Source organism: Orussus abietinus, unplaced genomic scaffold (assembly GCF_000612105.2).
Source record: "Orussus abietinus isolate OABI.00-Male unplaced genomic scaffold, Oabi_2.0 scaffold183, whole genome shotgun sequence".
NCBI lineage: Eukaryota > Metazoa > Arthropoda > Insecta > Hymenoptera > Orussidae > Orussus > Orussus abietinus.
The window spans coordinates 1-55,123 of record NW_019394332.1 but is presented as its reverse complement, the minus strand read 5'-3'; the positions used below and the strand labels follow the sequence as shown (position 1 = coordinate 55,123).

General features: G+C 42.8%; 4 protein-coding genes across 6 annotated transcripts; all 4 read left to right on the top strand.

The window, feature by feature from the left end:
* The first annotated feature begins 8,741 nt into the window (after window positions 1-8,741).
* Window positions 8,742-40,141, top strand: LOC105696109 (palmitoleoyl-protein carboxylesterase NOTUM). Its single transcript, XM_012418298.2, has 8 exons — window positions 8,742-8,759; window positions 35,624-35,990; window positions 36,509-36,569; window positions 36,767-36,990; window positions 37,774-37,983; window positions 38,057-38,333; window positions 38,619-38,929; window positions 39,505-40,141. Exons 1-8 carry the CDS (start codon window positions 8,742-8,744, stop codon window positions 39,837-39,839), a joined length of 1,803 nt encoding a protein of 600 aa, XP_012273721.1. The 3' UTR covers window positions 39,840-40,141.
* A 5,670-nt stretch (window positions 40,142-45,811) lies between these two features.
* Window positions 45,812-49,750, top strand: LOC105696112 (PI-PLC X domain-containing protein 1). Its single transcript, XM_012418301.1, has 7 exons — window positions 45,812-45,894; window positions 46,365-46,538; window positions 46,994-47,125; window positions 48,071-48,170; window positions 48,259-48,609; window positions 48,908-49,095; window positions 49,174-49,750. The coding sequence occupies exons 1-7, from the start codon at window positions 45,843-45,845 to the stop codon at window positions 49,533-49,535; spliced, it is 1,359 nt and encodes a 452-aa protein (XP_012273724.1). The 5' UTR covers window positions 45,812-45,842; the 3' UTR covers window positions 49,536-49,750.
* A 714-nt stretch (window positions 49,751-50,464) lies between these two features.
* Window positions 50,465-52,773, top strand: LOC105696117 (microsomal glutathione S-transferase 1). Its single transcript, XM_012418314.2, has 2 exons — window positions 50,465-50,637; window positions 51,725-52,773. The coding sequence occupies exons 1-2, from the start codon at window positions 50,515-50,517 to the stop codon at window positions 52,058-52,060; spliced, it is 459 nt and encodes a 152-aa protein (XP_012273737.1). The 5' UTR covers window positions 50,465-50,514; the 3' UTR covers window positions 52,061-52,773.
* Window positions 52,344-54,957, top strand: LOC105696116. 3 transcript variants are annotated; one of them, XM_023431807.1, is made up of 3 exons: window positions 52,344-52,464; window positions 53,193-53,650; window positions 54,578-54,957. In XM_023431807.1, exons 2-3 carry the CDS (start codon window positions 53,522-53,524, stop codon window positions 54,923-54,925), a joined length of 477 nt encoding a protein of 158 aa, XP_023287575.1. In that variant the 5' UTR covers window positions 52,344-52,464; window positions 53,193-53,521; the 3' UTR covers window positions 54,926-54,957. The 3 variants fall into 3 exon arrangements, with proteins under 3 accessions (XP_023287575.1, XP_012273734.1, XP_012273735.1); XM_012418311.2 differs by lacking the exon at window positions 52,344-52,464 and having other exon boundaries at window positions 52,885-53,375; window positions 53,472-53,650; XM_012418312.2 differs by lacking the exon at window positions 52,344-52,464 and having other exon boundaries at window positions 52,885-53,392; window positions 53,472-53,650.
* Window positions 54,958-55,123: the final 166 nt, after the last annotated feature.

Below are 55,123 nucleotides of genomic sequence, written 5' to 3'. Positions count from 1 at the left end.
TGCGAACGGATTGCGTGTTCCGTTAATGGGATATTAAATGGTTATTCTGTATATCAAAACGTCAAAATATTTATAAAACTTTTCTCCAAACTAGGTGCACCGAAACATTTGAAACGTTAACACGTGATTATGAAAGCCCTAAGGAAGAACGCGATGCTCGTGAAATTTCATTTTTCAAACAAACTTTTTGGGTTATTTAGCTTAGACTAGAACCAAAATCACTTTTTCTTGTGAAAAATGAAATTTCACGGGTCTTGCGTTCTTCCTTAGGGTCTCCATAATCACGTGCTAAAGTTTCATATATGAGATCCTTTGAACGCCACTTTCGTGTCACCTTAAGGAGGCTACGCACAACGAAAAATCGTAGCGACAAATTATTATTAATATTTTTAATTGTTCTTATTAAGTATGGCAAGACTGAGGTTGGATATAATTTACGGGCTAACCGGATCAGCAAATAAATACAACAGGAGGTAATAATTAAAATTGAGCTCTGATGAATTCTACAATGTGGTTCTTGAAAAGCGTAAAACAATAGTGCTTTAATGTGAGAGAAAATACGGTTGTAATAAAACACAGCACAGTAGATAAAAGATTTAGTAAAAGCTACTTTTTTGTCCCCTGATATTTCTAAAATGTCCTTTGAACGTGTAGAAATCTGTTCAAACAGATCTGTGCAGATTTAACTGACACGTGGATGACGTGGGAGTCATACGTGGGCGCTGTAAAACTTGATTTAACTGCACGGATGACTACGATTTACCTTTGTAGGTAGCCACCTTTAGGAACGTGGGGAACAAGAACAAAATGTGAAATTAACCCTTCGGATTATTTTCTTCGATTCTACCCTTCAAAGCGATAATGTCCACCCTCATCGAGTTATCAAAAATTATCCCCTCTGGAGAAGTTTTCATTAAAAATACGTTTGTTTTCACCTAACTTTTAACGTTTAAACGCGCTGAAGCATTTGTCATTTCCTTCCCTTTATTAGCTATGGATCCAAAGACCACGCAACAATGTCCCACTTTTGCGATCCAGCTTTCAAGCCCATTATGTTTCGTTTCAAGGCATTTTAGATGAGAGAGCATTCACGCGTTTACCTTCGCAGAAAGAAAGGAATCGATTTGCGGGTAAACAATGCCCGAATCGTTTTATTCTTCCACCGGCGGCTCGAGATCGAATTAAAAATGTATTCATCCCGACCGGGGATTTCCTCCGGGCGGAGTCCCTCGTCCCGGGTGGAGAAAGAAAAGCGGGGAGGGAAAGAAAAACGTTTAGTACCCGGTCCTGTGCTTAGACCAGCCGAGTGCCTTTTTCCAAGCAGCTCGGCGGCCCCTTCAGCCTCGGTCAGGTATCGTAACACGAGTAGTCCGGTGCGAAAGCACCCTAACCTTTTTCGAGTCTTTCATCTGCCATTCTGCTTTCACGCCTCCGGCTCGGCCGTTCCCCTCCCCCTCGTCCCGGCCGCGGCGCGGACTTTAACTTTTAAGTACGATTTAACGAAAGCCTTTGAACCTAACCTCCGGCAAGCTCGTACTCCCCGCAGGGCTATTTGATGTCCGCTTTGAAAAGCCCAGCGCGACCGGCTCCCTTTGTACTCGCGATCAACACCCCGAATCCGCGTATATCTTCCGGTCCGAACTCCCTCTCGCCCTCCCTGGTGATGACGAACGTATGCGCCTCGACGGAGCCGACGTTGACGCTTCAAGGGCGCCGAAGACACTCGGCCAGGTTCGCCGAATCCCTCGGCCTCTTTCTCCGCCTCTTTCGCGGCCTCTTTAGGGACGCCAACGTGTGAAATCTGTGTAGGTAGCGAGGAGAAAAAAGCGGGGAGAGAAACCGCGGAAATTAGTGGTCAAAAGGAATGCGTTGAAAGCTTAAGAAGTTTCGGCGCGCTCAAAGGAGAGCCAGGAGGCTGGAGTTATGGTTGGGGGGCAGGGACTGTAAACAAATGGTGGCCCACAAAATCGGTAAAAGGATTGCGCGATCGGTGATTTCGGGCCGGTGAAAATGTGCCGTTTATTTTTATTCCCTTTGGGGGAAAGGGATTCATTCAGGAGGTGTGTCGAGTGCTTCCTAGGAGAGGTGATGCAGGGAGGACTTGGGGACACGTACCTTATAGACGTAGCGAGTAGAGCAATATAGGCGGAAGAAGTAGCAGAAGTAATTTATTTATTTTTATGTTGCGCGGTAACTGATTCGCCGTGAATTTTCAATTTTGAGTTAGTGCGCGAAACGTCTTCTGATTGCACGTTTTTTTTTTTTAGTTGCAATGTAGATGATGTCGATCTTCGGTTTGGCGCCGCATAGGAACGAAAGTAGTAGATCTTAACGAACGGACTTTGCATTTTCCATTAGTGCCCTTAAACCTATCCTTGCGAAGAAAAAGGTACTCGAGTTGAATGAGGTTTGGTAAAAAGGTTTTGAAAGTTAAGACTTTTATCATTGAACGTCGCTATGTAGGTGGTGGAATATAGTATTTCCTAATGAGAATGGCGATTACCTCTAAATATCCTTTCCCGGTGATCATTTATCAAAGAAGAAAATTATGTTAATCTTCCTCGAAGGTTCGTTAACCCTTTCGGGGATGTGGGAGCGTATACGTAATCAACATTTGGTACCTACTCTAAAACGTATAGTTTAAAGTGATTCATCAAAAGTACTTGGCATCAAAGGAGATAATCACGCTAAACGTAACAAAATTTACGAACAATGTAATCATGTAGTGTTTTAGTAAAATTATAAATTGGATATCTTAAATATGAACAAGTATTAGTATTTATCAAGAAATTGATATTCTTCCAGCATCGCGTTTTTCTATGGAAATTATGTAACAAATCATTTACAAAATTTGCAGCTTTTTATAAATGCATGACGCGTGTTTATAAGTGAAGTGTTGCAAATTTAAAGTACCATGTCCATATAAAATTTACAAAAAATGTTTACGAAATCGCAATATTTTGTTAACGGAGTGCAGTTGACTTTTGCGACCTCTCAGAGTCGGTCCGTGGATAACGAGCCGCGTCTATAAGCGGCGTTCCCTGGCGCCACATTTCGCGTTGGAAGGAAACCACGGAGCGTTCCTTTGCACGACGGAGCTCTCTGTCAGCCGTCGAACTGTCTCGCCCCATTCGGTGATCCCTCGGTCTCTCTCCTCCATTAAGATACGTCCAAAGGGCTCGCTTCCAAGAGTCGCATTCCGGCACCGCTTTGAGAGACAGAACCTCGCCGGCGCGGCCCGTTCCGCGTTTCCGCGTTTCTTGTTCCGCGTTAACCGCGACCTCCCCTTCTGGGGCCTCCCTTGGCACCGTTCCTGATTGGCCTAATGAGAATAAATCGATTTCGCGCGAGGAATATGCCCCCGACATCAAACGCGAGCTCGAGGACCGACGAATCGATGCGAGGAGCACGACCGAGGAACGACCAGCCACGAGGATTACGATTTAAGTCTGTTTACGTCGAGATTCTCCCTCTGATCTCGCGAGCCGGGCATAGTTCACACGAATTCGGGAGGATTTCCCCTTCGGGATTCGCAGCCACGCTTACAAATGTGCTGTGAGACCCAAAGAGACGAGGCGCGCTCGAGCTTCTGAACTGCGAGACTTGCGAGACCTTGACCCACGATGCAAATGAGTCCATCCAAAACGAAGGGCTAATCCCTCGGAAATCGGTAGAAACTATTTTCTTCTTCAACCGTTTGAGTCAACATATCTAATGGTCAAACGCGATCTTCGGTCCTGCGGAAAAAGTCCTGTCAGATTTCGAGATTTACCTCCGAGCACGCTAGAATCACGGAGTGCATTATCCGACAGTCTCCTCGGAGTATTAGTCACATCGCGCACGTCTGAAGACCCGGGACATCAAGGCACGAACCGCCTTCTAATTCCGGTTGCGTCACCGTTAATTACAATCTTCAAAGTGCGGACACAACGAAACAATGCAATCACCATCCGCACCATTTACTCCGCGGAGTCAAAGGCCTTCATGGATGAAACGACGGCGAAATCACGGCGGATTGTTGTTGAACGGCTGATACCGTCTTTTTCTCTTGACTCGGTTAAATTGCTCTTGGACTATCTCTCGTCGACAAATCCCGAGACAAACTCATCGATCTCGGGTGAACATTTTAATACTCAATCCTTTTGATCATTTAATTTGCCGACAGAAATTTCAGTCTCGTTTAGTTTACTGAGAACCTCAAAGTTCATACTTTCTCGTTAGAACCATGTCCAAGTCTTCCAAGTTCTCGGATCGTTTCAACTGAACGGACGCTTAAAAAATCTTAGATATGATCTATGATAAGATATTCCATTTTATACCAGTTAGACCTGAAAATCGTCAAATCACTAATTATTTAAAAAAGAAGACGGAAATGGAAACGATTAATCCGTAGTCTTGATTTTTGTGTTATGTAACTCAAGACCTATTAGAGATTTGAGTTCGTTGCATCATTGCATTCATCAAAAATAGAATCTTGGGCATGCAAAACTTAATATTAAAATGTTAATTATGTTAATTTATGTGAAACCTTATTCCTAGAGTCAGGGGGGAGAACCTCGAGGAGGAAGCGAGACTCGATTGAACGTTCAAAAATTGATGTTTCTGAGGTTTAACCGAGTCTCGATCCAATGTTTATCTAAACCCTAGCCATACAAAAACGGGTACGACCGTATACTTTAGGTTAAAATATGACTGATTTCATTAACACCCTCATATCTTAAATTATCGGATTGTACTTCAAATTCTCACGTTCGTGTCTGAGGTTTAAACGAGGTATATACGAGAAATATTTTGATGTTAAACTTCTTATGACACGATAGTAAGTGTAAGTTCGTAAACGTTTTCGTCAGTGTTAATGCATTATTCTCTGAGTTAATTATTGACATTTTTCGTCTCTCTCTGCTCGGATGAATTTCTCCTGGACCATCTCTCGTCGACGAACGACACGAAATAAAAAATTGCCTGGTCTGCTTTGTGTAATTACAGACGGAAGAATAACTACCGTGGTGCAATCGCGTTGTTGAATTAGCGAACGTTTGCCACGGTATTGGCATTTTCTCGCCCCCGTAATGCTCGCTTTGTCGTCGTGTGGGCTTATCCTGTCGACATGGCCGCTGCAAGAAACGACTACTCCATTATGCACAATTATCATGTGTAATAGTGCTCGCTCTAGGAATTCGTTAATCGGAATGAGGATTACTGTAATACGTGCCGAGCGCTACTGTGACGTAAACCAATAACAGGGTCCACTCGTTGGTCTTGCACAAAGGTACCGAGAGTTTCAAAGTCGTTACCGGAACAATATGGTGCAGCTGGTCTGCCATTATGAATGCTTTACCGTGATCGGTGTGTGCCTACGTTGACTGCACTTCTAATTTTCCTGCCCGTACTTGTCGTACGTACTTTTAAGAAACAAAAATATCGTGGCAACATTTTTGTCACTCACCCACGGTATACTAAATTTTCAGCACTTTATATATATATTTTTATAAACATATGCTATAAATTTAATACATTAGTGTATCAATTTTCCTACACAATTTTTTCAAAATTATAACACGGTGTTATAAAGTTATAAATTTATTTATTTATAATGAATGTGTACTGATTCACTTTTAGGACATGAAATTTAACATTTTACCTCCAAGCTTATGTACTAAAAGTGTATTTAGGTATTTTTAGCAGGGTAGAATTAGTGACGACTCTGACGGAACAGCTGGGTACCTTGGGTGCCCAAGTGGTCGTTAAAAATGCTTAACTAACGTTGCCTCATGTTAGGTGATGTAATAGTTGACTGTCCTGTTCATTTTTTAAGATGCAATAACGAGCTAGTTTTGTTAATTTACATGCGATTACCAAACGACCCTTCACTTAGAGGACTTTTACTAAGCTGACAATGAGCCAAGGTTCTACTGGTACGAGGAATCGGTTTAAGCACGCGGTTTTCAAGCGGTCTTTTCGAGCATTTACTGGAAACCGAGTCGAGGGGTTTGCATACTTGCCAGGTTGATGGTTGGTACTTAGCCGAACATGTATGTACACCTGAAATATGTTTAGCCAACTTCGAGGCATTCCGCGATGTACATGAAATTGGTCGGCACGATTTTACCATTCTTCCTGGGACACGTGTCATGGCATTCGATTCGCTTTTAAAAAATATATCCATAAAGCTTAAAACACCGCAGAGGATATTAACTGTTCTTTCACGAGCTGTATTAAATAAAAATGAATATTAACTGCATACAAATACAAATGCATATTACAATGGAATTTTCTATGAATTATAGCGGTTAAACATCTTGAAGTCTACCTTGTACTCGAGTTTGTGCAACCAAGACATTTCTTGCAAGGAGATCTTACGACGATTTTTTACTCGTTTTGAAACAAGTGCTTAAATCCCAAGGTGTTTACGCCGTTCTCGGCACTCTCCGGTAACTACTTACAATGTGTATATTATAATTACGTTTACTGCTCTTAATGCGCACGCTGAAGGAATGCGAACGTGCATCGTAACGAGATGGGTTGCCTGTCACAACTCCCTAGTTTGTTCTCCAGCCTTGAGGATTAGCGAATTCTCTTCTGCCCGTGCTCAAAAATAATTTGTAAGGCATGGTTATTCAAATTGGCACCTGAAAGAAACGCTCACCCCTCAATTCCACAAGGTTCCACGCCACGTAAACAGTATTTGACCATAACGCGAATAACTCCGCGATTTTTCAAATTAACATCTTCAGATTTCTCTACGTCATTGTCATTGGTCCATTTATTAGTTCCCATTTGTCAAAAGCGTTAAATCGATTCCATCGGAATATGAACACACATCGGCTTGTACCGTCGGTTCACAGTCAACGGCGTTACCGCCACCGATGAAGCACGGCGCATTTTTTCTTGGATGGAGCCTTCTTCTAACAATAAGGTACACGTGCCTTCTTCCGGCAGCTTCCATACCTCCCGGTCAGTCCCACATAGTAGGCCTCCACCTTCGCGACCACTTCCACAAATACCTCCACACCGAACTAGGCCCAGCTCCGAAAAAGTGAGTGGTCCTCGAACCTGGAGGGTCCCGGGTAGGCCGCGCAGCGTCCGCCGATCGCCGGGTGATTCAGTTTCGCAAGAACCTGACCAAGTTCCTCCTTGGTCGTTGACCCTCCCGTTTTGTCCCCCGTGCAGCGTAATACGAATCCATCCCGACGACAACACGGCGAGCTCGGTCCGGGTGAATGAATTCGGCTTCTCTTTTTATCCTTTCCCCTTTGCGGACGACCCTCCGCACTCTCTCATCCTTAACGGGAGGAACGGTCCCCCGCGAATTCTAACCTCTTCCGCGGATAGCGATCGTACATTACGAAATCCGTTCGCGATTCCTTCCGCAGCCGCGAATTCCCGGTTCCTCGTTATCTCGATCCGATTTGTTCGGATTCAGCTGATCGGCGACGACGCGTCTCCCTCGATGGTGCCGTTCTTTCCTCGGTTTCTTCGCTCGTTCGACCTGAAGCGAAGAATAATTAATCGCGTAAATTTAATCGTTTACTCGGATCGAAGTCAGGAATTACGTATATTCTTTCCGGGGTGCTGAAATTGATAACCAAGACGTTCTATGATCAAAAGGATCGATAGACTCCAAGAGCTCCAGGAATAAAGTGTATCCACAAAGAGGCGAATTTTGCATCGGCAGGGTAAATCCAAAGATAATCATTGTTTCAGAAAATATGGGAAAGGATGAGTTTGGTACTTATACGGTGGGTAATTGTCAATTTGAATATGAAAAGTAGAAGTATACGTATCAGTGATTGGATTATCCGTTAAGAATCACATACTTTATGCTTCTCTTTTCTCTCTGGGTTGTTTCTTTGAGGGAAAAGTGCTAGACAAACGCATACATTTGATCGAGTTTACGCTTATGTATGTTTAAATAGTAGCGTTTACATATTTAGCCTTGACGCCTCTTGTAAAAATAATATGGGCTTTATACCTCGGGTACGTTATTCGCTAAAAAGTGATGATCCATGAGCCACCTCGTTGAAATATCTGCCCGAAAATACCAGCCATTGTTAAGTTATGCTGTTTTCATGCCAGACCGAGTACATGCACACTAAATTGCTCATCCTGAGAAGTCCGAATATGGAATCCCTGGATCCTTCCTTCCACGTTCCTTTCCTGAACTACCCTTGCCCTTGGACGTAAGGTCTTCCCTGGACTCCTGGGATTGACCGGGATAGACCGGGATGCGAGCCTTCGGGGACCAGCGGATGGGCGTTTTCGACTTAGACAAGACAAGACAAGAGGTTTCGCTCGCGGGCTCGCCGGACTCGAGGAGATCCCCGTTCGGATGGCCGACGACGACGCGATGCTTCTGCTGCGGGGCGGTGAGCAATTAGCGACACAGCGGCGAGATCAGAGGCCGGGGGCGGGGTGGGGGGCGGCCTAATTACACACGGTACCGACCGACTTCAAAGGAGCCGCCAGTTCCTCTCCTCCGAGCCATCCCCTCCGAATGGCCAACCGACAACAACACTCTTCTTCCTTCCTCGTACCAAGCGTCGTCGGCGGACCACGACCCGGACCCCGACCCAAACGATCCACCGGCACCTCCGAATTCGACCATTCGACCATTCCCGAAATTCGCGGAGTCGTCGCGACTCGACGATTACCGACCATCCCGGGAGCCTGGATCCATCCTTAGACCATATGTACCTAGACCTCGCGTTGGACCTCTCGCTTCCAAATTTTCAGTAAGCAGAATGGCTTTAACTGCATGGGTGAGTTTTCGGCTCACGTGGTACATTTTGTTTATGCCCTTCTACTGCAAGGTGGTCGACATGTATATATGGACTAAATGGCTCCGAGTGCCGTCGGCTCATGTGACATTCGAATTTACTCCTTTCGTTGAAATGCGAGGTCTAAATATCTATGGTGTAAGGAGCGATCTCCGTTGATTCCTTTTTGCTCCACTAGCTCTCATCTAACTACACCCTCGGACGGCTCTTATGCAACCTCCAGTCGCACATTGACTCAATTATTACGTACAATGAGTAACTTTGTGACAAAGTTTATGTACTTTTTAGCACCCCATGTTTCAAACCGGTGTCGTAATTAGAAAGTTTATTATGTGACATTTAAAGTTATTGTATGTTTTTAACGGTTTAGTTGATTGAGTCTGCATTCGGGGCATTGCCACTATACGTTGGTTTGGTTCTGCTTGTTTGCTGTTAAAAATGTTCAGAAAATTCAAACGCTTTTACTACATAAGTTTGCCGTAAAATTATAAATTTGATTCTTTGAAGGTGAATTGGTACACATTTATTATAAACCTCTAAAGAAATTTATAATTTCATAACATTGCTTTATAATATTCTCATGAGATTGTGTGGGAAAATTAATACATTTGTGTACTAAAATTATGTCATATTTGAATGAAATACAAAATGAATGTACCGCGATGAATAGAACTTCCAACGAGAATAATACAAAAATTACGATTTTTTTTAAGTTTTTTAATATTTTGCCATGTACTAAGCGCTTTCAAGTACTGAATCACACCTCCTTGACTGAGAACATGTTCTCCATCAAAATAGTGTATTCCCTGATTGTGCATTATTATCGTAATGGTTAAAGAAACGGTAATCAATCTGCAGCTGTTCCATCGTAAGAGGAGAAAACGATTGATGAAAACTACTCAACGTATTGAACATACCGCCACGACGCCACAAAGGCTAATCACTTTATTAATTATCCTTGGCAGACTTCACGGTAACGTTAATTGGCCAAACAATCCAGCGTTATTACTTCCTCAATTTTCATTTGTTTAGATAAGACGAATTTGGCAGCTGGTCGTAGTCCAAAGTCGCGAACAAGTTGGGAACGCAAGTGCGAGACTCGCAAACATGCAACACACGGAACGACTTCACATCCACGAACCCTTTAGTACGTGTTCGTTTGTAGACAGAATATAACCGCGATTATATTTCCTTTGCTTTCTATTTCGAAAAAAAAAAAAACGTGTAGTTAATTGCACGTAAATCACCCACCTCTCGTCATATCCCTAACGCAAAGTTCAACAACATTAAACTTTAACCCGTTTCTGAACAATCATGAAAGTTCCAACATTGATATATGATGCACCTCGGGAAACCAACAATAGAGCTGACCAGCAATGTAGAATATGTAATGACACCAATAATTATCCGATCGTTAAAAGGATTTGATGTTAAAAATAGGCAAGAGTCTCGTTTTTAATGTTTTTAGATCCGATGTGACTGAGTTTGCTCTGTATTGTTATTCCCTATCGCGTCGTTAGAACTACGAAATTAAGTTTTATTATCTGTAACTGCTGTTGCGAGGTGCACAAAAAGTGTAGATGTAACTGAACAAAGTTCTAGAAATGTAATCATGAAAACAATGGGGGGAGAAGAATTCATTTCTTTCTCTATATTCTACGGAACGACGTGCGAAAACTGTATAAAGTGCACAAAATACAAGAAAGGACTCATGAGCGCGATAAGGAGGATGATTCATTCTATGCGCAATAACATTATTTCCCTTATCCGCAAATCTAAATAGATCCAGCATTCTAATTACCTTTTCTACACCTTTGCTGTTTTCTATTCCATTTATGCATGTTTTTAATACAATTTTATACATGCAACAATTACTCCACTGCAGGGAAGTTGATACTTTTTACAGGGTACGGGAAGAATTCAAATAAAAGTACATTAACGGATTAATGTCAAAATAACGCAATTACAAAATGTACCCAAGAGTTTACTTGATCGATACCGAAAAGCTTAAGTTGCCAGGTTTAGAAACCTATAAAAAAAAAAACTGGTAATTGTAAACTCTAAATGTATCAACTAGCCCTGGTCTTCCCTACTTAATATACATGTACCAATTAATTACTGATAATGACTGTTCACATTGTCCGCTTCGGACTATAGCGCCCTGGTCGTTATCCACTAACTACGAGCAGCCTTATTTGTAAACGATTTGCAATACTCAGCAGTTACAGAGTATTCACGATCATTTTCAAGCTGCGAGGTAATTGAAATTGGCCTGCCGTTTCGCGGTTATTACTTCGTCAATTTCCGTGTGTGTGGATAAGACGAATTTGGCAGGTGATTGCCGCGGTGCAACGTCGGGGAGCCAAGAATGCACACACGCACGGTCCATTATGGCCACCTCTTGTGAGGAAACGCATTTCACCCCTGATAACCGTTTATTTCGACAGAAAATAATAACACCGTAACCTGAAAAAACCATATTATTAATTGTAGACGCAATCAGCGTACCCCGTTCGATTAATCATTCCGGTGACTTGGTCAGGCGTGAATTATCGATCTCACAAATTGGTAATACTGTTAGGAACTTGAAGAGCTTCTCCGAATGATTGAACGTCTCGGGTGATAAGAAATAAATTAAAATAAACATTCCTCTAGCGAAACGCGGTAATTAATTAGAACTCTTGGTAATTACACTTTTCGCTATCCGTTGTTGAAATAATTCTCAAATGTTCGGTTTGTTCTCAAATGTCATAGTTGGAAGTTGGTGTCAACACCTGCTATCGGTGCGCGGCATAATGCCGGTAAAGAATGCGGAGTATACGACGGTATGAGATAACCACGATCATTTGTAGGGTATTATACAAGGTAATGCTAATTGGCCGACCGCAGGAGGTCTGCGGTTACTGCTTGGCCAGTTTTCACGAGTATGGATAGGACGAACTCGCTAAACGAGCGCCGCTTTAGGGAGAGAGAGAAAGAGAGACAGAGAGGTGAGAACGCGGCGGGACGATGTTCACGCACGCACGGTTTGACATAACGAACACGTGCGTAGAAACGAACCTTTATTCCAATTATTCACTTTCCCGCAGGGGGAGGCGGTGCAAAAGTTCTTTGAGAAATAAGTTTTCACGCCATTAATAAACTTGGCGTACGTTGTGCGAAAAATTTACTTTACAGGCGAGATTAATTACTTGCAGCAGTCTAAATGTTTCTTGTTAAAGAAATTAATTGCCTCCAACAGAATTGATCCTGTAAGAATCATCATTGAAACTCAAACGATGGCGAATAAGTATCAAGTGTAAATGATTTTGTGCAATTTTTAATCAACGATAAAATTTCATGAGCACCACGTTCTTCCTTAGGACCTCCATAACCACGTGTTGACGTTTCAAATGATTCGGTGCACCCAGTTTGGAGAAAAGTTTTATCAATATTGAGTTATATATAGAATGACCATTTCATATCATCTTATCGGAAAATACGGAATACGCGGTAGCCGCGCCGTAACGACGATCCTCGGGCCACGAGGCAACGCTAATTGGTCGACCGCAGGAGGTCCTCAGCCACGGCTCGTCCAGCGTCCACGAGGGCGGATAACAGAAATCCGAGGAACGAGGAATCGGGCGGCGCTTGAGAGAGAGAGGCGTCCGGAATAGCGAACACGTGCGCGGGCACGCGTCGCGGCGCGGCCGAAACCGGGCCGGACCGGCCGCGTCCGTGGCCGCGACTGCCGCGGCCGCCGCGAGTCATCAGTCAAGTCTTTGAGGCCGGCCTCGAGGCACGGTCCGCAGAAAAAGGCCTTTTACCGATCTGGCGTGGCGGTGAGATCAAACGGCACGGTCCACCGTACGCCGAACCGAGCGACCGTCGTCGAGCGGCCGACCGACGGCGCGAACCGAAAGGCCGCCCCGAGGGGAAGCGAGAACGCACCTAAACAAATACGCGTGCCCTCGCTAACCGACCGCAAATTTGTTGAGGTCCGCCCGCCGACCCGGGTCCGGCTTTCTCGGGCCGGATCGGGAATCGAAGGGATCTAGGAATCCCGAAAGGGACGACCGAGATCGATCGCCGGAAAGCTTATTTTAAAGGCCGATGTACCTCGCGTGAAGGGAGCCGGAGGCGGAACGGGGACGACTGGGCGGTCGTGTTGCGGAATCTCTTATGTTGCACCCTATATTCGGAGGTTTAATTGATTGGCTCTTGCAGGTACGCGAGGTATCCGCGGAGGCCTGGAAGATTCGTAACTGGCATGAAATGGCTGTGGAAAGGTGATGGTCGATCGTTGTTGTGGAATGGAACGGTTAAGAGGAACCAAGGGATTGGAAGAAACGAGTTTAAATGCTTTCGAGAATAGAATTGATGGATTTTTGGGTATTTGGCGGAGGTTAGAAGACTGGCAGGAAGGATCAAAATCGCGATTAATTGTGGAAAATGGCGGGCTTGTCAGCTGTAAAACATAATACGCATTAGAAGTTTCACCTGAAAAAGCGCGCGAACTTATGGCTCGATCTAATACACTTATTACGCGGTTATAAAAAATATGTACAAGATTTGATAGAATTAGGATATCTTTTTGAACGGTGCAGGGCATTCGGCGCCGCGACGCTCGGTCGGCCGGTCGGGCCGCGGTCGCCGTTGTCGCGGCTTCCGCAAAGTGAGCCGAGCCGAGCCGCGGCCCGCGTGCCGGCTCGAGCACGCGTGAAGAATCCTCGGGGAAACGGATTCTTGAAATAAGCCCCCGCAAAATAATTACCGGCTCGACGCTGCTGCGCAGTCTTGCCGCGTTCCGCGTAACTCCCGCGCGACTGCCGCGCGACTAGCGACTCTCGTCGACTGGGCGTGTAAACGCTTAGGCATTTCTTTGCCGGCGTCTCCTCTCGTCTTTTCAGCGTCGCCGTCGCGACGTTAAGCCCCAGAGGCCCGACCGCAGCGCGCGATAACTCGTTGCAGGGATTAGGGCTCTTGCTTATGTAGACGTTCCGGGGTAGGGTTGCGTCCAAAGTACTTATACCGAGAGCAAAAACGAAAGCGAACGAAGAAAAGTCGTATCGCGAAAGCGAAAACGAATCCAAAGGTTCAAATGATGCGATATCTTCGTATGAGGTGAAAATGAAACCCAATACTCGTTACAACCCTTTTACCAGGTGATCCGATCGTGCCGAATCGCGCTAATGTGGTTTTCCTGAAACTAGAATGACGAACCTCGGCAACGAGCTTCTAGAAATAGATATTTGTTGAGGTTCGGTAGGGTAGAACAATTAATACAAAAATGTTTAATATTTTAGAGCGATTTTGTACTTTCGTTCGCGATCGTTTGCTTTCAGTCATACATATGTGGTGTAGCGATGAAACGCATTAAAGTGAAACGCCTTATGGCACAGTAATACGGGGAAGGTCGCAACTTATGAAAGGAACCGGAACGGAAACTGAAACTCTTTTTTTACGGTTAATTACTGTTTACATTCATCTTTGTGGTTCAGCATTAACACATTTTGCGTAAACGTTTCCGTTTGGGTTATTTCATTTCTATTTGTTGTACAGTAATCCAGCAGTTTATAATCGCAAGTTTGATCCATCGAAATTCTTTCGACTCTCGGATTGTCACCAATTCCTTGGAATGGACCGCCATTCGGTAGTTTCGAGCTCCCGCTACTTCTATAGGAAAGTTAGACAGAACGCAGCTTAGGGGGTACTCCACTCGGCCGTACCTGTTTTCTACAAAATACGAGTATAAACCATATAAAGAACCATAGGTTCTACGTATTGCAATATATTACACCCTACGTACCTCTTCTCCCCACCGTGTTTTATGTTAGTCCCCTGACATGGATAAGAGACTATCAAAAAATAAGCAGTCAGTCGACAGCTGTTTCTTCCTTCAAAAAAGCTTATCGTTTCTTATAATATCGGCTATTTCTTACATTTTGGGGTCAGAAGTGGATATTCGACTATTTCTTACAATATCTATTCCTAGCGTCGGTTCGCTTTACCTTGGCCACTGAAAGCGCGAAATCTATTATATTCAAATTTGTCAAAAACTAAGAATCGATCGTCCTCCCTACGATTAACGTGAAATTTCTTAAGCATTATTAGCTACTTTCGAATAAATAAAATTCGGGCACCCCAACAAAACATAGTACACCACCCAGAGATTAGATTTCGCTATTGGATAACCACCCGAAATCTGGCGATTAGCTGCAATCACGCGGGGCGTAATCGTTGTTTAAGGATTTTAACTCGTACGTTGGTGCAACCAGCCCTTAAAGTTTGGGAAGAGGTTCCGCAGGTCGGATACACTGTTTACAGTTGAAGCGTTGCCTTGAACGGCGCATCGAGAGCCGAGCAATTCTCCGGGATCTCAATGTTGATATCGGGTACCTCCGATTCCCCGCGGCATGCCGCAGTTCCACGGTTCCAGGGTTCCGACGAACCGCGGCTGCGTCCGCGCAGAAAAACGGAGCCCGAGGTAACACGGGGAGAGTTAGCAAGAACGCGGTGTAGGCGGCACATCAAAGGCGCACCTCGGGCGTGAACGAGCGAGCGGGCACGCGGCTCAAGTAGAGAGCGGAAGACACCGCCAACAATCCTACCACACGTACACCCCGTCCCACCACCGTCCAATATATTTACTCCAATGGACCACCACCACCGGCACTATTGCCGCCACCACCAGCGGCAACGCTATCGCCACCACTACCACCAGCGGCACCATCAACGGCAGCAGCCAACAGGCAACCATCACCATCATTGGCTCGCCGACGTCACCATAGTCACGCACGCCGGATACCGTCTGCAAGGAGTGCTAAGGCTCCTATCAATCTCCCCCGGAAACTCCTAACTACTCGGTAACGCGACTCCGGCACCGCGAGGGAGGAGATACGTCCAAACCACCTTCGTGCACCTACGCATGACCTCCTACTATTTACTCTGCGGGCAACGAGGTACTCGTTAGTATCTGACATCTCCCAAGCAGGACGTTTCGACGCCGCCGTTAATATTACATTAGATCGTGATAATGTATTGAATAAAAAATGTTTATGAGGTGCGGGTACGTAAAAAGATGGATTATTTTCAATTATGTTCGATTGGATATATTGAATAACGCAATTGAGGAGACAAATGCCACGCTATGTTTTCAGATGATTTGGGTAAATTCCGAATGATTTTATGCAGTTTCAACCATTTTGGCAAACGGAAGTATTTCAGGGATCTTGATGGTTTCTTTATTAATGGAAGATAGCGTAGGCGAATGTTTTAGGTCGCGGAATTTCAAGGTAGTCCGATTGCTTTATAGAATTTCGAAAAATGTCGTAGGGTTTTGCGGAATTGGAAATGTTTCAACATCTGCTGGAGATCTTCCCAAAATTAGAAGGAGACGACTTCTCGAAGGGGGGCACGTACACGAGGAATGAATATGTTAAAGCCTAATAATGAACTAATAGCTAACTACTTTTGCTATTTTTCGTAGAAATATTTCAGTAATTCGATAAACTATGAGCCTGACGTTAAATATTGAGACAACAACTCGTTTGACTCATTAAGTGAAGCCAAAACATTTTAAGGCTCAAAGAGCCGGAATGGTAACTTTTATTTCATTGACAGGGCGGTACTTTATAATTGTTTCGTATACCCGATTACGTTTTTATTGCCATCACTTTTGCAAAATGATAATATTTACGGAAAGTAATGCAACATGGTCATACATTCTGTAGCACTCTTTATCAACTTCGACTTGCTCAAAGCACCCTCTGATGTGTACCATTACCATCCCACACCGTTAATTCATGACATTTATAACATATTTTATAGCATACGTTATAAACGTACACCGTGTTTACAAAATATCTAAATAAAATGTTAGAAAATTACAATAACTTTTTTCGGTCGAGTGGAGAAGAAGTCGTTTCGCCACCCAAAACGTCTTCTGAAGTGAAGCAAATGCGGTCGATCGGACAACTCGTGTCACGCAATTGCCGAGTTTGGGCGAAGCAAGTTATTCAATCCGTGGAGACAAAATGTTGTTTACAGTCCCGGGCCCTGGAAGAGGCGCAAATAACTTTTTGGAGGAGGCCTCGCCTCGTGGAGTCGAGCCTAGTCGGGCGGCGGGACGTCTCGATTCCGCGGCAATAAAGGCCAGTCCCGATAAATTGGACGGCGCTGAGCCGCGTCTCTCTCCGCCGATCTCCTTTACTTTTCCAGGGCCGACCGCGCGCGCGGCCGAGCCTTGCCGAAGCAAAGGCAAAGGCAAAGGCTCGGCGCAGCAGTCATATTTCAGCCCTTGTTAGGCCGTGGGGCCCCCGCTGCGATGGGAGGGGGAGAAAATCTCTTTGACTCGCCGCTCCGCGCCTTAATCCACCGGCGTATACCCTATCTTACCACCTGCTTCAAGACGACACCGGGATCCCCGCTGATTACAGGGCTAACGGCTAGCGCGAAAACACTGAGGATAAACCGTAATCAGAGATTATGATCCGACGATCGGTAAATGCGGACCGTCGCCAAGGACGCGTTTCCGACGTCCCCAAGAGGATCCGGTCGAAGATCCTGCCCGGGCCTTACGCCGCTTCGCCATAAACGGTGATACGCTCTCTGTATGGCCTGCCTGGAATTCGCCGATCGACTTGGCCCCGTGGAAACTTTAAGGTGATATGAAAGTGTGAATATATACGTAACAAAAAGTCAAAATATTGATAAAACTTTTCTCCAAACTGGGTGCACCGAATTGTCTGAAATTTTAACACGCGATTATGGAGGCCCTTAGGAATAACGCGCTGCTCATGAAATTTCTTTTTTCAAAATAAATCTTCTACTTATCTCGAACAAGAACCAAAAAGAGATATTTTTGTTCGAAAAATGAAATTTCACGGGCACCGCGTTCTTCCTTAGAACCTCCATAATCACGTGTTCAAGTTTTAGATAATTTGGTGCATCCAGTTTGGGAAAAAGTTTTAGAAATATTTTGACTTTTTTGTACGTAACTTGTTATATATCACACTTTCATATCACCTTAAGACGAGGTCTGCAGGAAATGCACCGTCGAAGGACCGTGTCATTTTGCTCAAAGATCTTGTTTACGTCTCGATTGTAGGATGCTCGTTGGTACTTTTAGTCGGTTCTCTCTTTGATAAGAATGATAGGGTCGTGGGGACGGTGTAAACTTGACGTCTTAAATGTGAATTAATATACATTTATTATAAATTTCTATAATGTTCTGAATAAATGTATAGTTTCATGACAGCGTGATGAAATACTATGAAATTGTGTACGGACATAAATGCACTTATACACTAAATTTATAACATGTTATAAATAACCCTTATTTGGAAGTATGGTATAAAATTAATATCGTGTCCGCAGAAGTCTTCAAATAGAAATGTTATAAAATTATCTTTTTAACAACGTGGAAGATGTAGTCATCCCAAAATGATGTTCGGGAACGGAAATTAAATTTACATTGCAATCCTCATTTTAAAAAGTGACTTTAATATTTTAACCTGATCTTTAGTTAATCAGGTGCCATGTGATATTGTTAACCGCCAAGATTTGTTAGCAGACGTAAACTAATTGGTTCTTTAATCCTTTGGCGGCGAAAGGCGTATAAATACGTCCGACATTTGATTAACTACTGTTTATACGCGTTGAAGAATTTCGCCCATATATCTAAAAGGCTTAGGAGTCAAAGGGTTCAAAGGAGATTTTCACGCTGTTACGGTCGTAATATATATGTTTGGAAAATGTAAATTTGCGGTTAGGTACACTTTTGAAGTTGACCCTGAGGTTAAGAAGTTCAATGCACTCAACAGAGAAACCTCTACTTGAATATTTTCAAGTTAGCATAGCGTATAGCGAATGGCGTGAGAAAATCTGAAAAAATTACAGACTCTACAAAATGGAACGTACTTTCCTTATGCCAAACATGAATCAACGATAAATTCTCTAAATTGAGAAATAAATGTTTATCAAATTAAAGTGCCGAACTTTGGCGTTAAGCATTCGGTACCGTTCGCGCGTACTTTTTAATGTACTTGGCGCGAAACTCAACCGCATTTCCTGATCTCGCAATGTCTTCATCCTTTATCTTCCCGTCAAATGTATACAGAGGTTCTACGCTACATAGAACCGGGTATTTGTGCCAGGGAAACGGCAAAACAATTGCCGAGCGCCATTTTGCCAGCGGTACGGTAAAACGAGTGGCGGCAATTCTGACGAAACCGCAAAACAGAAAAAGGGAGGCCTGATGATTTTCTAGATCCTGTCTTCTTGTCATCGTGCCGGATCCGTGCCGGCAAAGTGACGTTCGATAATTGCTTGGCCGTTTTGCCGAGAGAAACCGCCAGCCCTAAAACGGCATCGGAACGAGACGGGCTCGTAAAACTCGAAAGTTCCCTCGGTAAGCCGGATCTAAGGTGCCATCGTTTTACGAGAATTTTATTCGGAAAGCTTAGTCCGGTAAGGACGAGACTATCGCCCTGTAAGGACGGCCCGAAGAGCTCTCCGGGACTCCAACGGTTCACCGCCGGCTTAGCATTACTAGGTCCGGCAGGACGTCACTCTAGCCGAGGACGACTCAATCAGCGGGATCGAGGCACGATCGATCGCATTTCTCCTCCGCGTCCCTTTCTTCCTTCTCCGTCGCTCTCGACGGAATGAAGACCATAAATAGGAGTCTTAGAGACCGAGGTTAAGGGCCCAGGCTCGGGCAGGAGGTCAGGAAAATCGTAACATTTGGAAATCTTTTCTTAACCCTTAATTAGGTCCCGGGGTTTATTTATGACCCCAAAGTGGGATAAAATATGAGCCCAAAGGTATGACTAATTAAAGGTTAACGACAATGACGTTACTCAAAAATGTTTCAATATTTGAAAAAGTACGTTTTAAAGAATAATTCATTTTCTTTTTTATACAATTGAACATCCATAAATAGACGAATTGTGACCAATTTCCCGGAAGTCCTCTGAAAAAAGAAGAAAATGTTTTCCGGTGACCACTCTTCGGTACCGGATCATCCGAAATAAATAATTCGAAAGGATTTATTTAACGTATTTGTTTATAGAGAACGTACAAGAAACCCTTTTTGCAAGGTGAACACTTTTTCACAAGAGACAATCATTTTTACTCGGGGATGCATATGCGTGTCATATTTCTACATAGTATAAAATGAAATCCCCTTTAGGCCCCCGGGTAATTCGAGCTAATCTTCAAAATTACTGCACTCATTTTTATACAGTTTGTCCTATTCTACGAAACACCTATCTAGGAAGGTTTACTTGTATGAAACATTAATCCGCGATGAGAGAGAGCCGAGCAGGAATGACTTTAGTTAAGTAAATTGACGAAAAAACCGCCGTGCGAGCTCTTTCCTGGCTCTTGGGCGAAGCTGGGGTGAAAAGTTGTACCGTTGACAACGTTTCCTTACGTCAAACACTTTCGAATACAAATGCGTACTAAAACTAAAAACAACAGCACACGAAATGAAAACCGAACAAATGTTTACTACATTTCGATGAACACCACTTCTACATGAGAATTCGTACGGAAGAATTTAAAATTTTAAACGAAACAATAAACTGAGGAAATAAATCGGTACAAACGTTAATACGTACAACGCGCTTTTCTCAAAGAACATACGCGCACGTATACAAGTACAATCGTGTATTTATATGAGATATGAAAGCAATACACAAAAGTATCAGAGTATCGTCTACATGTCTCATGGAAGTCCTTCATCGGTATATATACCTTCGTACGCCTATGAATACCTGGTTGCCTATGAATTTTTCCAGAAATGAAATCGAAAATTAGGCAAAGGATTTCGAAGTTCAGTATACATGCACTAAAATCCCGAGCGCAATTATACATGAAATTCCGAAATATCGCACCTTGAAAAAACGTCAACAGCCCGTATATTATATATAGAGTAGGTATTTTTAACAGGGTAGTCCTATCTAGTCAATAGTATCGCAAACCGCAGTTCCGGCGCCGCACGCCCAAAATCCGCACGCGTTCCGGTCTTGATCGGTTATCCAACGAGGTGGTGTTCAGTTTGAGTCGGAAGAGAGTCGGAAGAGAGCCGGGGCGCATAAGCGAAACCGAGCTTAGGCCACCTGCCCTTACGATCCCGACCCGGCAAGTTCCGCAGGTGCTTCTTCGGCAACGCGGTGCGAAGACGTCGGGCCCGAACGCACAACTAGCCAACTGCCGTGGAGTTCCGAGGGGAATAGGAGGCTTCCTCCGTTGCTCCAGCTTCGCCGCTAGCCTCTCCCTCTCGTTTCGATGCTCGTTAAGGCCTTGCCGAAGCTCGAGCCACGAGCTTCTCGCTCCTTCGTCCTCTTCTTCCGTCTTCCTAGCGCTCTCCGCTCTTCCTTCCTCTTCGTTCTCCTCCTTTCCTTCCTTCTTTCCTCGCGGTTACGGCACGCCGGGACCCGCGCGGGTTAAGCCGGCTGCGTGAGCAGCCGTCGTAATGGTAACGAGACGGACTCATCATCATCATCAACATCCGGAGGAAACGCGATGCGAACGATCAACGACTCGCCGCGTCAAAGGTGCCGACCGCGATCCAACCCGGCTATTTTTAACCTGTTTTCCCGTCTCTCCGGTATATGCACCGCAAACTGCCCGGACGGAATGCCGAGCGCGACCGCGGCTTGCCCCCGAAGAGTCAGGTGTCGAACGCAATACGCACCGCTCCGCACCCACTGGGTGGCGACTCCCGCATATCTTGGGCGAATCTCGGCGAATCTCGGCCAGATCTTGCGCAAACCCGCGACCGATCTATCGGAGTTGCGCAAGAGTCCTTCCGATGCCTTCCATCGGGAAGCGGCCTTACTTTAGACGGGACACCCTATTCAAAAATTCGAGCTTTCTATCCTTTCGACATAACCGCAATATTAACATTGCATGGAGAATTATGTGGTAATAAAGGTCGAAATCATCACTTTTCGCCATTAATTTGGGTGGGACCGTTTCTCTCCTTTAAAACGCCGTCGTTCGCCTGATTACGGATTTTTGTGACGCTCGCGCTCTGAGTTGTCACCACTTATACCGGAAAAAGAATTAATTCTGGGACAAGAAAATTTTATCACCGGTTGGAAGTTTCATTCAGACCCGATGTATTGTTGATAACATATAACGTTTTGAATTTAGTACAAAAATGCATGAATTTTCCTACATGATTTCATTAAGTTATAACGTGACTTTATGTGAGAGCTTCCTATCGGGAAAGTGCTTTATGTTGAAGTTGACCGCGTTAAAAAAAAAGATATTGCACTTTTATACAATTTTTCTCGAAAGTTTCATTCGGATGTGATGTCGATACGACGTTGAAAGCCGAACGATTCCCGGACACACGATGCATTGAAAGCCTGAAAGTTAGGCGCGCACTTGGCGAAGAGTCGAACCGATCAGGGACATTTAGTCGGAATTAATGTAATTTAGCTAAGGGAGCAAAGGATGGTGCCTTTCGCTCGGCGGCGCTCGAAGGAAAGGAATTAGTCGTGCCATTAAGGAAATACGCGCGGACGCGCGAATGCCGCGGCAAGACTCGGTCGAGTGGCGAGCCGGTGTCGAGAGCACGTTACCCGCTACCGGAACTTCAGCTCCACGGGTTACGGAGTAGTAAAGCCACCACTTTGTCGGTCTCCGTCACGGGGATTATGCACCGGGTGGCAAATTATGATGGACACCTTCACGCCGGGAGACCCTAATGGGGGGAGACAGAGAGGGAAGTCGCCTTCGTGGAAGGGACGAGGAACGCCCGATAGGAAAGGCCCTCTGACTCTTCCGACGAGGAAACCACCGGATGCGGATGAACCACCTGGAGAAACGCTTCTAAGGACTCGACCGACCTGGAACGGCCTGCGGGGAAGTCGTCGATGTTAAAACCTGGCAAACAACGAGGACGAATTCACTTTGGCAGCAGGAAATTCGGATTCTCGACGTCTCGCGAACGATTCCTCCCGCGCAGGAGCAAAATTGGTTCATCGGACAAAATGATTTGATTGACTCATTCGGTTCGTTTCAGAAAACGGTTCGATCGAGTAAACCGAACTTTGGTTTACTCGTCCAAACTCGGTTGCTTCGATTAGTTATTCCATGTATCGTGCAAACGTAAAATAAACGCAAAACACGGATGTCTATCTCTAGATGGCTGATTGCGATTTCGAGGTGAAGCTGAGGACCAGGAAACGTTTTTTTACCTTGAAAATGACCGCTGTGGGCTATTGACAGTTATCTTCCGTTTTTGAGTAATTTCTAAATAGAATTTTTGGTGCAAGTGTTTTTATATCGTTGAAGGTGCCACAGTATTCTTGCGATCAGTAATGTTCTACAACTTCTACACGCGTATTCCCCTCCTTTTCGTTTATTGGGCCACCACCACCTGTTGAATCACCGCTTCCTCGGAAGCTCCTCTCCAAACGGTCATTTTTCTAAGTCGTCCCGTGGCGAAATCGGTCTCTCCTAAATTTGACAAATGACCTCCCTTTGAAATCTCCTCGCTGTTTTGCCTCCTCTCGACAGAAAGAGGCGAAAGAGCGGGCCAGGAGGGACGGACAGCGCTAGCAAAGAATTCCCGAAGCACGGCCGCAACGCTTTGTGGCACCAAAGATAGACGAGTGCGCCGCCGTCGGTTTTTCGTCAATTAAATTCCTCCGGCGGTTTTTGCCGGACGAGCGAGTGTGTCACCGCGATCGGGATTCGTGCCACGATGAAGCTGTACGTAAATGGCGATAACTTCCACGAGATGTTCGCGCGCCTTGGAGGCACCTTGTACCCCGCTATGGCCATCGCCGAGCCAGTTAAAGAGGGAAAGAGAGGGCCCGTGCTCGTGCCGCGGTGAATGGAAGTGCGTAACGGGACTGGAATTTCGTTGAAACGCTCTCGAATCCTTTTCACCGGAGAAACCCTTTTGTTCCCGGGACGTCGCGTCGGTCTCCGGGTTAGGACGGACTCGGCGTTTAGAGGATCGTTTAGCATTCGCCGGTGGACGCGCGCCACCTCGATCTAGCGAGAAATCGCGCACCTGCATCGACCTCTCCGGAAAGCTCCCATCAGATTTTACCGATTCCTGCCTGATCCTTTCGGAGATACAGGGACCCTGTCGTTGAACACGTTCCGTGTTACGCGTACCATCGACAGTATAAGTTAAACTCCAACTAAAATGTTAACACATTTTTTTTATTGGGACGATCTTAAATTGTAGATAAACGCTTTCTAAGTTTAGTTAAACTCTTTCACAAAACATCCCGGAAGTACAGGAGAAGACGCATATTTTCATACTATAAACACTTATTTTATTGTAAAGTTATTCTTTATTCAATTTCCCATGTTACCCCCTGAATACAAATTTATTTTCATTACTAGCTTAGCTACATTTTTGGAGACTTTTAACACGAATCCGAAGCGGAAAGGAGCTGAATTTTTATAGTGGATGCAAAGTAGGCGTTACAAGAAATCATTTTGTTCGTGTATAAAAGAAATGCATGAACATATTCTATATGCATGTCTTCGGTAACTTTAATCATAACTGTGAAGGAAAAATATAAAAGGAAATCTCGTTGACTAAAATGAAGAGCAATTGCGAATAAAAGAAAAGCTTAAGTAACCGGTTAACAAAAGTAGAAGTAAACAACTTGAGGGGTCTAAGAATTCAATCCCTACTACTTCGAAACGAGCTTATCTAATGTGTACGCGTTTCCTCTTAGTTGGCCATGGTCCATATGCACTAACAGTACCCAGACGATAGGCGGTAACATATTTCGATTAGCTAATAACCTCCAACTCGTACAAACATTTCCAAGAATATTTGCTTATCGCGTCTCGTAAGAAATCATTGTTCAACAGTTCACCGTACTTTCATTCAGATTCTTAATCGAATCGGAATTCTTATGAAGTAAACAGCACGGAGGGACACCATCACCAAACGCGAAACACAAAAACTGTACGTACTGACGATTATAATAAGGATGTATACACATACTCCTAAATAGCAATTAAAATGGGTTCAGGCGATAGAAAAATTATAAATTATTATCACAACTAGAAGTCCTTATCCGGACAAATGACACTAATCGTAGAATGGTCTAGTATCGAAATTGAAAGACGATTATACCTTTCATGATATTTTAGATATACCTTTTTAAGAAAATTGTGAAAAACGTAAAATACACGAACTCAATTCCTTTGAAGTTGACTAATCTCGTTCCCTATTCTCAGATAGACGTTCGATAATTCGGGAATGTATTAAACCGAAATATAAACAGTGATTGTCGATTTGTACATGTACGATTTGTACATCGACACGGTCACTGAAATGTGACGGGAGTCCTACGAGTTCCTGTTTAATAATTTTTACGTAGAACACGTCTTTGTCGGAGATATAAATGAGACTCCGCGGTGTACAAGCGCTGGGCGATGTTACGAAAGAACGTCACGGACGTACTCGCTGATTATTGCTCGTATAATTACATCGAAGAAAAAAATGCGATGGACTAACGGAAAGAGTAAATCGCGGATCCACGGTGAAGAAAATAAAATTGGGAAAATGTCGAAGCCCGACCCAATGGAGCTTCTTCCAGACTTAGCCCGAATTTCCACGTAATCGGGTGCAAAACCAATGTCTACGTCTTAAAGTTATCGTTCGATCTCAAAAATGAGTAATCTATTTTAAAGCGACGCGTACGGCAATTGCACAAAAACACTCCGTAACCTCTGCAGCCGCTCCGAAGAAGACAAACGCATTTAAAAAGATCAAAGCATTCCAACGACGTCTTCGAGCCAAGGTTTCGGTGAAAGATTCACCTTGCCGATTCCTTTGGACCGATGCACGGACGTGCACGGCACGGATACCGTACGCTGTGGGCGAATCGACCGTAAAAGAATTTTGGCGTCGAAACGATCCCCCGAAGAGAGGGACCCGGGAGAGCAACCCATTAGGCGGCGGTGCACATAGAGATCCAGCTGGTGCGCCGTCCGAGGATAACCACACGTCCCGAGGCCGAGACGTAAAGGTGCGAAGGGGCGGCTCGACGGCGGAGAAATACTCGAAAAGTACTTGGTACTTTTGGCGGAATCGACCTCTCGTAAAACGGCGTCCCCTCTCTCCCTCGTTCCGTCCTCGTCGCGTCTCCTCTCCTTTCTCGGTCTTCTCCCGGCCCGCCGGAGCTCTTTTTGGTCGGACCTTCTTCGGCTCCGGGCGAGGAGAACGCCGCTAAAACTACCCCCGGGGACATAAACGAAACCCCGGGCCGCTTGATTTACGACATAATAAAGAGGTTACGTAAGGTGGACACTCCCGAGTGTCCGCCGGCCGGCTTGATTTACGAGCTTCCCGAAAGTTTGGATTAGTCGCGGATTCTCGAGCGGAATCGACGCGATCGGAATCGCGGCCCGACCGTGAAAAGTCGGGAAACTCTCCAAGGAAAGAGCCCGGCTTTTACGGCCGCCGTTCCGTTCCGTTCCGGTTTCGGAGGCGCTCTGCCTCCTGCGATTCGCCTCTGCGAACCGTGGAACGTTGCGCCGGGAAAAGGCTGTAAACCCAACGAAGCGCTCGAGATATTGCTTCACGCTTCGTTATCGGGACTCTTCCGAAATTGGCCGCCGAATTTCTTGGCGATTACTTCGGACACTTTAGGGCCGGTAACCCGGGAACAGGGACCCTCGGAAAACTGGCCTCGTCTTGTTCCTTTATACGCTGTTAAATAGAAATATCACAACTTTATACCTTTATACATTAACATTAGTGTAAGCATTGTAACGCCTAGCTCTAAAAACAAGAAACATGCAGATTAGATTAAAGCGTAACCGAAATCGTTTACTATGCTTAACAATACTTTACTATAAACAATGTTAGCGACGAATAGACTTTATTTCTAGGAGACATGTCGACATCTACCCGTCGAAGCCCTGATCCTAAAGGTTAGTTTGCTTCCTTCGACTCTTATATTATAAAAGGCGACCGACTGACAATGTTCAATTTGAAAATGTGAAAAGGATTAAAATTACAGTTCCCTGGCGGCGTTATTGCAAACAGCTGCCGTATGAAATATTCCTTAATCACCGAAGTGGATAATTAGCACGGTTACTTTTTCGCACGACGTGAAACCGCAGTTTCCACGAGTGATCGATCGCATGCCGTGTCGCAAGGATCTGTCCGCCACACTTTTCCGTCCACTGCGAACACAATTTGCACTTATTACCTGCCAGCCTTGCTAAATATCGCATAGTGAAAGTCAATCATACGAGCCCTCCCGGCAGTGCACTTATGCTAGGTACAAAGGACGCGCGTTGTCACGTCATAATTAACGATTATGCTTCGTTTTAAGGATACTGCCAAGACGCGCCCCTCCCTCGTAAATACGAATTATCCGGTATTGCTCGTAAACGACCTTAATGGGAATAGTAAATTCTACGGGGCAACGACCCGGCGAGGTTCTTAAAGTCGCGGGGATCTCGACTCGCGGTCTCTCCTTAAACTTGCCAATCGAATTGTGCCCTAAAAAGGGCCACTATATGCGACGGCGGCGCTTAAAAGAGCTACATTCCCGGATGGTACTTCGCCACCTTTTTCGTGCAAACGTGTCACGCTCCTTCGGATATTGTAGCCGCGAGGCGGCCCGACAAGAGAGGCGGCAAAGTCAAATCACGCGGATACATAAGTACCCGATAATGCCACTTCTTTACTCTCCTCGTTATTGAATGTGACTCGCCTCTTTCCCTCTTCTTCTCCGTGGAATAAATTTCGTTGATGCATCGTTCCAAAGACGTTGATTCACCCGTGAATTCGACACCGTTCTTCCTTCCTACGTGGGGTCTGCGGGGTCAAATCGTTTATGAAACACTTCTCCGAGCTGGGTGTGCCGAATCCTTTAAAAATTTCCCACCCGAATGTGCAAATGAATGTCCCTCCCTTCCGAGGAAGATCCCGATACTTGTGAAATTTTAGTTTTTAGAAAGAATTTTTTATTTACCATGGACTTGAACCAACGTGGCGTTGAACTGGAACTAAAAATTATCGTCTTTTAGCGTGTCCACTAGTCAGGATCACGTTGAAAACATCTCATTCCGTATAGTATGCGCGGAATTAACTGCAAAATTAAAAGCGCTTTAGATTATTTACACCGATAGAAAAAAATGCTGGGTACGTAGTACCGGAATTCCTGCATTTCCCGCTAATAGCTAGTAGATTAGCGAAAATCTGAGATTCCTGCATCCCTATACTGGGACCATTTTCCATGGAACCGACCATAGGCACATTCGGTCGAGGCACTCCGTAGTTCGTTTCCCGGTCGTCTAGGCGTCCCTCTCGGCGGTTCCGTCCGACGAACGGGCCCCTGGTGGTAGTTTGATTGCCGTTGCGAACGCACCCTAATCTCTCGCGGGCCCCATTACGGCTCGATCGTATTGCGTCGCAGCTCCGACTCGACGTTGGGCCCGGCGGCGCCTTTCATCTCGGACCAGTCCGAGAGTCCGAGAGCTTCTGTTTCTACGGTGTTTCCGCCGACGACTACCGTCCGGGAACTTGACCCTAATCGTCTTTTAGGGAAGAGATTGCGGCGCGTTTTCAATTATTTTGATCGTCGCCGATCGTTCCCCGGTCATTTGACCCTCTCCCCCGGGCCCCGGGCCCCTCTCGGGCTCTTTGTCGAGCAAAGACACGCCGCCGACCGTGCTACCTGTACGCGAGATCCGGATGGATGGCTTTTACGGCCGTTTCATGCCGGCCCTTAGACCGGCGTAACGAATGGAAACGAGCCGGAGGAGGCTTTATGCTAGGATCGGACTCAGAAGGAGGAGGTGCCACCTCCTCGCGGATCCGTAGGACCCGCGACGCTCTTCTCGCCGTCTCCCATTGTCCATTTACCCCGAGAGACTCCGCGGAAGACGGACTCGGTTTTTCGATCTCGAAGAGTTTCGCGGTAGAAGTGGACCTCTGAAATTTAAATAGTCGGGTTCTCGTTGATCCCAGATCATCCCATCCTTCGTCGCTTTTGCCTTCTTAATACGACTTAGGTCCTACTTTAAGCCAACGAAAAGAATTAATCGTAATATCTACTACTTTTAGGGTTTAAAGTGGAGCCTCGATTACATAGAACGTACCCTTCTTTATATTATCTTAAAACCCATTGAAAGGTTACAGAAACTTAACCGTTTACGGTAAAACCAAGTTCTTCTGCTGATATACTATCCGAATCGGCGCTCCACGTTCCCGACGGTTATATACATCGACATTGAGTATTGTACGGAACGGCATATTCCATTTATCGTTTTAGAATAATAATTATAATGAAATTGAAGTAAAATTCAAAAGATCCCCTAGATTCGTACTCTTTAATCCCCTAATCGACAGTAGAGCGCCGCCTGCGACACCTGTCGGATTCCGCGCGGACTAGACCGTCTCTCCGAGTCCTCGTGCACTACTTACCTTCGTCGGAGCACGGAAGCTCATAAGGCATTTGATTTGCCTTTATCGCGTTCAAATACGCGTTTCTAGATTATCATGCAACGGTCCCGATACGTTCGTTTCTCACATCAGGGTCTTTGGGAATTGTATATTGATCCAAACATGAGAGCACGACGCTCTTTTGGCTCTGGTCCATTCATCACATTGGAAACGTAATTTACTAGTTTTCTACGATTTTCTACGGTAAACCGCGTAGTTTAGGTAATATACGTTAAAACCTCGAAAAACGCGAAATTACCCAACCTGGTCCTAAGTAGGGTGGAAACGTACATTCGGGGTAAAGGGAGCAAAGTGCGGTCGCGTTTCTTGTCCCACCTCGCGTCATCCGATGGAGCTGGTCCCTTGCGGCTCGACACCGCGATAGGGCCGATCGCGGCCGTGCCTTTTGACGAGTCCGGCCGGCTACCGGATTGCGCCGCGGAACGTTAAGGTCGTATCGCATCCTCGTTCGTCGCGCTTCGCTGGCTCGGCCCGGATGCCGACAAAACTCGATGCCGTCAGCCGGGGCACTCGGTGACGGACGACTCGGTGCCCGGCATGTCGGGACCGATACCCTCGGATCCGCCGGTCTACCGTGTCCGACGGCCTCTTCGCGCTCGGCCACGCCGAGAGAGCGGAACGCCCGGAACGGCCCCCGCGCGCCGCGGATGCCCATTACGCAAAGGCTTTGAGAGCGGGCCGATGCCGCGCCCGCGATACCGCGCCGAATCCCGAGACCTCTTCCGACGACTCGGCTTTCAACCTAAGTAACCTAACTTGGAAGCCTTCCCAAATGTCCGCTTCCGATCTTCTTCGTTCCGCTAAATCTCGATGAACGTAAGAGACACCTATTCTTTTTATCGGCAATTAGTGATACGCAAAGTCATTAGTCTTGCAAAAAGTGCAGGACCAAGCATGGCATACGCGATACTACCATCAAGATTGTGATGGTCCTGATTTTGGTCTTGCAGTTCATGGTCACGAGGAGGTGTTGAACGTAATCGGTCTTGGTCTTAATCTTGATCTTGGTCGGGCAAAAGTGCAAGACCAAAGGACATGTTTAATAGTATGGATTTAGACCGTCATTCGTGAGTTACACAAATGGTAAATGAGATAGTTGGTCACGGGGCTTTTTATCGTCTTTGAAGACTTTTCGGTCTTAGGAACTCCTCGTTCACTTCACAGGACGAAAGCTTTTATGACAAGGAGAACGTTGAAGGTACAAGTGCGAAGGACACGACTTATAATTCTCAAGTACATGAGGAGTAAACGATGGATGAGGAGGACAAGTACCACGAAAACGTTCCAGTCTCGACCTGCACTTTCCATTGCATTCGATAAGCCAATCGTAAACGGAGTATTCCGCTATTTGTTTTAATTTACTTAGTGATTAAACCCGCCAGAAGATATCGGCAATTGAATGATTTCGAAAACGCAGTTTTAACTTCTTGCCAAAATTCAAAGGATGAACTCCGCCGTCCTCGGGAAGAGATTCCGAAAGAAGAGAGAGCAGGTGCACCAAACATCGTTCGCGATGAATAGCCATCTGGCATTCGATGATTTGAATTAGAATGTATATTACGGTCATTCTGTTTGTTATGGAGAACTTTCCTTCGAGAACCCGCCGAGGGCGAAAAATGCATCCCGCCGATTCTTATGAATAACCCAGCTCGAGGAAGCCGCGAGGCGAATCGATCCGAGCGAAGGGAACAGGTGCATCGTCTTCTCATTCGCAGTTTGCTACTCTCGATGGACTTCATGCCGCTTCCTCGAAAATTGCTTGGCTTCGCCTATTCTCTCCGATCTATTCCTTTTCTGATTTTTTTATTCCAATATAAAATAGATAACAAATTTTAGCTAGGGGAAGCGCACTTCCGTGCAGCAAAAAAATGATCTCAAATAAAAACTAGTCCGGTTTGACCATCGTCGATAAACTGAATCGTATCAACAAGAGAGAACCATAATTACCCAAATAAACAATCATAATTACATATTTGCGATTCATTTACGCATATTGGCACCATGTCATCTGCATCGCATGATAAAGATGTATGCTGTTATTCAATAGTTCAAATTTGAGTTACATTTTGAGCTAAATATTCTGTTTGCGCGCGTATACATATGTAGATAGTATATTAGGCTCGTATTGTTATCATTCAATTTGTCATTTAATGAAAGTGAAATTAAAAGTCACCATGTACTTTTGATGTGAGTACAATATGGGAAAGTATAAGAAAAATATAGCTATGAAGATCACTGACTCGTGTGAAACTGCGACACGAAGTCAATGTGAAGTAAATTTGTCTATCCGGGCAGTTGAAGACAGTATTTTTCCTGTAACCGTACAAGTCTTTCCGCTATGTCGGCAGAATTTTTTCTGCTTCAATTATTTGCATCCTTATCTTTAATTTGATTCCATCCGGTTTATTAATTTACGCTATATTTGTAACGTTAATGGACCTTTGAGATCGTGCCTGCAAAAGCTATATTGGTCGCGAAAGATGAATCTCGCTCATTCTTGCACAGAACTTGACTCAAGGAAGCTGCAAGGCGAGACGATTCGGATGAAGGGAACAGGTGCATCGTCTTCTCATTCGCAGTTTGCTACTCTCGATGGACTTCATGCCGCTTCCTCGAAAATTGCTTGGCTTCGCCTATTCTCTCCGATCTATTCCTTTTCTGATTTTTTTATTCCAATATAAAATAGATAACAAATTTTAGCTAGGGGAAGCGCACTTCCGTGCAGCAAAAAAATGATCTCAAATAAAAACTAGTCCGGTTTGACCATCGTCGATAAACTGAATCGTATCAACAAGAGAGAACCATAATTACCCAAATAAACAATCATAATTACATATTTGCGATTCATTTACGCATATTGGCACCATGTCATCTGCATCGCATGATAAAGATGTATGCTGTTATTCAATAGTTCAAATTTGAGTTACATTTTGAGCTAAATATTCTGTTTGCGCGCGTATACATATGTAGATAGTATATTAGGCTCGTATTGTTATCATTCAATTTGTCATTTAATGAAAGTGAAATTAAAAGTCACCATGTACTTTTGATGTGAGTACAATATGGGAAAGTATAAGAAAAATATAGCTATGAAGATCACTGACTCGTGTGAAACTGCGACACGAAGTCAATGTGAAGTAAATTTGTCTATCCGGGCAGTTGAAGACAGTATTTTTCCTGTAACCGTACAAGTCTTTCCGCTATGTCGGCAGAATTTTTTCTGCTTCAATTATTTGCATCCTTATCTTTAATTTGATTCCATCCGGTTTATTAATTTACGCTATATTTGTAACGTTAATGGACCTTTGAGATCGTGCCTGCAAAAGCTATATTGGTCGCGAAAGATGAATCTCGCTCATTCTTGCACAGAACTTGACTCAAGGAAGCTGCAAGGCGAGACGATTCGGATGAAGGGAACAGGTGCATCGACTTCTGGTTCGCAAGCCGCTCGTTCTCGATGGCCTTTGTGCGGCTTCCTCGAAAATTGCGAAACTTCAGCTAGTTGCACCTACTTCCCCCTTGGATTTCTTTTCTTTCGGGGCCAAAGATCGAATTAAAACAAGTCCTAACCTTTCACACCTTGTGACTCGGAGATGTTACTTCTTTGTTGAATATTTTCTGTCAAAATCTTGTTCCTTCATTTAAGAGAATATGAAAGTGCTTGTCGGCAAGGTGTTAACTCTCAAATGCGTGACTTTTTTTTTGTATTCTTTGATATATTTCCAGCTAATAAAAAAATGCTGTTACAAAAATATTGATCCGTTGCAAAAATAAATTAACATTAAATCCGCGATACCGTTCAATGCTTACATTTAAAATCAGCAGGTGTTGTTGTCTCCAAACAGCGACGCTATGGATTTAAGGGTTAAACGGTAACGGCAACGAAGATTATAGTCCTGCCAAAAAAGGAAACCCCCGTTGAGGGAAACTCGAACCAAATAAAGCGGCGACAAGGAGCACTCATAAAATGGTCAAGATTTTTAACACCTCGCCGACACGTTGGACCCTTCTTTTATTTCTAACCTTGCAAGTTTGTTTGCGTAATTTCCAGGTAAGTAGCGGTGGTAAACATCGTGGCACCTTTTACGATCCATTTCTTATCACGCGGCATCCTTAGGCGAGGCATTTGCATTAAGTTTACAGTAAACAGGCGCCGAATGCGGCGACGTTTCGGCCCGAAAATGGCGTCCCTTACATCCTTCGGGAAGACGTTTACCTTGGACACTTACACGGCGGCGTTTCAATGGATACGAATATCACGGTACCGACGATAGGCCGCGATGAAAAGGCAACTTTATCTGCCGCTTCAAATAAAAGGTACCGTCCCGACTATCGCGGCGACACGCATCGAGGAACAAATGTTCGCTTAGCGAGCATTCGCGCGAGTTATCTCGCCACCTCGTTACCGCGGGATATTTACGCAGGCCCTTTCGTTTCACTCAGCTTCCCAATTAGCGGTCCAATTCTTTGCACGTTTCGCGTATTTGCACGCAACCAGTAGTTGACTCCTCGCCGCTTCCCAAAACAAACATCCTGGGCCCGGTAATAAACGTAACGAAACAAAGAACACCTTGCAACCCGAGGCAATCCGAAACACGAAAGACACGGAAAGCGACAATTTTGCTATTTCGAGATTGGAGAAAAAAATCTTTAATGAAGAATTAAGAATTAAGAATAACCTTCGTACCTTCTTTCGCTTCATTTAGACCCGAACCGATTTTCTTTCTCCTTTTGTTCTTCTTTCTTTCATACTTCTCTAAGCAGTTTTTAATTACCTAAATATTAATTTTGTAAACACATTTGCGGGGGTACTATTGTTTTCACGGTTTATAACCATGGGTCCATATGAACTCGATGGCAGCAAACGATGTGACAATTGAGAAAAGTGTAAAGGACAATTGAGTCTGTCGATTACCCCGTATGTTTAATTAAGTGAAATATCAGGGTTATATGTTATCGCGTTATTGGCTCCTGTTATATAAATGTAACTAAAAATAACTACAAAAGTTAAACCGACAATAGGTATAATCGATCAAGCTCGATCGCTTAAAATATGGAATTACTAACATGGTCTTACAAACTTGTAACAGATATCATAAATTTCGTATATAAGTGTATTAATTTTCCTACGCAATTTCACGAGATTATAACATGATATGAAATTATAAATCTATTTACAAATTTATACGAAACGTCTGCTGGTCATGTTTTACACGTGTACTACCCTCGTATCTGTTAACAGTGTATGAATGTTTAACAATGTAAGACCCCAATTGTACGAAAGGAAGTTAAAATCCATTTAGGGCCTACAATTAGGGGTTCTTAAAATACCATTTTCCAAAATTTCACCTCGAATATTTCGAGATGAACGTTCTTCGATCCCTCGGAATGAGCCTAACCGAGTCTGGAAATCGAGCGAGGGCTAACGCAAACACGGGGCATCGAACTCGTCCACGAGACGGCCCCTCGCAAACGTGGTCGAGAAATAAGCGAGGGCTCGTAAGCATTTATGGAAATTGAGCGTCAATCGGAAGCGAGTCAGGGTCTCCTCCTGTTCGACGTCCGAGGACGCCGACGCTCACGAAGCGAAGCGAAGACAATGCGTTAGTTATCTGCTCCGCCGACAAAAGGGCTCGAAGCGACACCAATCGGCCCACTCCAAGGAGCTTTAATAGACCGACCGAAGTTGAGAGGCATTCCTTGAACGTCTTGAAAAGACGATAACGAAACGACCCTCGAATCGGCTTGCCGCCTTGAAAAGGAGCCTTTGATATTTTAAGGTGAAGCGAAGCCCGTCGAGGAACTTAATCGTTGTCGGTAAAAACAAATTCTTTCGACCGATGTGCGCCACATTACCGACGTTTATATTCATATCGAAATCCGGGTCGCACCGCGTCGAGAACTGTACGGAATGGCACGTTCCAAGTGTCGTTTCAGCAGAATTATTAGAAAGAGATCGAAGCACGACTCCATGAACCCCCTGGATACATAATTTATTATGCTCTAACCGACCAACGGCGCGACATATTGCATTTAGCGACATTTAAATTGTGGATTTGAAAGCACCTGCTGGTTCCAGGATATCCAAGAATTTCCCGGCAGTCCTTCTTTTCTTGATATTTCCCCCATGAATCCGTAATGTTCGATTACTATAATGGTCAATCTTTACGCCTACGTCCTAAAAGTCTTCGTTTTCGATTCTAACCTTTGAAAAGGCGTGAAATATTAAAAATATGTGTTGCCGTCTTGGTTCTGGTTTGAGATACGTATCTTCTTTAAGGTCTCTATATTTACATGGTGGTCTTAAACGATTCGCTGCATCCAGTTCGGAGGAAAGTTTGATTATTATTTGACGGCTAACCGAGACTTTCGTATCATCTTCTTACAGATCAGCCTGTGCCTGGCCGGCCTGGCCCTGCTCGTCTCCGCGGAGGAGAAGCCCACGAACACGGTCTCCGTGTCGCCTGGATCCCCGGTGATCCAGAGCAACACGATCCAGAAGCTGATCAAGATCCTCGAGAAGTACGGCCTGGAGGAGCAGAGGGGCCTCAAGAGGGTCTACTTGAGCAACCGATCCATCACCTGCAACGATGGCTCCCAGGCTGGCTTCTACCTGAGGAAGTCTCACGGCTCCAAGCGGTGGATCATCTTCCTCGAGGGTGGCTGGTACTGTTACGACCACAGAAGCTGCAGAAACAGATGGCTAAGGCTGCGCCATCTGATGACGTCCACGCAATGGCCCGAGACTCGGGACGGTAAGTTTCGCTCTTCTTTTTTCCTTATTCCTCTCGCCGAAAGGGACAGGAGATCCTTTGCTAGCCTATTTTTCACTATTTATGTTCTATCTGTTTTTTTACTGCCTCCGTAATTGCGATGTTTGGCACCTATTTCGATCGTTCGCTGCAATTGGAAAAACGTACGCGAAGGTGAAGCTATTGATAATTGAAGTAGGTACCCTGTTAAAAAGATTCATAAAATTCCTACACTATTGGTGCACACGGTTGTAGTAAAATTTTTAATTTGATATCTTCATAGTGATTTAGTCCGTATTTATTATATTCTTCTGTATAAATTTATAATTTTATGTTACCGTGTTAAAATTTTCAATGTGCATTTCTCACAATATGATAAATAAAATGAGATAGCTGGAATTAAATACTTTCAGTTTAAGCACATTTTTTTTTAATTCTTGAAATAATATAAAAGAAATAGGTTCTTTCAAGGTACTACCATTTCCCAGGTGTTAAAATGGGGATTTTTACTCTTCTTTCAGTTGGAGGACTGTTATCCGCGAATCCTGAGGAGAATCCTTTTTGGTGGAATGCAAATCACGTGTAAGTATTATTTGTACATGTATCATAACTATATTTGTACAAATACGACTACATTTGATACGACTGTATACGTTTATGCTATTGGTGCAGTGATCGCTGCAGTAGAAGCAAAACTATCAGGAATGCTGTCGTTTTCTAAGAGGGTAAATGTTTTCATTTTTCATGTGGGATTCAATGGACGACTTTCTGTACCTTAGATTCGTGCCTTACTGTACGAGTGATAGCTGGAGCGGTACCAGAGCGTCGCCAAACGATATGTTCTCCTTCATGGGAGCCGAGATCGTCTCGCAGGTGGTTCGCGACCTGATACCTCTTGGTCTTGAAAACGCCAGCTCCCTTCTTCTTGCTGGAAGCAGCGCGGGTGGTACCGGAGTCATGTTAAACCTGGACCACGTACAAAACCTCGTCCACCATGAGTTAGGTAAGCTTAACGAACTTAAAAAATCTGGACGTCACCACCACGCGCGAAAGTGGAACTAAGTTAAAGAGAATTATTGTTGCTTATTCTAAATCATTACTAATTATTATCCTTTACGAAATGTCCTTACGTATTCGGTACTGGTTGATCCGGGCTGATTCTAATCCACAAAGATAAATATAAATAGTAATTATCTGTCAAACAAGAATTGGGATGGGATAAGCGGCCACTTTAACGTAAACTTCGCTAAGTCGGAAGCACATCCGCTTATTGACTTTTTATAATTAGGCATCGGATTGAAATTAAGTAACGATAACGAAACAATTTACGAAAACTGTCAATGAGGGTAGAAAGATGAGGGCAAAGAGTAATTCACTGTAAGAAAAAAAGAAATAAGTGTATTGCCCAGGGGCTATTCACTCGGAAATCAATGAAAACGATTTCCTTCGTTGAGAATCGACTGTCTCTGATTTCATATGATAAACAACAATGCGATTCGGTGACAAGTGACAGCTTTAAAATTGTGAGAATGTTTAGTGATTTCCAACGATTTCCAGGGATTTCTGCTTGCGATTTCCAGCTACCTTCCACGTGATTTCATTAAAATCATTTCATTTCATTAAAATCCATGATTTCTTGACTGAATACCTCCTCGTGTATCTCTTTTTGATACGCTTCTCTTAACGTGCGAATTTAAAACGGTGACTTAAGAAGTTTTACTTAAAAAGTACACCGACTCGATCAAACTCAAGGATCTCTATTTCTACTTCCTGTTTAATTCTGCAGGTCTGAAGCACATCGCCATCCGCGGTGTCAGCGACTCTGGTTGGTTCCTAGACAGAGCTCCGTATTCCCCGAACGGACTTCCGCCCACGGATGCTGTTAGAAAAGGAATGGAACTGTGGAAGGCTCGGATGCCTCACAATTGCGTGGCCAGGCATCCTCACGAACCTTGGAGGTGCTACTTTGGTTACCGATTGTATCCAACCCTAACCGGTAGGTGCATTATAACCTCTAGATGCTTCGTCGCGAAGACGGTCTTTGGAACTCTCAAATGTTCTATTTGCAGCGCCACTCTTCGTCTTCCAATGGCTCTTTGACGAGGCCCAAATGACGGCAGACAACGTCGGGGCGCCAGTGACGAAGCAACAGTGGGACTATATTCACAAAATGGGTGACAGCCTTCGACAAACGTTCGAAAATGTCACGGCAGTCTTTGCTCCCAGCTGCATCAGTCATAGCGTTCTGACGAAGAGGGATTGGCAGCTCGTCAAGGTGGACGAAGTGTCGTTGCCGCAAGCCTTGCATTGTTGGGAGCAAGTGCCTCTCGGGAATCACCGAAACGAGTATGTATTTCTATTTCTATTTACACATTTATGAAATACGTGGAATAAACTAAATTCGCAAACATTTTACAAATGCTACAGTAGGAACGTAAAAATTATGTAAACGTAAATTCAGCACTCCTCACTTCCCCATTATGAATTGCAGTGATCTGGTAGAATAATCATTAATTCTAACTGTAAATTCTCTTTTAACTAATATTGCGAAGTGTGTGGCGAATAAAAATTCCCATTCGCAATTTAGATATTATACAATGATTGTAAAAACACGTTCATCTCTTTCGGCAGTACGCATTCACAAATCGAGACGAATCAACCTTGCGCGAAATCGGCAAGGAAGTTGCTGCGATCAGGGCCCACGAAAGGAAATGAAACGGTTGTCGAGTTTGCAGAGAAGACTGGCAAGAACAGTACTTCGGTGGATCCGAAGCGTAACGCGTCCGTTGATGCCAGTACGACGGAAGTTCGTAAAGGAGACAACGGATCCACCGAAGGAAAGGGGAACAAAAAGCGTCGAAGGAGGAAACACAAAGGTCGAAAAAGAGAGAGAAATAAGGAGGGAAGACCGAAAAAGGAGAAACACGAACGACGGAAAGGTGGTACGTATGAAATATACATACTTATTAATGCATACTTGTTACGACTCGTAGAACTCACTGCAGAAAGAAATCCTTATTACTTGTCACATTTCCATACTTATCAAAACATGTCGTTTTTCATGACAGTACTTACTGTCATATTATTCTCATAATTCTTTCTAATGTGCAGATTTGATAAACGTAACGCTTCTTACTTCTTAAATCCTATGAACTTCGTGAGTTAAATCGGTTTAAAAGATTATCTTCATTTAAGAGAGAAGAATTAGGATGTATGTGCAAATTCAGTAGTATCCACTTAAATTGCAACGTTAACAATTGAAAATAAGGGGTTAATGAAATGTATAGATTGAATTCTTGAAATTAAGGCACGTTTAGAGTTTTATTTCTTGTTAGAAATACTTGAAACTTCTGTAATTCGCTGCTCTGGCGTGTTAAACCGTTTTTACCAAATTATATTTATTCACCTCCGCGATTTCTAGATACTACAATTTCAATGGCCACTGATGTATTATTGTTTATGTTGTATCAAAAATATGCAACAATGATATTTGATCGTTCATTCAATGTAATTCCAGGCCGACGCCAAGGTGGCAAGCACAGCGGAAACAATCACACCGCCATGCTGAACGGCACGAGATCGCAACGTTCCGTAATACCGTCCAGTAAACGAAAATGCGTCCAAAGCTGCCAATTCCGACTGATCGAGAGGTGCACTTGGCCGCAGTGCAACCACAGTTGTCCAAAGCTGCACAACCCCTTCACCGGCGAGGAGATGGACTTCATCGAGCTGCTGAAGAGCTTCGGCCTGGACATGAAGAGCGTGGCGAACGCCCTCGGCATCGACATCCAGACCCTGAACAACATGGACCACGACGAGCTGCTGAACTTGTTGACTCAACAAGCGAACTAGCGGTTCCATATTCCAGCACAAGCTGCCAGGAAAAGCCGTTTGGAATTGTTCAGGAGGTCGTGGAGGCCATCCTCGAGGCCGATGGAATTGAATCTCGCCCGGTTGTGTTTAGCGAAGTGTTGCAGGACACTCGTTGCGTCTTCTGCGTTTTCTCCGTCGTCGACGATCCGACGCGCAGATTTCAATTTCCGTCCCTAGGACTTCTCGGCGATTCTCGGTTCGCTACGTGCGTCAACGACTCGGCGGTAGAAGCGAGGTTCCTAGCGAAGTCACCGGAGAAAGTTTCGTAACCGTTTCAACGATCGCCATTTCTCCACAACATTCCACTAAGGAATTCGACTTCGCAGTACTGACATATGTGTTCATCGTTGCTCGTTCGTTTGTTCGGACGAGTAGTCGCGACGAAGCTCGGCCGTCGTCTCGAAAGAAGGCGCTGCCGGCTACGCGGTTTGGGAGTACGAGAGCGAAAGGTTTATTAATATATTGGCGGGACACAAAGCCGCTTTGAGTCCCGCGATCGGTCGCGATAAAACGTCGCGGTCGGCGGCTCGTTAACCGAGTTCTTCGAATGCTTCCTATAAGAATGGAAAAGGAAAGCCAACGCTAGGGCATGCCAACGAGGATCGCAGAGGCGAGCTCTCGGGCTCGACTACTGGTCGGCGTAAATAGCGGGGAACAAAACATAATGCTGTTATGTTACCAGCAGCGCGGTAGAAAGCGCCGCGACTAGGGTAATGACGTTATAAATCAAACGTGCTTCACAGCGGTATTCAACCAAAAGTATTGTACATAGCTCCTGAGAATCTATATGACGCGCGGTTGTATTCTTCAATACGTAACTGAGTACTTTAATTTATTTTAGATCGTAGTCGGATTATTCGGACCCTAGACACGTCCTACCGGAAGAGTACTTTATGCCACTTAGTTGTCGTTAGTGACGTTTTCCTGCGGAACTCCCTGTAATATAGAATTGCGGTAAGGACGAGACCGTGGATCTATGAAGAGGGGATGTCAGGTACCACCTGGGTCGGTGAAGCTCCAGATATACGGACAAGGAATGGGTCGCGACCATCTCTTCGAGCGTTCTCGTCTGTTTTAAGCGGATATGGAAACCACTTGAACACCGATCTCCATACTAACTGAATAGCTATCACCCCACAACATGGCGCGACGATTTAAAATTACAACGCGTCGCGGATTATCGGCACGTCAACTAATATTGTAATATTAGCGCATGCGTCAAAAGCAGTGCGACGTTCGAAAGAAGTATCTACAAGATTACTCGAGAACTTCAGGCTATTGCATCTGCTTCTGTACATGTGCAGATCTTACCTATTTGATGCCGCTGCCCATACATAACAACGCTGGTGGCCCCTGACTTTGTTGTATGCCCCTCCCTCAATTTACGCGGCACTTTTTTTACGCGGTTTTGAAACGTCATTATTTTTTTTGTCAAATTATTTGAAATAAATATCTATTTTTAAAACTTATATGTACTAACTTTTATATCCAATATTTTTGTTTGTACTGACAGACTTTATTTACGCGATTTTCATGCGCATAAAGCGAATCCACGTAGAACGGAACTCTGCGTAAATTGAGGGATGTACCTGTACTTTCGTATCGAGCCAATAGGTAGCAACTATTCAGTTAGTATATATATCAGTGAGTATAAAGTGCATGGTATGACATTTGCGATTTCGATATCTTCCGAAACACGATTTCTACAAATTCATACCTTTTGGCACGCCCTTTATCGTACTTCAAAAGCTTTGTAGGTACATTTTGGCTGCTGTTCCCGAACACGAGATTGCGTTTGTACATGTAGCAACGTAAGATGGCTGCTGCAATCCTCTTTCCTTACATCTCGAGCTTCAGCCCCTTTGTCTACGTTGGTACTTTGTGCCCTATCTGTTTCTTCATAGATCAATGGATGAGACAAAGAGCGCCCGAGCGTGAATTTTTTATACAGGATCTTTTGTTCTCTCTCATCGTACGCTTCGACGTCTAGTACGTAAGGATTAGCAAGTCGCAAGAAGACTGTCATCAAAAATGTGTCGGGTAGGAAGACGCGCTTGCCGAATGTACTGATGGTTAAGGCCTTCGCAAACACCTCGCATATCAGTAACCGCATGTATGATAGCATGAACAGGCCAATCAAATTACAGAAATTTAATGCGACGTCCTATTCCGGAAATTTAATTGGCCAGTTCTTCCTATTATGCTTGCAACTAGGTAAACAGCACACCAAAGACGCATTCAGCAAACACGCAGCTAATATATCGTAACATTCATTCGGCTACGTAAAGCACTTAATAGAAATGTGGCGTAATTACGCACACAAGGCTTACACCGCATTTGTAGTCAAGATGTTCACTGAAGAAGACAATTTTTTAATGCGGCAATTAATACGCTATAAAATAAAAGACGTTGCTGGATTCACCCTTATCGTCTTCGTTGAACAAGTGTTGGCAATTTTAGACGTATTAAAGAATTAATAAATGACGATGAAAAGGTTTATTCTTATTACAAAATGTCTTGGAGTGCTTGCAAATTGTTGTTAAGTTTAATGAAGCAAAATATGCACTATAGGAAATCAATTTCTTGCAAAGAAATTTCAAGCTGCAAATTATTAACATATTGAATTTAGCAAACATGCGCTGTTCGCATTTGCTTGCTGCGTCAAATTTGTAGCAAATGCTGCCGTATATGCAGAAATACACACAAATATTTAAATTTATTAAATACTTTTTGCAGCACTTGCTTCTTCTTTATTGCGTACGTCTTTTAGTGTGCACCTGACACGCGAGGTACTTATGAAGGTACTCTGATTTTCAACTGTTTAGTTGGTAGATTGTAAAGTGTGTTTTAATCATAGTGATCTTAAAAGAGAACAAAACCGTACAACAAGTATTTGTCTACAAAGATGCTTTATTTAATGTTTTACGGAAAATTTAAGGCAAAAAAATTGATTAATGTTGCAACATACTGGACATATGGAGATTGAAAGTAACTATTTTTTTTTCACAGTGTACATTGTTCTAGAAGATCAGGAGTACAAAACAAAAAGTTAAAATGGTTTTAGAAACTAGAAAGGATTATTTATGAACCGATGGCACGGAAAGAAATCAGGAGTTTCCAGCCTTCACAAGTCCGCCATTTTGAAACGGTTCAAAATCTTTTTATCTTAAATTCTCCGTAAAATCTCAAATAAAACAACTCGAATAGGAAATATTTTCTACACCTTTTCATTCTCTTTTACACTCTGATTTAAACGCATAGTCTACTAACCCCTTTAAGGCAAACCTGTCTCCTGCTCCGCATTTTGGAACGGAATATCCTCCTATGTCATAGTGCCTTCTCGTTTTTCTACATGGTACGCGAATCGACATATCGAGTTGTGTTCCACTCACGCATTTAAATACGGAGGTCTTCGTTAGAGAAAACAAACCAATACCACTATTTCCTCCCGCGCGTTTCTTCGTTTCTCTGTCGATGCTCTTCCTTGCGTCACTTCAACTTCCTTTTCAACCATACCGTTATTGACCAAATAACATCTTGCCATGTTGACTCGAAGTTCAACGAATTCCACGTTATTTCCAGTGACGAATTTAGTGCCACATTTCATCCGCATTAAAGAGTCATGCTCAGTCAGGAGGCCAAGAAAAACGTGATATTTAGGAATTCCATTCTCTGTACCTGTAAGAATTTTTTCAGTACATGTTTCTGCATTTAAAAAAAATACGCTTTCAAGAATATCCCTTGCTCTTTTTATACCCAAATATCCATAAATAATGGAGTTGTGACCAAGCTCTCAGAGATCCTCTTAAAAAGAGATGTTTTGCGGTAACAACTGCTGTTTGCTATTGGATCATTTGAAATTAAACATTCAGACAAATTTTGTTAATGTATAAGTTTATTTAGGGACTTTCCAAACTATTAAGAATATATATTATTCTAAAACGATGTTCTTAAAGAAAATGTAAAAACCCCTAATTCGAATTTTTCAAAGTTTCCGACTGAGACAGGCTCCTTTATGTTGCGATACATTCACGATATCATTTTTCTAACATATCGAAGCAACCATCGACATGAACATCGACACGTTACGTCAACCCCCCTAATTTATTTATTCAAGCTGAAAACATTTTCCCGATGTTTTCGAGCACAGGAAATTCATCCGAAGACGTTTCGGTCAATCTTTTAGATATTTAGTTGACCACATTCCTTTTCAGCCTTTCATATATTTTCCTTTCTGTAAGTCAATGCCAGGGGGTGTCTACTTAACGTGCTAATGCCATTGACATGTTCGGAACACAACTTTTTCAATAATTATTATCTCAGTTTTCTCCGCAAACATTACAAATGTCTATGTAAGGCAACTACCGTTTTTAATAGGAAAGGAAAGAAACGAAAAAATGAGAAGTGCAAGTTTGTACGATGGACTTTCATTCACTGCCTTTTCATCCCTGCCTCCCTTATAGACTGATTAAATTATCTACCTCAGCGAATCAAATTGTATTAACGTCCTTTGTGTACCGGAGCATATGCGAGCTGGCGTACGCGCGCGCGAATCGATCGGAGTAATTAAAGTAAAGCGCCTAGCATTAGTGTCGATAACCATTGTATTTAACGCTTGTAAAATAGTAATCTCACATAATATTATTTATTTTTAAACTAGCTGTACTTAACGGACAACGCGAACCCAGTGCTCGCGCGCGAGCGAGGTCGCCTCGTCGACAGAGGGTACCCCGGAATTAATTTATTCTACTGTAATCGTTAAGAGCACTAATCGACTAATTTAGCGTGTGCCGCGGTGCGCCTCTACTTTGTCCGACATTTTCAGATCAACGCGCGTTTGCGCTTGTAAATAAATTGTATCTATAACTGTTGTACCCATCAAAGACTATTGCGTTGCACCCGACATGCTTCCTTCGAATCACAATCCTGCTCAAAGTTAATGGAACAGATCTTCCATAAATAAATTGAATTTTGAGATCGTTGCTTATGAGGCTGCTCCAATTCGCGGCTACTGATATTTGGATAAGAATGCCCGTGCTGATTAAAATCGTAAGATTATGCTCAGGCATGCATTAAGAGTACCGGATAACGTTATGAAAATATAGAAAAAAAAAAGGTTGATTGATTGGAATACGTTGCCTTGGCACGTGCAAATTGTATTCAATTAAGCGAACAGGACGTATCAGCAATATTGGACTTAACATGAATTGGGTAGATCATTTTCGACCGGATTACTTACAGCTGATAAATTGTCTTAATTAATGTCCTGGATAACAATTATATACCTAATTTTTATGAGGAGAGTTGGAATTTTAAATTAACTACTACCTAGAGAATGTTTTATTAGGTTTTATTCCTATGGAAGGTAACTCGTCGACTTTGTAAAAAAATACGTAAAATTCAATAGGATTAAAGATGGTCTTCCTTGGATCTTTGAAAACCTAAGTTTCTTTGATCGCAATTTATATTTCAAACTGCGCACGGTTACCTGTAGGAATTTTCAATTTACGAACGATCGCCAGGAACCAATTAATTCGCAAAGGCGAGAGCTACCCGAGTAGCATAGATCGACCGGAACCAGCATAGCTCAATCTGATGGGTCGCCTTGGCTCTTGACATACGTATATGGGACTGCGAGAACAGTTTCTAGGCAACCATTTAGCAAGGCTTTACGTCCTGGGGACGTGGGTGATAATTCGATATAAACGAGATTGGCCCCCGCACAAGGCGATGCAGGAAACGGTATTTAATGCGCCCGGGTCAGGCCGGGTCGGGCAATGAGGCGGTACTCTCCCCTAGCGCAATTGACGTTGCTGAGGAAGTGATGGAAGGATGGCGAGATACATTAAATCCCGGTGATCGGGTCTTCGACTAGTCAGTCGTTCGGTTCGGTCGGTGGGGTGCCCCTTCGTGCTGCTCGAAAGCCAAAAACCGTCCCTGGCGAGGTGCGAGGGGGTCCCCGGGGTCAAGCGTCTTTTCGTCATGTTCAAATGTTGGACCGTCTTGTTGGTCCTCCACTTGTTCTGCGACGTCGGTGAGCATTGTACCGCAGTGTTCCTCCATTCCCAAGGGATTGTTGTTCCTCTTGATCCCTTGGGGAAAAACCGTGTTAAACGTTACCACTATCAAGTGTGAAATAGGCGCCAGTCCCTAAAGGGATGTATCATAACTTTGCAAGCTGTAAAGTTACTCTTTCTGTCTGCGGTTGTATATTGCATCCCTTTAGGAATTGGAGCCCGTTTCGCAGCTCGCACTGGTAATGTTTTATGCTGTTCTTCTTCGGTGCAGTTTTTGAAACGGCCATCTTATAATAAATATATTGCAATAGGACGTGGCGTTGGACATGGGGTTGGGATTATAATATGGTATCGATTATAGAATTATGCCATGTTAATGCTTCAGATAAATATCCCGTGTTTAAATGAAAAAAAAAAGGTGTTTTAGCCCAAATGAAAAAAAAGGGGATGTCAAAGTAACGTACTAATACCAAGTGCCAACTTTCAGTGTTGGCGACTCAATGCGGCAAAGTGTGGTTGACGGTCTCCTCGTTATGGAGACCGATAGCAGCCAGCAACAAGGTGATCGACGCAGAACTAGAAGTCAATTGGGACCTGGATTGCCCACCTAACATAGAGCAGCCGGATACCATCAAGGTGTTCACTGCTGACCCAGCTCATAGTAATAACGATTTTATTCCCTGCTACATGCTGGCTCGAAAACACTTCCGATTCATTTTTTACTTAAATTTTCTCTAGCATCGCTGAATGAGAAGTTTTGTCCCCGTTTCGTTATTGCGTACTTGTCTCCACGTTAATCTAAACGGTACATATAAATGGTGTTAAAATTAAATCCCTTTATTAAATCAGTAATTAATGGATCTCTTACAATTATTTAACGGTAGATCACAGCTAATGTGTTTTAAATTCGAATTCGAAAGATATAGTCCCCGGTGTAATTGTAGCACAATTTATTGTTTTCGTTCATAAATGGGAAAGTATACGGTAGTCTCATTTATCCCATTTTGTTAGTGTAGTTATTTTGATAGACTTTGCCGATGAGCTTTCACTGACAGGTATTTATTTTGTAAAGTTAGCGGTTGTAAGATGCAGCACTTACCGGTAATATAATTTCAGATAAAACTGTGAAACCTCAGTTAACATTGTTCCTTCCGGAACATCCTCAAGGATATTATCGAACAAATATCACAGTTGGGAGACCTCATCTTCCTGGGGGATGGGATGCAGCCGATGGTGCCGCACTTCCAGGTAGGAATAAACCGACGCAAATAAATACGAGTTATTACGCGATACTTTTATTTCAAAATTTCCCCGGCCTGTATACTTACAACACGACATTGTAACGTATCGGATATGTTACATTAATGTCACCAGTTCATCTCAGAAACGTTTCAGGAACGTTGCTGATAACTGCAAATGTAACCTCCAGACGCAACGTATCAAATATTGCGGTGCAATACTGCTGAAATATTTCAGTAAGATGTATTTAATATGTTGCAATGTATCAAGTAATCTGGTAAAATACTTGGTTTGTTGACAAAAATATTTTCTAAAATTATCAAGACGATTTAATCAAGACTTGTTGGTGAAAATAAACGAGTTTAGTAAAGTGCAATGGTAAATTTCGGTTCACTAAATCAAAACATTTTACAGTCAATCAAACAATTTTGTTCAATGAAACAAATTTTCTTTCAGCGTATGTATATGTATCGTTACGCAGAAAGTATTTAATTCACTGAAAAAATCGATTGATCGACCGCATTTGGTTCATTTTAGAAAACGTTTTAGTTGAGTGACCCGAATTTTACTTCACTTGATCAACTTCGTTTGTTTACGGCTAAAATGTTTCGGTGAAATTGTTTTAAAAAATATTTATAGTCAATAAACCAAATATCTCAATTAAAGTACCACCAAATTATTATGGCGTCACCTATCACAATATTAAATGTACTCCGCCAAAAGTTGTTAACCAAAGAATTTTGTCATGTCAACCACTATCATATAATAACCATATTCTGTGATTAAATCAAGACAAATGTTATTGATCCAACTAATTATTTTTCTGCGTGTTGATTCGGTACAAGTAGGCAACGATGACTTTTTTGATACCGAGCTTGTATTGATATTTTATTTCGATACAAGCAATAAACAGATATCAATACATTGGTGGTACCAGTTCATTCTTACTTTCAGGGCCGCATTGCTTGAAGCATTACGCAGCGTTGTACAAGGACGGGGTTATCCTGACTAGTTCCTGTCTTCAGATCTGGCCCACTTGGATGTATGACTTGAGGTCAGTTTCTTTTATTTAATTATCTAGTTTAAATGATATATACATATTGCAAGTTAGAATGAAACTCCAGTTCCAACACCATTTACAGGAGACAGCTTGGAAGACTTCCCATCGGTACCTTGATGATTCCCGGCACGCACAACTCGGGTTGTTACAAGCATGGAGATCTTACGAGAAGGGATGCATTTCAGCGGTACCTATTAACGCAAGATAGAGACGTATGGACACAACTAATTCATGGTATAAGGTACCTAGACATCAGAGTTGGATACTACCCTTCGTTTCCTAATACTTCCCACGGAGAAGGAAGTGTTCACGGTAGTAGGTTTTGGGTCAACCACGACGTTATCCGCATCACGCCGCTGATGACAATTATCAAAGACGTGAGAAACTTCCTCGATGTGGCGAAAGGAGAAGTAGTGATTCTAGACTTCCATAGGTAGGTATTTTCAGAATATTTTTATTAAGTCTCTAGTAATCGAGAACATTATTAGTGTTTGTTTTAGGGCAGAACATCGTTAAAAACATTCTTATAATTCATTCACATTTAGTGACATAAGCTTATAATAAAATTATAAATAAACCATTCATGAAGCATCTACTTGCTCAACCCTCGGACGAAGATATGAATTTACATTATTAAAGATTTGCTGTATGCGGACGAAATTGTACTCTTTAATTTATGCATCAATTAATTATGGGCGAAATTGTAATCAAACGGTGCCACTGGTTTGTAGATTTCCGGTAGGGTTTGAGGGAAGGCCCAGTAGACATCATCGTTTGGTGTCCATTCTTCATCAGGCATTCGGGGGATTAATCCTGAAGCCTGACAGAGGAGTCGATGGTCTTGGACCAACGATGAACTACATTTGGACCAGCGGAAAGCGGTTGATCATCTGTTACGGTGACAAGCACACGGTCAATGGTGAGAATTGTTGTCGACGTTGTTCTTTCTTAAGATTAAAAAAAAATAATGTAACTTCTGAGAAATTTTTATTTTTAGAATACGATTGGCTGTGGCCGCCTATGACGCAAGCCTGGGGTAACAAGCAGACCATGGAGGACCTCTTAGAATATTTGAACGATGTCATAATTGGCAACACAAGACCCAGGAGCAACCAAAACCCATTATGGGCAGTAATGGCGGAATTAACACCTTGTCCACTGGACATAATACTGAATCCATCTGGTGGTCTTCGTCAAATGGCGGATTCCGTAAATAGGAATCTAACGATATTATTCCAGGACGAATGGTGGAAGCAAACGAATATCGTTGCTACCGATTTCTTCCTGGGAAACAATCTTATTGACGTCGCCATTCAAGCAAATATTAAGAAAAGTAATATCGCAAAGTGGCGCCTCTAATGGCAAAATTTCTCCTACGGTGTAGGCTCTAATTAAATTTCTCTTTTAATTTGATTATTGAACTCTATAATGGCGCAAATTGTTTAGATTCGTTCCCAGAAAAGGTATATTCATTTCTTCGATTCGGTCAATTTCTAAATTTATGTTTAAAAATCTGGTGAGATAAGTTAAGGCAATAATAGAAGAAATAACTAGTGGTAAATGCATTGAACGGTAATTTATCTTTGAATCATGAGTATAGATATCATGTATGATATATTTATTCGAATAATAAAATAATATGTAAAATGTGTAGAATGGAACTTCATATTACTTCTTTGTCATCTCTTTCGCTTAATGCGAAACTATAACCAAAGTGGCATCATTAACACATATTTTTGATATTTCATGCCCTTGAAAAGATTAGAATCCAAAATGAAGATTTTCAGGAATTATGCATAATAATTTGTATTTCTCAGAAAAAACGAAATACATAGTTCTGTTATCACTAATGCTCATTCATGTATAATCGAATGTTAGCTATGAAGATGCAATGTACAATTATCCGTAACATGCATTTCCTATAAGAGCGGAATATTTAGGTAAATATGAATCAACAACAAATTATACGGCTGTATCATTCCGTGTTAGGTACGTAAGAGAGAAACGTCAGCGATACCACGAAGAATGACTTCGCGCATAGACATATAGTATGGACTGAGTATGTATATGACTGTACTTATATATGTACATGTATATGTACTTGTTGACTGTACTTACACATGTACATGTATAATTGAGTAATGTGTCACTCTGTCCACGTAATAGAGAGAAACAGATACATGTTAGTGCCACTTTCTTTCTCCCACTTTCTGTTACGCGGATAAAGTGGCAACATTAGATACTCAGTCCATACTATATATCTACATTTTGCGGGATACCAGCTCAGTCTCAACTGCTCCTTCCGATTACACGATTGATCTTCGTCATTCTTGCAGATATGTTAAATTCAAGTTCACAGAATACTGAAATATATCGCACTTACTTCTGGTGGACTGGCGTACTACTTTTGAAGTTACTATTAATGATTCCATTGACAGGAATACAGAGGTTCAGAAAACAAGTAAGCAACGGCTTATTTTTTTTTAATACGCGTTGAATAATTATCGCATTCATTATTATCATAAATCACGTATGAATGATCCCCGCTAAAAACAGTTTCGTATAAAGAATACTCGCCGAGAACAAGTTTGCAGTATATCCTCTACATTACGTTCATAGATTCAAGAAGCATTGAAATCGTATTACAAAGCCAAATCACTAGTTGTCTGCTTTTCATATTATCCGATATACCCTCGTCATTTTAATTTCAATATTTAAACATTTTGACGGATTTTCTTTTGTGTTATGGCCACTCCTTTACATTTAAGTATAACAAATTGTCATTTAATAATAAAACGTTGAGTGATTCCATATCGAGTACTACTTGGCAGGTTCGTAAATTATTAAAAACAAATTCCTTTTTATAAGTTGAATATTCGACTCTAAACAGGGTCCTCTTTAAAAGTATTATATAACATTCTTGTTCCCATTAAGATGTATTAACATAACTCTAAATGGTTAGAAATGGATAAAACGGAGATATTAATTAACAAGTGCAAACGCAACTTAAAGGACCGAACAGATATAATATGATCCTGCGAGATAATAACTCGTAATCGTTATTTTAAACATGAGCCTGAACAAACATCTGCTCAATTTCATTATCGTCACATTTTTAGCACGAACCCGCCAAATAGTACTTGATAAGGAATCACTCAACGTCTTATTATCAAGTAGCGATGCCCGATACTTAAATGTAAAGAGACCCGAAGAAAGCGCTGCAAAGATGTCAAAATCTGTAAACATAGGAATTAAAATAACGGGGGAATACCAATTGACTTGGCTTTGTAATACGATTTCAATGCTTTCTGAATCTATAAACACAATGTAGAATATATACCGCGAGTTTGTAGTAATTTTCTACACGAAAGTGTTTTTAACTGGGATCAATAACGCGTGTGACGTCGTTACTTCTATTAATTACATAACTGAACATATTGTTCACTTGAATATTAAGGTATGCTATACGGTGTTAAAATAAACTAAGTTTTATTCCTGCGTTCAATATCTCATTTCCCGTCATTTACAAAAGTGCTTTTCCTAAACAGGTCTATATATCACCAGAGGATGTTGCGTTTTTATCGTTCTTGCCTCGTGCAAAACTATTGCACAGTGATCCTGATGTGGAACGCGTTCGTCGAGCACATCTCAATGATCTGGAGAACATTCTGCCCTGGATTTTATGCACATGGCTGTGGTTAACCACTTCGCCATCTCCTTTGCTCGCTGAGCTCCTGATCAAGACTTTCGCAATCTGTCGAATCGCGCATACGGTCGTTTATGCCATTGTTCCTTTTCCTCAGCCTACGAGGTTTCTGGTGTTCATCGTGGCTCATCTGATCACGGTCTATCAAGCGATATCGACAGTATGCTATTATTTCTAACACATACCGAACGGCTAGTTATTTATAGCTTCTGGATTAACATAACCGGTGTATATTGTTTACATTTTATCGCCCTTCTGAGATATACGTTATCACCCGCTGAAACTGTGGAGGATGAACTATGGAACATATCTGGCGATTAGTTTGATGAACTAGTGATGCATGTTTGTGAGTGACCACCATGGGCGGAATTAACTACTTTACAGCGATCTACATGTTTCTTGCTAAAGAAATATCTTGGTTGCGGATAAATTTATTTTGTGGAAAGTATCGGCATTGCAAGCCAAATAATGACAACTTTGGATACAAGTGGAAATGATTTTGCGAAAAAATGACATGTACAACGTTGGCTTTAGATGGTGAAAACATTATCGGGAGTTATGTCATTCTTTTTATAAAATACAGTAAGTATTCAATTTAAGCAATGTAATATTTGCGGTAAAAATTACTAATGGCGAATAAATATTGTTCCGAGTTGGTACGAGAACGAGATCACCAGCAAGTGGCAGAGTTTTGAGAGAAAATATCAGATTTACCGGAAATCTATCCACTTCTGCTTTGGCGGGAGAATGTTATCAATTCCTCCAAAATCTTTCACTTCTTGAAGTGAATCAACTTTTTATTCCAAAACATTTATATACAGGCAATCTAATGAAAGTGCATAGTAAAAGCTTGGTAAAGCTAAGTTCAATAGAATTAAATTTAATTTAAAATTCTTATTAATTCCATTCTGTCAACCCCACATTTGTTTATTAAATAGTTAATTCGGCAATTACGAATGTATTCGTCCATTTGTACATATGTACATCGTTTTACCTACAAATTTCAGGCTTTCTATAAATACACTTTAATTTTTTATATTTCAAGGTTGATAATATATTCTCTAACTGTATTTATAACGCAATCGCAATATTACCGTGCAGTTGTTACCTAAAATTCTTGCAGTAAACGATAATTCTCGTAACTTGAACCTAAGAGAAGCTGCCCCAATGAATTAACAATTACTTAACAACCCGCCTTACAGCCAATAGCTAGAAACAAATTAATTACTTTTCACGGCAATTACCCCACAGAAAGAATTCCTAATATAATTGTATTCTGTTCCATGGTTCCACGTGATTAATTTCCGAAGAGCCGACAAAATTCCACAGGTGAACCCCAATATTTTTCCGAACCATAAATTTCCCAGGATCTCCGATCTTGGGATCCAGGGAACTGCGGATCTACTCGAAAAGCATCAACCTGAGAAAGGGACTGACGAGATAATGGCAAGATAAAACGAAATGTATTCCAAATGCCGTATCGAGCGACCGTGGTATTGGACTTTCAAATGTGCAGACGCTAGATCAGCTTTTAAAGACTCCTGGATACGTCGAGCGCGTCCATACCGGTAACTTCTGATCCATTTCAGTTCCCCCTGAACCGTGAATCGAAAAGCCAACAGTGTCCTCTTCCCGAAGGATGATGCCAAGAGAACCGACACGGATGGAAGAGGAAATATGGTCTATCTACGCATGGTGGGGAAGCGTCCTTGTCCTGCAACTGATGACTCTTACGTGGATAACCGGACGCATTCGAGTTAAAAGAAAAGTAAGTCAAATAAGAAAAGTCAGCACTTCTCGTAAGCAGCCATGTTTAAAGTGGACGACCGCAGGAGTATCGGTACGACGTAAAATCGCACACGTGGAATAGCCTCTATATGCCAATTCAATTACGGCATAAAGAGTTCTGAAAACCAACGGAAGATAAGTAACAATCCTTTCATGCGAACAGGTCGGTTAAGAGGGTACCGAACCTTTCTACTATTACCGACTGAAAGACGATTTACTGATTCACAGAGAGAGGTATTTCTCTACGAATTGAGAAACGCTTTTCCAGAATGATGGAATGACTATTCAAGTCATATTGAAATCCAGATAAAAATATAAACTTACAGATTCCGTTACTACCTAAACTGTTACCATCGATAAACCTGTGCCCAAGTAAAAGTATTCGGGACTTACTTGCGTTCAAGATGACCATACTTCTATATAAAAAAAAATAGTGATAATAAATCAATTCCAAACAATTGTAAAAAAGGAAAATAGGTAAAATCGGGAAATTTGTGTTACACGTACACTACGACATAGGTAAGGAAGAACAATATTTAGTTCGGCGTCATCAGTACAGATGGCTACATAACCTTTAATATCAGGAAACTCGGTAGAGTTTTGCGTAATATGCATCAAAAACCTTGATAAACGCGAAATTACCCAATTCTATCTGTAGCGAAGGAATGCGCTCACGTACAGAGTCTTTTGTCGGTTGCTCGGTTGTTCCATTAATTTTACTTGGTACTTGCGTGAAACTCGACCGAATCTCTTGATTGGCAACGATAAATTATTCTGCCGTGGCTGTGTTGCCAAATCATTAAAAAGAAACGTTGGAAACGAAGCTACTATTGTTACAAAAATATTGATTAACATAATTATACTGGCAGTTAACTAATAATTGCATTTTTGTATTTAATCGTTACAGGTTATTCACAGTGAAGAAGACAAAATGTGGTTCACGGGGTCGGACGTAATACTTTGTCCAACTGGAGGAGGTCATCCGGAAGTGGATCACGTGCGAGAAGGTCATCGTAATGATATTGAAATCATTGTAACATTTCTGTTAATCGTCCCCATTTGGTTGAGCACCAACCCATCTTTTCACGTAGCTAAAACGCTTTTGCGGTGTTTTCCAATATCGAAGATATTGCACACTGCATTATACATGAATATATTTTATATGAAAGAGTTCTATCAAACCATTCTTCTTGGCATTGCCTATTGTATTTTAGGTTACATCATTTCATCTTGTGTCATTTTTTCATTTTTGTAAACAAATAAATGTATTTACGTATTACGTTTAAACCCATTTTCATAATTATAGATCAATTAATGAATACAATTGAAACATTGGCATCGGTAACATTTTTAAAACATCGATTACTCTATACATAATTCAAGAAGATGTCCTATGCGGGTGTAAGGAAGGATGTATAAACAGAGATGAGTTGGGAGATTGCTCACGGGCAGG

Bases quoted from the DNA above. Each gene is read 5' to 3' on its own strand.
- LOC105696109 (XM_012418298.2), top strand. The intron at 36,570-36,766 runs GTAAGTATTATT...TCTGTACCTTAG, and splicing joins TGGTGGAATGCAAATCACGT to ATTCGTGCCTTACTGTACGA. The intron at 38,930-39,504 runs GTACGTATGAAA...ATGTAATTCCAG, and splicing joins ACACGAACGACGGAAAGGTG to GCCGACGCCAAGGTGGCAAG.
- LOC105696112 (XM_012418301.1), top strand. From the start codon at position 45,843: ATGTTCAAATGTTGGACCGTCTTGTTGGTCCTCCACTTGTTCTGCGAC. The intron at 47,126-48,070 runs GTAGGAATAAAC...TCTTACTTTCAG, and splicing joins CGATGGTGCCGCACTTCCAG to GGCCGCATTGCTTGAAGCAT. The intron at 49,096-49,173 runs GTGAGAATTGTT...TTTTATTTTTAG, and splicing joins TGACAAGCACACGGTCAATG to AATACGATTGGCTGTGGCCG.
- LOC105696117 (XM_012418314.2), top strand. From the start codon at position 50,515: ATGTTAAATTCAAGTTCACAGAATACTGAAATATATCGCACTTACTTC. The intron at 50,638-51,724 runs GTAAGCAACGGC...TTTCCTAAACAG, and splicing joins TACAGAGGTTCAGAAAACAA to GTCTATATATCACCAGAGGA.
- LOC105696116 (XM_023431807.1), top strand. From the start codon at position 53,522: ATGATGCCAAGAGAACCGACACGGATGGAAGAGGAAATATGGTCTATC. The intron at 53,651-54,577 runs GTAAGTCAAATA...TAATCGTTACAG, and splicing joins GCATTCGAGTTAAAAGAAAA to GTTATTCACAGTGAAGAAGA.